The following is a 60,948-nucleotide window of genomic DNA, read 5'->3' as shown; positions in this document are numbered from 1 at the left end:
TACAATTTCTCTTGTCTTTTTTTGTGTATTGTAGTGTACCTGTACTGTATCTAATACTGAACAATGTACTTTATAAGATAAAGTCCTAAGTTTGGTCCTATTTCATCTGTTTGACCTTTCAGGAAATTTATAAGAGTAACATTAGTTAATCGAGCATTTACTGTAGTTACTGATGTCTGTGAAAGTCTAGATGCTGTGTGGCCCTAAATGTTTAAGGTGTAAGTTGTTGTTGCCATCCATCCCAGTGCATTTAATTTTTTTTTTTCTTGCTACAGTAATAGTGCATGCCTGTATGTAAGGGAGTTATGTTGTGGTCAAGTGGAAAGGCTACCTGTGCAGAGAAGCTAGATTGTTTTTCAGGCTGCTTTGTTTGGATGGCCCATGAGTATGTCTACTTAGGTTTGGTAAGAAGTGCTTTTACAGTATTTTTAACTGTTTTATAGAACCAAGAGGGGTCTGTGTAGTGGCTGAGTGATTTACAAAGGCTTTCAAATTTTCTGTTTTCTTTGTGCTTATCTGTGATAGTCTGTGGATATGTTGATTCATTTAGTGACTGCAGGACCATGTGGACTCCGTCACAGAAAATTACAACCTTTTACAAATTGTCTGTATTTTGAAATTTCTGGTCCAGACATTAATATCTATCTATCTATCTATAGCCCGACGCCCTAATCCCGCAAAGGGTGGCCGCAGACAAAACGCCTCCAAGTCACTCTGTCACCCACCATTTGACTCCCCTCCCCCCAACTCACCCCCCCCTCCCTCACATACCTCTCAACTCCATCCCTCCACCTCATCCTCGGTCTACCCCTCCCTCTCCCTCCCTCCACCTCACCTACATACACCCTCTTAGTCAGTCTTTCATTCTCCATCCTCTCCACATGTCCAAACCACCTCAGTGTATTTCTCCTAATCTTTTCAACCACATCCACATCTACCCCACAACGTTCCTTCACTTCTTCATTCGTCAACCTGTCCCTCCATGTCACTCCACATGCTTCTCTCAAGTAACTCATTTCCACTGCTCTCACTCTTGACTTGTTCCCCTCTTGCAAGGTCCACGCCTCGCTTCCATACGTCAGGGTAGGGATCACAATACCATCATGCAGTGACTTCTTAACTTCCATACTCACCTCCCTATTTCTCATCACTGCTTTCAGTGTGCCAACAGCCTTCCTTCCCTGCTGTACCCTTTCACGTACTTCATCCCCCAAAGTTCCATCCTTACTCATCACACTACCCAAGTACTTGAATGCACTCACATTCTCCATATCCTCACCATCCAACCTCACTGCACACTCTGTGACTTCATTCCTCTCAAACACCATAACTTTACTTTTGTTTACATTAACTTTCAGCTTCCTCCTCCTACACACTGTCCCAAATTCATTCACCAAACCTTGCAACTCCCATTCATCTTCACTCAACAATACTGTATCATCAGCAAACAGCAACACCGGAAGCTTCCAAATCTCACCCTCATTCATTAGGGCCACCCCCACATCCACTGCCCTACCTTGTACCTCCTTTACGACCCCATCCATATATATATTAAACAGCCATGGAGACATTACACACCCCTGTTTCAGTCCCACATTGAGATCAAAGAACTCACTCAGCTCACCATCCACTCGCACCGTAGCCCTAGCTCCCTCGTACATACTCTTCACAGCACTCAACAATTTCCCCTCCACTCCATATATTCTTAATACCTTCCACATACCTTTCCTATCTATTCTGTCATAAGCTTTCTCCAAGTCCATGAAGGCAGCGTACACTTTCCTTCCCTTCTCTAGATACTTTTCCACTAAACATCTTAGAACAAATATCTGATCTACACACCCTTTTCCCTTCCTAAATCCCCCTTGTTCTTCTCCAACTAGCTCCTCTGTCATATGCCTAACCCTATCAATGAGTATTCTACCATATATTTTACCAGTCACACTAAGAAGGCAAATACCCCTATGGTTACCACATACTTCTCTCTCCCCTTTTCCTTTGTACAGAGGAACAATTATACCTGATTTCCAGTCCTCTGGAACCCTTCCCTCTTCCCAAGCCAATCTACACAACTTCCATATCCACTCCACAACAATCTCACCCCCATACTTAAGCATTTCACCACACACTCCATCAATTCCTGGGGCCTTTCCCAGCTTAATCTTCTTCATCGCTTCCACTACTTCTGACCTACTGATCTCTTCCTCCCTCCTCTCATCTCTTCTTCTCCCAGCCATTCCCCAACCACTTATACTCACACTGCTCTCACTCTCTACATTCAACAAATCCTCAAAGTGCTCCTTCCATCTCCTCAATTTCTCTCTCTTCTCCTTGAAAGTCTGCTGCTACCTGTAGAATCACCATTCACTTCCCAGGGATTCTCCTAGCAACTGAATGATGCAGTTTGTTACACTTGTGTATGAAAGTGCAACAAGGTTTTGTTTGTTCAGATTAGTCTCTGTCAGCAAGATAAGGTAAACCTATCTGATGGAATTGCACCATTTGGCATGAGGATGTGAGGATCATCAGAGCAACGGGCGATAAATTGGGAGGGGGGGGGAGGCCAAGTACAAGGTCAACTCAATTTTGATTCAGGTTTTTCTACAGTGGGTGGAAAGTTTGAGGGACAGAGTGATGCATTCAGTTTTCAGAACAGTCGGTCAGAGGTGAATGTCACAAAGCAAGGTAAAAATTTGACCCGTTAGCCCAAACAGTGCTTATATAATTTGGATGCAACACGGTGGAAAGGCTTATGGTTTACCGAAGATTAATTTATTCAGTTTTGAAAACAATCAAAAGGCTAACATCATAAAGGTAAAGTCAATCACTTTTGATCCTGTTTCAACCAAACAATGAATGGGTTGAGGGTCAGGTAGTCAGGTAGGGATTAAAGTAGTTCGATTTTTAGAGCAAGTAAGCAAAGGTCAAGGACAGGGCAGGGTCAGATGTGTGACTGTGGCCTTAATGATCAACACGATCAGGGTGCATGCATGTATCATAGCACGCCGCTTATCTTTCCAAACATTATAAGCCAGGAATATGCTTAATTTCTTCGTGGCTGGACGATTATCTATTTCAGTGTTTTTCATTACCCTACCCGCAAAACCATACGTGCGTACTGATTACGGTGGACGGGCTTTTAGACCGATTGTTTGGCACGGGTGTTGCGATCTCTCTGTGCTGCTGGATGTTTTTGGTCAAGTTAGTCCGTATTGTATTTTTTCATGGTGTAACGCCAATCCCATCTACACGACTGACTCAATTATTTGCATGTGAAATGCGGGCTGGAGCTGCTTTTCGGTGGTCCATCCTTCTGCTGAGAGATTAGGATGGAGCTGGACTAGGCTGTGAATATGATGGGCAGCGGAACTGTCAGTGTAGATCTTGAAATAAAAGAAATTTTGTTTATCAGTTTTTTGGAGATTTAGGTATTTATTTATTTTCATGCAGGTGTAAAGTGATGCAGCGCTACCAAGTTGGGTTGGTCGCTAGATTTAGCGCATTTTATAAAAATTTAGCTCTGAAAAATCCTACGTTTAATAATAAAGAACATTTTAAATAAAGTCAAGTTCAGCACGGAAGTTTTAAATATGCGCGAAAAGTTTAACGCGTTTTTAAAATTAACACTCAAGATTTCTTTCTGGAAACACTGTCTGCCGAGGCTGCCGTGACAACTGACATCTGTGATAGCTGATAGCGTGATAGTAAGACCGTATTGCTGCCGGTGCTGGGGTAGCTATTAGGAAGTGACAGGTTAACGTCGTATACTATGCCTAGAAACGAGAAGATAGGTATTTTGGGCAGGTAAGAGGAAAGGCCAGCTAATAGTCACAGTTACATCATAGTTATTAGAGACTGTCAGTTCTGTCATGTATAAAATAATCAGTTGAATGGGTCCCACGTTCTGATGAATCATGATACGTCAAACCTTCACCCGTGATATTACATTTACAACCCCCCTTCCTTGTTCGATATTGGTGTAATGTATATTAATGGTCATTGCCCAGAAATGCCAATACTATATTATTATTATTATTATATGTTTCGTGGTACTATAAGATTCATTCATTCATTCATTGCCAGACGCCATGCTGAGGGAATAACATATTAGCCCTGAGACGTTACATAATGAACGTTACTTTTTGTAACATAGGAGACTTTTTAACCTTTTTAATCTCATGCATAGACCTGTACAATATTATTCCTCAGTTTCAGTAAAACATGTAGCTCTTCTATGATGGATGAAATATTGAAGATAATGTTCATGATTGACAGCTTTAGCTTTTAATTTTTTTTTTTTTTCCTGCTGATGAGACAGCAGTTACAGAATCGGTATTGGCCTATATCAAGCTTTTAATATGGTAATTATTTAGAAGCCAAAACTGCAGTAAAATAACAGCATTTGCTGAAACTTTTGCGACACTGCCATTGCCATATGACACCTCCCCACTTTTGGGAATCATTAGTCTAAAGCCCCTTAGAGGTCATGAATGAATACAGTATCTACCTTCAACAGTCCCTTGTGCAGGAGGTTGTAAGGATGTAAAGAGAAAATGCTTAAAAACATTTAAACTGCTGTTGTGTTGGTAATTTTCTCTTTTTTCATCCAATAGTTGAATTGGAGATTAGTCTGGTATTAACCCTTTTTAAATATATATGATTTCATAAATATTTACTACACATCTGGGGGCTTCCAATGTTAGGAGTAGTGGCAATCCTAGGTGGGTAAAATCAAAAGGGGATCTGGGGGGCAAAACCCTCCTGTTGGGTTGTCAAGTTAGGTTGGTGGGATCATCAGTAAACAAGCTGCTACAGGTATCCAGGCAGCTTCCTTAAATGCCTTAAAATAGGTAATACCCCCAAATGGGTACAATTGTTTATACGTTTTGTTGTCTGTAATCAACAAGCAGTTATTTGTGTTGTGTATTGTACTAAAATTTCATTCATTTATGTGAGCTTTTTAAGAAGACAGTTGGAATCGCCATGGCGATGTGGTAAAGCTTTACAATAAGTTCTATTTTTATCTTCATTTCCATCAGAAATGACCAATTTTTGAGATATAGCTCCTTCCCAAAAATTAGTGAATTCCAAACCATTTTAGGGTTAAGCCTACTGTCTGGCCAGTAAGCCAAACCTAGACTCAAAGCAGTTCAGTCCTAATCGAAACAAAACCCATCTTTCAGAAATCAACCTTACATTCAGGGACAAAATCGAGAGAAGGAATGGGAGAGCTCTTATTACTTTTCACAGGCTTTGGGAAATGAAGTTGTTAGGTGACATCTTAGCCAGAGATTAATTGTTACCCATGTTGGCCAACATCTGCCATGATTAAATTTGTATGATCTCTTATTATTTATTTCTGATGAAAGTGTTAGATAAGAAAAGGTGTTTGCACAGGTGAGATCTAACTACAGTGAGCTCGCCTACTGCGCGATCTCAGAGTGCCCGAATTGCATTGTGCATGAGTGACCAAAAATAATAACCTCACAAAACGCGAGGTAGAGGCAAGGAGTGGCTCAAAAATGCCATTTTCCATGAGTACGCGAGCTCCACCCCCACACAACGTGCCAATAGTGACCTAGAGGTTCATGGGGAAGATGCTCAAGAGGAGTCTACAGTAAGATCTCACCAATAACAACTTCGACAATAACATTTTCGACAATAAAGGTAAGTTATATACCCAGTTGCTATAATAATGACGGTTATTTCGCGAATACCAAGTTGCTATACTGCCAATACGTCGATAACAAGATGAATGAAATAGACAAGCAAGGAGAGATGAAGGAAATTGCTGAAAATGTGAGAAGCAGCAAGGAGGAGAGGGAGGATCTTCCCCTCACCACCTCCCCTGACTCACCCGCCACCGTCCCCACCACCACCACTGCCCCACCTGACTCACCAGCTGCCTCCCTGTCCACCTCCACAGCCCCATCTTACTCACCTGCTTCACCTGGCATACTTGCAACCCCCACCATAATGACTGTTGCTACATTCTGGAAGAAATATAATATTCGACAGGCCATAAATTTCTTCGTCAAAGCCTGGAGTAATACAACACTGGCAACCATTAAACAAGAGTGGTGCGGCCGGGGTTGCGGCAAGGGCACTCCAAGTGTGTTGCCATGCCTCGGAACCCCTGTTATTTAAGTCCATCAGGCCTGTTGTCTACTGTTGTTAAGGTGACTGCTCATATTTTTGTTATTGTAGCTATATCTGTAGTACAGTGTCTGAAAAATTTGACCTTCATTATGTCTCTAAAGGCCAAAAAATGTCCAGGTATGAGGGGGTACCACCCATATGTTATTTTTCCCATAAGATTATGTATTCTCAGTGAGCGATATCACACTGCACGAGGACCAGGACCGCCCAATCTCTTGGGCACTGTGCGAGCCCACTGTATGTGGGTTTATAGCTTAGACTAGTTTTGCTGAGTTTGTTGACTGTTGCATTTTCAACGATTAGATATTCTTGAATAATCTCGCTGAGTTGCCATGGAAATTTTTTGTGATTAACCTTTATAAAAATTGAAGCATACTCTAAATTTCATCCTGGGGGGACAGACAGGCTCAAAAGATTGTGCTCTAAATGGATTAAGTTCTCATGAATGCGGCAGCCAAGCTTTTTGGTCCCTGCAGTTAAGAAAGTAGTGTAAGTTTGAAATGCAGTTTAGGTTACTTTTGTATACTTTGCAGGTGCAGGACATATTGAGAACTAATGTCATAAAAAAAAAAAAAAATGAATGTTAGTTTGATAAACCAGTTGCCACGGAGTGAGGGAGATAACAACTGATAAAACTGGAGGACAAGGTTCTTGAGATCTGAAACTAGTAACCCCATTGACCTGTCTCTATGCTTTTATGTAACTATTCATTTTGTTTTTGTAATGTTTGATATACAGCTCTGGCTTGAAATTAGGGTAGATGAAAATATTACTTGCCTAAAAGGCTAAGAATCCCAGGATTTGTTCATGACTCAGTAACTTGACATTAATTGCTCTTAGGTTAATGGCTGCTAATCACAGTTTGACTGCCTGTGTCCTGAAATTCAGACCTGAATTCATTAGGTACAACTTTGAGTATTCAGCAATACAATATTTGGTAGTAATTCTGAGCAAAAGCCTTAGTTAATAAACAGCATTTTACATGAGCTGTACATAAAGCTCCTCTTGACGACAATGCTGTGCATGGGACCCATAGGTCATAGCCATAATAATATGGATACAGTAGACCCTCAGTTTACTTGGCCAATGTGGGGGTGGTGGTAAAGTAGCCATGCAAATGTAAATGTGCAAATACAGTACCTTAATATCATAGTCATTTGGCGAGTGGGGTGCACCTCTTTGCAGGATTTTCCTGAAGTCCTTATTTTCATCCACTTGAAAAACTCCCTCAGCAAGCGCATGCATAAAGCCACACGGATCATTATCAGATATGAGAAATAGTGCATGAACAAGAATATAATGGTAATATTGGCCAGTCAGTGAAACTTTTCAACTCACCTTAATACTTGACTATAGATGATGAAATGACATTTGTTTTCTGGAGGAGCTATCTGAGGCTGCAAGGATACAGCAGAAGTAATGACCTGTGCCTCTAACCCATTGAAGGCAGAGGCAAGACCAGATCCTAGACAAAGGCCTGGGGCAAACTTGGAGCTTCAGTCAGTCTTAAGTTCGAATTGAGATGTGCCCACCAAAAACCAATACCGGTATACAGTAACAAGGCTTAAGTCTCTCACACGCTGAGCCAAGGCTCTGAAGTCCAGATCACATCTGAGTAGTCTTGAATCAGACTCAGTTTCAGAGCTATATTACCATGTATTCTGCTAACCCTACTGCAGTGCTCTGATCCTGGATATACCTATAACTGTAATGACAGCCTAGGATGGTTCAGTCAAAGCCAGGATCTGATATGTCCCATGTATTTCCAATATACAGTACAGTAGTCCTATATACTGTATACATATGTGTAAATTTTTTGGAATAGTAGAATCTGTGTCCTAAGGATATTGCCATATGTGTGTAGGAATGACAGTGTTCAGTTATCCCCCTAAGCCAGTGATACCTCAGGTACCCCAGAGTTATGGGATGTTTTGGGATTATTGATTCTTCCCGCAACGTCCTCTCCAGTACATAACTGGGGGCAAAGGGAGGGGGCATTTTTATCTTGTTGAATATGAAAATCTTGTGTGAACATCATATTGGTGTCCTCTAACTTCAGTACATCAGGATGGGGATCATCCTTACATTTATTATTATTACTGTTGTTTGTTGGCTATTTAAAAAGATTCTAGAACACTTCATTGTTAGGTATTATCAGGCCCTACTCTGAGAGACTCCAAAAATAATTGTCTTTTCCATTTGTGAGACAGATTTTCTGTAATGACTGGTTTACTAGTAGTAACCATGATTTACAGTCTCAGAAATACATGATCCAGGCTTTGTTCATGATGTCTCTTATGGGGCCTTCATGCCTCTGTAGGTTTTACATCAGTAGTGCTGTCTACATCTGCCTGTCTTCCATCTGTGACACCAGCACTAGCCATGTGACTGTGCCTTCATTATTCCCACCCAACTTGCTCTTCAAGACTTGTTTCTGGTGTCCCTCCCAGAGGACTGTATCACAGGTTGTGAGGTTATCAAGAAGATTTTCTGTGAAAGGGCATCTAGATTGAGCTCATGGTCTGTGTGAACCTCCTCCTGCAGGTGGTATTTGTAGTTAATAGGGCATTACTGTACTGTCATTCCAACAGGCCTTGTAATTTGTTGGCTAAAATCAGACCCACTATTTGCAAGCACTAGGAAAGTATTGTCCCCAACTGGCACACCCAAATGAGACATCCTAACCCTCCAGGCATTACACTTGTCTGCTCACACAAACATATGCAGCTGAATATTGTGACTGAAAACAAACAGCTGACAGCCAGCATGCACCAGGATACTCTTCAGTGCCAGGAATTAATCACAACTAATGATTAGAAGGTTCACAGGATGTAGGTGCCCTTGCTGATGTCAGTTCATTAATGTTTTTTTCTCTTGATTGATGCCTAGGAATAGTATCTATTAGGGTAGTACATTCCTAGGGCTTGCAAGTACTGTAGAGGGTTTTATTTTAAGACCTGCCATAATATAGTAATATAATAAGTCTTGTCTTTTCTTACCATCTTAATTTTTTATTTATTTATTTATTTTTTTAATTTGGATACTACGTAATAATTCTACACCATAAGGAAAAGTGAAAATGTTCCTAAAATTGCCTCTTAGGAAGGGCTGTAGTGTTTTTTTCAACAGATTTTTTTTCTTTATACCAGCGAATTCTGATTCCCCCTCAGGATGGGCTGGTCACAGGTAAGATGGACAGGCATAAGCCCAATTAGTCAGACTCAAAAAGGTCTTTGTGCAATTTGTAATACCATAAAATATAAATGGCATCACTACAAGGGCTAGTAGCTATAGAGCTGTACATTTGAGGGGAGTTGGTTGGGTACTGTATTTCCTGATATCATATGTCTTGTATAAATGAGAAAACTTTTATTTATGGGTAATTTTTGTATTGAGGATTCATGTAAGTGAAAATCATGTCATGTAATGAGAACTGGTGTTAAAGTATTCAGTTCTTATAAGTGAATTTTCAGATATAAGGAGTTCGAATAAAGGAGGTTTCTGTACCTCAGACCAGGGACTGACTTGAAAGGTTATACAGTAGTTGCTACCAAGGCATTCTTTCCTAGTGTTTGCAGATGGATAGATTTATTGTAAAACCTTTCATTTTGCCATGGACATTAATCCATTCTCCTTAACACCTAAACCGCGGGTTTGTTTTGCTTTGACTTGCGTGTCCTGCGTGCATATTCGCGCTCCGACAGACTCTCTAAAAATATTTGCCAAAAATCAGTTCTTAGTCCTGGAATATTAAAATTACATATGCATATGGCACATACCTTCAGCTTTCTCCTGGGATGTTTGTTGAGCTTTCGTTGAGTACCGTAGGACTTGTGGAGATCTCTGAAGTTGGGTAACGAAGTCTCCACTTTACACTTCCCTATGATTCTCAGATAGTTTGGAATCCATACTCAAAAAAAAAAAAAAAAACACTGTGAAAGCAATGAAAATTACGAGTGCATATGACCTTCCCATTTCCGATCGCTTGCCGCTGGTGTTCTGTCATTTATTATTCATAAAAACACTCACAGTTTATATTTCTATTACTATATAACACTTATATATATCTACAGTCTTTATCCATAAGTTTCCTTCAGTATTAGTAGTTTATTGTCGCTGTAGGCATTCAATTTCTCTTTCAGTAAAATACGTAGCATTCACTTTCTCATCCTGTATACTTGCGTTGAGAGTGAATCTGTCACTTTCACCTTCACACTCATAACCCATAGTATTCATACATGCTAGAGTGAAACTTTCACTTTCATTACTCCTAGTATATACACTCGTATTCTTATATTATTACTCATCTACATTTCTATTTACATTCTCTATTTTATTTACATTATTTACATTTTTATTTTATTTACACTGTGTTATGCACTGTCACTTGCAGTAACTTATAAACCTATTTTCCACTTCACTTATATTTACATTCATTGCTTTCACTTGCTATTTACACATTACAGTATTTACACATTTACATTTACATTTGCACTGTGAGTAAATTTTACTCACCAGAAAGATCGTAGTCACTCTCTATCATTTTCATTGACAAATTAGCCTGTTCACGTTCAACACCACTCATCCCTTTACCTCTTTCCACACGAGGTTCAGTAGGGGGTAGAGGTCACAGGGCCCTTTGCATGGGGCTAAAAAAGGGTGGAATTTGACAGACGCGAATCCAACGTGCTTTCACCTTGAAAGACGACAGTAAACTGAATACAGTGTGTGGTGGCCTGCCTAGGGGAAGTGCAGTGCTGCCAGTCTCAGCCCGGTGACTGCTGCATATATATACGCTATGAAATGATTGGCGGGTAATCTAGACAATACATAATAAATTAGGTGCTTAGTTCCAGGTGAATGTAAATATCACTTTGGCTTCTCCCTTCCCTCCTTATGTATATTTTTATTACGAGAATGGATTATATGGCTTATTTCAAGGGGAAATAAACAGCAAAAATTAGCGAACTAGTGCACGTGAGGTGTTGTCAGGTGATAATTAGCCAATTCCAGGTTTATGGCACTATCATTTACCTTATTTCTTTTTTGTATATATTATTTGGTATAAGAATAGGGCATAGGGCTTATTTCAATGGATGAAATCAGTGGAAAATTCCAGGGAAGATTTACTTAGTGTAGCACAGCCGGGCAGGCGAGAGGAGAGGGTAATGGAGGGGAGGTAGGGAGGGGAGTCAAGAACGGGGAGAAATGGCTAAATTGTCAACAATGGATGGGAATACAGATGAGATTGGGAGTGCTGACTAGTGTTGTACATTGGCAATACTGATAGATGATACATGCCACCACTTGAAAGCCCGGGCTAATTCAAAATAACACAGAATCTCAAAAGTGACGCCCCGTATGATCCCTTGCTCCTAAGTGTCACGAAAGTGATGCCCCGCGGTTAAGGGGTTAAAAAAAGAGTGTAACTGCACCATAAGAACAGCAGCAGATAAAAGGTAAATAAAAAAAAAAAAAAGAAAGAAAAAGAAGAAGAAGAAGATTTCCAACCCTGCACTGTGATATGATGCAATATCTGCAATGTAATTACCTAGTAGAAAAGAGATGACAGCAGTTACTTCTTTTTCCACAATCGTTGACCGAGAAGCATTTTTGTAGGGCTGTACAGGTAGTCTTCATTATATGTCAGGGTTGTTTTGCTAGATATTGCAACATTTTTCATACTTGGCACTGAAAATTTGGTCAACTGACAAGACTGTTTATATGTAGCATCAGTAGCAAAAATTAAAAGCAAAATAAAACAAGGACTGCCTATAGGTAGCATCAATAGCGAAATTGAACAGAAAGGCAAAATAAAACAAGGACATACAGTTCTGTATACACATGAACCATTATCTCATATTCATGGTACTTCTTCTGCAGTGGGTTCATTGGGCGGAGCTGGGCCATGCTGTTTGCTAGCGTGGGCTATGATGTCTGCCTGTACGATGCCAAGCAAGAGCAGGTGGGTCCCAAAGTGACAGAGTTAGAGACAGTCTCATTTAATCACTTCATAACCTGATTTCTATTCTCAAGGTAAATAAAGTGATCTAATGGTAGCAGGGTTAAAATAGTGTATAGGTACACCATCTTACTGAAGTGGTTAAATTAGTACAATAAAAAGACCTGAGGTTTATGTTTTCAAAAGTGTTGTTCTTTGCAGGTATCAGCTGCACTGAAGGACATTAAGCAGCAGCTGAGCAACTTGGAATCTACTGGGCTACTCAGGGGCAAGCTCAGTGCTGATGACCAGTTTAAATGCATCAGAGGTGAGCGCTTGCCCTCACTGTCATTAAATCCTTTTGTTCTACATAAGTTCTTTAATGATGCATCTTCGAAGTTGATATCCATTTACATTATTTTGTTTTATTTTTTCTTTAATTTAATTTATTATTATTATCATTAGTGGTAGTAGTTGTAGTAGTAGTAATAGTATGGCAGTATTTACTCCTGGCACACTAAAACTGCCCATCACATCATTCACAGGACCTCCGTTTGTTTTCTTTTAGATCAGCAATCACATTCTGCCCCTCCCTCCCCACTGGTTGACATTAATTTCATCACTGCAGACTACTCCTAGAATATCATTTTCATTCTTGCCTTATTTCTCACAAGTTGCATCTGTGACTGCTACAAGTATTAGAACAACTTTGTGTCATGTCAAGTTAGTGCTTTACATACCTATTCCTTAAACTAGCATGCACAAAATTTCTTATTCTTTGTAATTCATCAGACATGGACAGTCCTACTCCCTCCATACCACTTGAGCTCACGCTAGCACACTCCACCTTACACATATGACACTTTTCACCCAGTTTGCTCACTATATGGTATACCAACATGTCAGGGAAGTGTAACAGTTTGAATGCCTTCAGAGACAAGGTTTGCTTATTTTTCTCTTAAGTAGGTAATGTTTGTCTTAATGCATTGTTCTTATAGACTCTGAACACAGGCACTGGTAAGTAACCTAAATGTGGTGACACTTTTTGCCCTGGACTGAGTAAAGCAGTTGCAGAATACACCCAGGATCCAAACCTCCTCATATTTCTCTGCACTATGCCATGGAGAAGGACTCTGGTCCGACCTTGGCGTGGCACTGTCTACCACAAGCGGGTGTACTTTTTTTTTTCTCTCTCTTTTTTCCCCCCCAACTCTTGGCATAATCTTCACAGCCTATTCCCTGAGGGCCAGCAGTCCTCCTATGTACTATACACCTCCACATGCCACCATTTCTGCAATAACACCCGCCATCTGTATTGAATACTGTGTATGCTAGAGCTGTTTCATACAGGACTGGTGTATTGGTATCAGCAGGGGTGCTTCTGCAATTTGTCACTGGTTCTGGTAGATCAGTAAAGTTTGCTTGAAAGAAAATCAAATCCTTAAACTATTCTCTACTCCAACAAGGATTTGAACGTGGGTCTATTGAGACTGTGGGCCGTAGAGACGCAGTTGCCTACATGTGATCAGTGGGCCTGCTTGACCAGACAGACGGGTTTAACAACAGCAAGTTGTGTCTCAGACTTTCTATTATTTCAAAAAGTAACAGCAAAATGTTAACTTTCATGTTTCCTCCAGGGGTGAAAAGCCTTAAGGAGTGTGTAGAGGGAGCCAAGTTTGTGCAGGAGAGTGTGTTTGAGGACCTTGAGCTGAAGAAGAAGGTATGGCTTTTTCAAGGTTGGCATTTTTAGTTATATACTGTTCATTATTTCATGGGCACCTGGGGAAGGCCTCAGGAGATATAGGGGTAAGGTTAGTCACTGACTTGATAAATATGATTATATATGAGTGTGTTGTCCCAGATGATTGGTTGAAGAGTGTAATTGTAAATGTGTACAGTGGGAAGGGTGATGCCCTGGATAGAGAAAATTATAGAGGTATAAAGCTTTTAGATCAGATAATGAAGGTAATGAGAGAGTTCTAGAAGGTATGATTAGAGAAAGAGAGAATACTGATGAGATGCAGTTTGGGTTTATTCCAGGCAGGGGGACCACTGATGCCATATAGAGGAGTAGACTGTAGCACCAGTCGAACAGGGCAGTACTCCCGAGGTTGATGGGAAGCTGGTGACAGGGAGAGCTGGAGCTCCCGTTTCACCAGCCCTCAGGACTTGATCCTGACCATCTCCCTTTTCTGAACATTTTCAGTGCATTCATTTACACAGAGAGTAGGCCAGCATGCTCTCATGATACCTCTACCTTCAACTGTCTACACCACACTACATGCGCATAACATATCACACCTTCTATTCACATCTTTAGTAATGGCCGCTGCAATCTCACAATCAAATGAGGTGGTATCTCGGATTGCCACCACCGGCAGGGTAGGGCTGGAGGCACAGGGTCCTCCCGGTCGCTATCAAGCGACTGTGCCAGCAGCGACTGTTGCTAGTTCCGGGAATGCTCATCGGCGAAGAGGTGACGGTGCGGCCTTATTCTTTACCAACATCCGCGGCCTTACAACAAATTTAAACTCAATTCATTTTTTCCTTCAGTCCATATCCCCTTTGGCCCTTTTCCTCACAGAACCACAAATCTCACCCTCTACCGATATATCTCCATTTTGTTTTCCCGGTTACCATCTCTTTACAAACTTTCGAAACAAGGGCGGCACCTGTTGTTATATCAAATCCCAATATGCAGTTGACACTATTTTAAACTTCACTTCATCCAGTTTTGATTACTCATTATATGAATTAAATTGCCAAAACATTACCAAATATATCTGTGTAGTTTATCGTTCCCCCAATGCTTCTTCGGAACCCAGTGTATTCGATTCCATATCCACTCAGTTGAGTAACCTTGACCTTGCCTTTGGCAATGAAATTACCATTTTGGGTGATTTTAACATACACAATGTTGAATGGTTATTGCATTCTGTCCGGACTGACGACGCTGGTCTAGAATGCGAGCTGTTTGCGGAATCGTTTAATCTCACCCAGTTGGTAAAGCAACCAACCAGAATACTTGATAATCCTGACCATAATGCCCATCTCTTGGATTTATTCTTGACAAATAATCCAGATCAATACAGGATAGAGGTACTGTCACCACTTGGATCCTCTGACCACAATCTCATCAAAGCCTCATTAGTTAACCCTCCTACATCTCCCCATTCCGAACCTGTCAGGGTGACCCGATGGCACTTTGACAGGGCAGACTGGGATGGATTTAGAAATTATCTTGCTGATGTTCCATGGCAGTCTTTCTTCTCTAGTGATCCCAATTCTACCCAGTCCCACATTTGTGACTTAATACTAGCTGGTATGGATTTATTCATACCAAGTCAACAATTCACTAAAAGATCAAACTCTCCAAAATGGTTTGATGGCAATTGTGCCAGAGCAACAGCCCAAAAGTCATTAGCATATAACTCTTTACTTAAAATCAAAAACACCTGAATCACTCTCCCAATTTAAAATTGCTAGAAATCATGCAAAAGCTGTATTAAATCTATCTAAATCAAACTTTCTTCAAAAGCAAGCATCAAAACTACTTAACAACCCTAATGACAATAGAATATTCTGGTCAACTCTTAATTCTTTCAATAATAACTTCAACAAGTCATCTTCCATTCCCCCACTAAAATCTTCAGATGGCAATATTACAAATGACCCATGTGGGAAAGCAGATATCTTTGCTAGTACCTTTGCAAGAAACTCTACCATAGATGATACCAGCCAGAATGTATCAGTACTGGAACTTGATTCTCCCGAAATTGCCCCACTTAAAATACAGACAAGATTTGTAAAGTCCATCCTAGACAATTTACCTACCAACAAAGCTCCAGGTCCAGATGGAATTCCGTCATTTGTTTTGAAAAAATGTTCCCCTGAACTTGCCTCTGTCCTAGCTAAATTATTCAGACTATGCATACGTACTTCTTTATTCCCAAATTCATGGAAAGAAGCCAATATCCACCCAGTTCCGAAGAAAGGAAGTTCGTCTGACCCCTCCAATTACAGACCAATAGCTATCACATCTTCTCTTGGTAAGGTATTTGAAACTTTAATTAATAAGCACATAGTTAAACATCTTGAATCCAACAACTTAATTAATGATAGACAATACGGTTTTCGCCAAGAAAGATCCACCATTGACATACTCAATCGCTTTTAACTCATACCATCCAACAATCAATTGATCTTTTTGGAGAAACTCATGCAGTAGCTCTTGATATCTCTAAAGCTTTCGACAGAGTATGGCACCATTCCCTGCTGTCCAAACTCCCTTGCTATGGACTAACGTCTTTTGTTCCTTTGATTTCTTCTTATCTTAGTGACAGGAAAATAAGAGTAAAAGTAGATGATGTATATTCGAATTTCCACTCAATTAACGCCGGCGTGCCACAGGGATCAGTTCTGGCGCCAACCCTATTTCTGGTTCATATTAATGATCTCTTATCTGTCACTCACAATCCCATTCACTCATATGCAGATGACTCAACACTACATAGTTCATTCACACTCAGACATCCATTTACAAAGTCTAATATCTCTACCTCTCAACTCAATACAGCCATCTCCATAAATCAAGATCTATCTACAATCAGTGAATGGGGACAAAACAACCTTGTCTCTTTTAATGCTAGTAAAACTAAATATATACAGTTTACTAATAGACAGATATTGCCAGATTCGTACATTACCTTCAGTGCTACTAATATTCCCATCTCCAAAAGTATTGAAATTCTTGGTGTCTCACTTAACAGTGCCCTCAGCTGGACCTCTCATGTCAGATCACTTGCTAAAACCGCCTCAAAGAAACTTGGATTATTGTACAGAGTCCGTAACTTCTTCGCCGATGAGCAGTTAGCTATAATTTATAAGAGTCATGTGCGCTCTCAGCTTGAATATTGCTCACCCTTGTGGAATGGTTGTGGAGAGGTTGCATTAAGACAACTAGGCAAAATTCAGAATAAAGCTGTTAGAATCATTAACAACCCTGCCATTACATATAAACTACCTCCCCTGCAAATAAGAAGGAATGTTGCCTCCCTTGCATTATTTTACAGATATTTTTTTGGCAAATGCTCAGACGAAGTTGCGTCCATGGTGCCACGTCTCCATGCCTTCCCTCGTGCTACATGGGCATCTGGTAGCGCTCATGACTGGAATGGCACTCAACCACATTGCAGAACTTCTGCCTATCAGAATTCTTTCATTCCCCGAACTGCATCTCTCTGGAACTCGCTTCCCCAGAGTTGTTTTCCTCCAAATTTCAACCTACAACTGTTCAAGTCTAACTGTTACAGATATTTTATGAACAGAGGGCACCAGTAATCTGGTGTATGGATTATTTTTTTTCTCCATTTGTTTTTCCTTCCTCCGTTCTGTTATTTAAAAAAAAAAAAAAAAAAAAAAATATTGTTCGACAGCTTCAGGAAAAATATATTGGGAAGAAGAGGGATCTGTATTCTGTTTTTGTTGATTTGGAAAAGGCCTTTGACAGAGTACCTAGAGAGGTTGTGAAGTGGGCAATGAGAAAGCTTGGAATTGAGGAGTGGCTGGTTAGGGTGGTTATGGCCACATATGTGGGTGCTCACACCCAGGTAAGAGTGCACGGAGAGTTGAGTGATGAGTTTTCCTTGAATGTTGGTGTGCATCAGGGGCCAGTTTTGAGTCCGATGTTGTTTATCATGGTACTTGAAGCCCTCTCACGTGACTTCAGAAATGGACTTCTGTGGGAGATATTGTATGCTGATGATTTGGTGTTGATTGCAGAGTATGAAAGGGAGGCGGAGAAAAAATTTAGGAAATGGAGAGATGGTATGGGGCATAATGGCTTAGGCTAAGGGTAAATGCAATTAAAACAAAAGTGATGATATCTAGCATTGGTGGCGGTACTGTCACAGATGAAGGCACGTGGCCTTGTGCAGTTTGCCACAAGGGCGTGGGAAGTAATTCCATCTTGTTTAGTGTTTGTAATGAATGGGTGCACAAGAGATGTAGTGGTATCTGAGGATGCAAGATAATGCTGATTTTATGTGTGTGGCGTGTCAGGGAGAGCAGGTGGAGATTGACAGGTGTGAATGGATTGAACTGGCTGGTGAGTCTCTTGAGTGTGTGGAAGAATTATGTTATCTGGGAGACATGTTATGTGCTGGAGGTGGGGCTGGAGCTAGCTGTGTGGTTAGGGTGAGAAGTGGTTGGAAGAAGTTCAGGGAGCTGTTGCCTCTCCTGACACTGAGAGGACTCTCCCTATGTGCTAAGGGGTCTTTGTATGCAGCATGTGTTAGGAGTGTAATGCTTTATGGTAGTGAGGCCTGGGCAGTAAAGGAAGAGGATATTCGCAGGCTCAAACGTATGGAAATGACAATGATTAGGTGGATGTGCAGTGCATCCCAGCGTGCAAGGCCTGGGGGGGCTGGGTTTATGTTGGAAGAGTTGAGAGGCAGGATGGGACTGAAGTGTATTGGTGTTGTGATGAGGAGAGGTGGATTGAGATGGTTTGGGCATGTGGAGAGAATGGGGGATGATAATTGGATTCAGAAAGTGAGAAGTGTTAATATTGGGGGTGGGGTAGCGAGGGGTAGACCGAGAAAGACATGGGACGAGGTCATTAAGTGTGACCTCAGGGTTAAGGGACTGAACAGGGAGGCTGCAATAGATGGTGCAGAATGGAGAGCTGCCATTAGGTGATCAAGGCTGATGCATGCAAGCTTATTGGAGCCTTCAAAAATGAACTAATGAACCTCTTAAAGCCATTCCTATAGTTTCCTTTCCACCCCTCATCCTTTCAGGTTAGACAAGAAGCAGAGAAGTTACCTCTTTGACCATTACCAGGGTTTCATGGATGCTGGGAAGACTCTTCTCAGGTCTAAAATGACTGAGACTTGGATATTTGTAACCACCACATGCCTTAAGGTTTCAAATAATATTTTTTCCCTTTGACATTCCAGGCACAGCTATAGAGGAGGAGCAATTTTTGGCATATCCATGATTACTGTAATAAAAGAACAAATGTTGTTTGCCAAAATCTGTGTGGTAAATATCTATTTGCACTTGTATTTGCCTATACAGTATTATTGTACTCCTATGATGAAAGTAGGGTACTGTAATTATAACTGCTTGTTCTTTTTTTTTTTGCTTAAGTGCATGATGATGGAATTGTGGTAGGAATCTCAGCTTTCCTTTTTCAAAGGGCTGGATGCAGCCCTGCCGTCCAAGCAAATAGGTGACTCCCACCATGTGATAATATCCTTGGATGAGGATTGCTCTTACGTACATATTTTCATGACAGTGCTGACATATACTGTCTTGCTTTGTTGTTTTCTTTATCTGCTTCCCTCGATGAACCTCCTTTAATCTTTCTCACCAGTGACTGCTGTATATTTTGTAGCATAACACTATGTGGTTTTTATCTGCATCCTAAACTCCAATTAAATAATAATAGCTCGTGCTAACCTTCATGTTTTTCTTCTTGGAGAAGCTTATCAATTAATTCAGTGTCACACAGCAAACCCTCAATCATCCTGTGTATGGTGACCAAAGGGGTGTTGGAAGGTGACATACTAACAGATAGTGACCTAGTACCTCACAAAGGGGATCTAACCCTCTATAAAATGCTATACCTGTATTGTATAACTGTTGAGATGTAGAAAAAACACCACCCTTAAATGGTGTAATAAGCCTGATAAAATGCCATTGTATTGTACTGTACCCTGTATACTTCCAAACACACTGGCCATCTGACCCCAAGAAGCAGAGTCAGGCAGGGTGAGGCAGGTTAGCAAAGCAGAAAGAAAAAGGACAGGCAGACCTATCAAGCATGAGGAGAGAGAGAGAGAGAGAGACGGGTGAAATGTGTTACACGAGTGACAGAATTAAAACCGAAAATGTTAGGGGGATTAAACTCACCAGAGAATAACTGAAGAATTTCTTGATAAATTCCGTGTAGGATTCACAGTATGGCTGCCATTGCAGACAGGAGAGCAGCAACTGTAGGGAGAGGACAGACCGACATGTTGTCAAACATTTTGTGACGAAATACACAAGGAAAAAAATGGTATGAAATGTGATTTAGGAGGAGGAATATACATATTTCATATAAAAAATGAGAGGAAAACAAAGGATAGGGACATACAGGTAGCAGATTAGAAATAAATAAATGCAACATTTTCTTAAGCAGGGGCATTGAAACAGAAGCAAACAAAACAAGTGTCTTCAGGAAACACACAAACCCTACATGCAGTGTTAACTTGTGTAGTTCTTTGGGGAAAATTTTGTAACTATCCTTGCACTCCTGCGTAACATCATATACAAAATACTGTACCATAGGTAAATGATAATTATCTGACTGTTCATGATGTAATCTTTGTGCACTGTGTGAAAAATATGAACTGCAGAAACAACCAAACTGAATATTAGTGAGTGGTGCATGTATAACAGAGCCAAAGTTGTGACCAAAGAATGACCATTCATATTCAGTTTATATTGTCCTATTACATTTCAAGCTGTTATTTTACATGAATCTGAAGCAAAATATTTAATATAAATTCATTGCTGATTGGCAGCAACTGGTGATGATGTCATCATGGTTTATTCCATTTTGTTCGGCTTGTTGTGGTGGTGGAGCGCCTTGGATCTGAGAGGCTATTCTACCTCCTTAGTTTTGTTCAGCTTTGTTTGATTACGTTCCCTTCTGTTCCTATGATGATCCGAGTCTTAAGAAAATGTGGCCAGTGCCATCTACAATAAGATAAATTCCAGGCTAAGTGAGCTTGCCAAATATCTCAATATCAAAAGCAGTGTTTTTGGTAGTGGGATTCATGGTGCTGAATTCGATCATCTACCTTGCAGTACTGTACTGTTATTATGCCTCTGGTTACCTATGGTGGAGGAGGCATTAAGTGGTTGGTCTGTCCATGCATGTGTGTGTGCGCAGGTCCGTGCAACTGTGACACTTTTCAGGGTGTGATATCTCCTGAACCCATGGACAGGTTTCCACCAGACTTTTGCTAGTCATTCTGTATGAAGAGATGATGAATTGATTAGGTCAGGGGGTCAAAGATCATGGTCAAATGGGATTGGCTTAGTGTATCTTGTGGGCGTGATATCTCTTGATGGATTTCGACCAAACTTGTGTCAGTGATACAGTATGAAGGGATGATGAACTGATTAGGTCAGTAAGGTCAAGGGGTCAAGGGTTAAGGTCATATGGATGTGGGTATGATATCCTGAAACCCTGAGCAGATTTCTACCAAACTTTTGTAAGTGATACAGTATGAAGGGATGATGCACTGATTAGGTCAGCAAGGTCAGAGTGTCAAAGTTCAAGGTCCTATGGATGTGGGTGTGAAATCTGAACCCCTTGGTGAATTTCAACCAACCATTTGTCAGTGGTACAGTATGAAGGGACGATGAACTGATTAGGTCAGCAAAGTCAAGGTCATATGGAGTCAACTTAATACATCTTTAGTCTCATTTCAACCCACAATGAACCCTGTCATGGAGGTTGTATGGCAAGTCCATCCGCAAGGCTTGGGTTAGGCATACTGAGGAATACTTTGTGTCGATAGCCTGGGGCCTAAGTTTTTGGTGTTTCATTGAATATGGAACGTGAAGTGATAGCAAAAAGAAGGTTCATGCAGTTAAGAAATCAGGATGAAATGAAGCAATCTATTGTGAGACAAATTTCCAAGTAATGAGTTAAACTGCCAGGAAATCGTGTTTGAGTGACAGAGCACTTGGTGCAGATGTTAATTTGGGGGCTTCCCAGGGAATTGTCTTAAATTCAGCCATTGGCTGTGATGGATAATGAAGTATGCCAGAAAATGCGGTGATAGGTAATTGAGAGTTTATATGTACTGGCAATACCTACAATGGCTTTATTGTACCAGGGAAAACTGTGTGCAGAATTAAATTTTGATTGGGTTCTTTTGAGGTATTGTTGCAGTCAGGGCCACATCCTCCATTGAGCAGTGTCACAGTTTATGGGTTAATGGAATATTATCTTAAGCAGCTGTACAGGTAGTGTCCAAACCCTGCCCTTTCTCACTGGGGACACTCCAGCATCGCCAGTCTTTCCTTTTACTGTATTTCTTTTTTCACATCATCTATACACAGTATACAGCATTTGTTGAACAACCTGGAGGCATGGTACATCGATATGTTTCAGTCATTTTGTTTTGTATTGTTTGTAAAGGCTCAAACATGCATGCAGGCATTTTCCATGGTCACTTAATGGTGGCTTTCCATGCTGCTCAGTCTCTGGCAGCTTCCCTGTGCAGTTCCTTATCCCTAAGGTCACACTGTGTGACTTATCCCAGTCATGTTTTGTCTGCATCTTGCAGCCATACTGTCAGTGTTCATACATCTTACCTTTTGCACCTAGTTGTCATCTTCCATCCTTTCAACATGGCTAAACCATCTCAATCTACCCCACCTCATCACAACACTAATACCAACATTTAACCCCTTCCCGCTGAGTATTGGGCAGGACCAAAGCAAATTTGATGGACAGACATCACCAGGTGATGGTAGGAATCGCAGTTGTTTTCACGCCATAGTTTGAAGTGGCTGCCACCTGATCTCATCACCAAAGGGTAGGGAGAAACTCTTGCCACCTCACACAAACGTACCTCAGTCTTCTCTGTGACTTAGCCAGGTGCTGAACTATGCTGTCTGAGACTTCTCGCCCAATTCCATTCCCCCCTCATGCAGACAGCTTGCCTCATCCACCCCTGCTAAACCTCTTGCCAAGGATACTATGAAAGGGCTCAGTGATAGTACCATAGGGCGTGCCTTGGATGCCAGTGTGTCTAATTTATCTAGTAGTGGAGAAGTTATCACATTGAGAGCGAAGTCAAAGTTTGGGCTGCGCACACACTCACGAAGGTATCCTGCTTTGAATGCCAAAAGTTGGTCATCTTCTTGTCCTTACTCATCAGATTGACTACCTACAGATCTGGGGATGCTTTTATTTGCAAGAAGACTTGGTGAGTACTGTAACATGGTTTTTAATTTGTTTCCCTAACTGGTAGACTTCCGAGATACCAAGGTTTGAAAACAAGCAGTATTGGGAAAGTATTCCGTACTTAGAGAATGACAGCGTCTAGGGGTTAACCCATTCCGTGCCGTGTCTGTATATAGACAGACAAACCAATAGTGTCAAAATTGCCAACTCCGTATAGACAGACTAACTCACAGTACCCTAAATTGCCAAGTTTGTACAGTATATATAAGGACATGGTTTTTCTCACATTTGCGCAAAACTGTTTGAGTCTGCCCTTCGTGTGCAACAGAAAATGGTATGATGGACACCCCTCCTGCCCTTCCATGCCTTATACCAGTATAATGCAGTATTTAGAAAAAAAAAAAATGAATGTGAAAATAGGCAAAATTAGCATGGACCCACAAGTTCCCATCATCATAGTTTCGGCTATGGCTGCGATACACACACCAGATTGCGTTCCCATACTACAAATGATCCATCCATCTGCCTACTCTACACCAAAATGGACTGTCTATCCACATCAGGCACTGACAGTTTCTGAAAGTAGCCACCTGACACAAATGTGGGTCATGCCACGCTGCCTAAGATGTTGTACTTACCGTACTTCCAGGCGAAGTTGGAGAACTTCCAAGTGATGAACTAACTGTTAATGATGTATCAATAGTGTAAATAATAAAAGTAATATAAATAAATGTAAGTAAATAGAAGTTAATTGTGAAATCAAGTAATGTAAGGAAAATAACATATGAAATGTGTGATTTACCATAACTAATATGACTGTGCAATGTGAATGTTTATAGTTCCATATACCAATGTAATGCTTTCTCCGTGTGTCTCTAACCCATGGTGTCCGGCATTTATTTCAGCCGACCCTTTCCCTGGCTGGGGATTTCTGGAAAATCACCATTTTTTAAACCATAATATCGCAGCAAATACTTAGCCAAAAATAAATAACTGTCATAATGCTCATGAATCTTTTGACTTCAAGCTGATGGCCTCAGATTGTCTGGGTGTTGCGTAGAGTCAGAGAGAGAGCCTATGGAAGTGGGGTAACTTTTAGTGTTTTTTGTGGCTGTGTCCGTATGCATGGCTGAGGTGTGGTGGCACAAGTAAGGCTTAAACTATCCCTTCACAATAAAAACTTTCAGAATATCACAATCAACTACAAACACCATTTCCGTGTTGGCACTTTCACTTAGGCCTTTTCCTTTCTGGCACATTGACTTCATTGGTGTTGAAGCCGACAGCTGCAGGCGCTCAGCCAAGGATTCAGACACAGGGAAAACTTTGCCTAAGTCTGTCCATGACGAAGGTAGGCAAGTAACTGGAGCATGACTGGGATGCATGTGGGAGAGTTACCATTGTTTACCTGTAGTGGTAATTACCCGCGCATTATTCAGACAATGCCATGAAACGCTAGATCACGTATACACGCTACCTGGATGTCTCTGGACGGTCATCTGTACGTGACACCCAGACGCTATGGGTTAATATCTCCACTGTTCACCACTACCCTTCCTTCGTCATTCCTCATGCACTGCTCATCTATGATATCCCTATTCTCCCACTTGATCTGATTTGCTACCTTAAATATCATGTTCTTCCTTTCCACACAATTTGGTTATGAAGAAAAAGTCTGTGACTCAGCCTTCGCCCTGTAAACCTCATTTCTAGCCCTAAACTTGGCAGCCAAGTATTCCTTTCTGTTACCACCCTTCTTCCATTCCTGGAAAAACCTTCTTTTCTCCTTAACTGCAGCTTCTACACCCTCATCCCACCACCAAGTTAGTTTATGTCTTGGTGGGCCTCTTGTCCATCCACGCACTGAATCAGTATCTCTCAAGAGGTTGCACTTGAGGGATCTGCACTGTTCATTAACACTTCTGTCAATGTCTCCCTGTTCAGCCACCACTCTTCTCATCTCCCTATAGAAGGTATCCCTTACTGCATGTTTTTTCAGCTTCCATATTTTTCTTCTAGGTGCACAGGTCCTCTTCTTCATTACTCATTCCATAAGCATCATGTCACTATCAAGAACTTGTGTTGCTACACACACCTCTCGCTCCCTATAACTTTAGCATCCCTCATTAACTTCCTATCAGCCCTCCTGACCAGAAAATAGTCTATCTGGCTGCTATTTCCCCCTGACTTATAGGTAATCAACCTACTCTCTCTTTTCTTAAAATGTGTGTTGCACATACTCATGTTCATTGCATCCCCAAACTCGAGTATCCTTTCCCCTTCCTCATGTCTTGTACCATATGCATATCCCCCATGTACTCCTTCATATCCTTGAGCTGCTTCACCTACATGACCATTTAAGTCCCCTTCCAAAACTTCAATTTCACCGTCCCCCATACCACTTACCACATGTATTAAGTCATCCCAAAATCTGTCCTTCTTTGCCTCATCCAAGCCTGCCTGTGGAGCATACGCCAATATAAATGCAACTATTTTCCCACTGAACAAAATTTTCTTTACTATTATCCTATAACATTCCTGACATATTCTATCCATTTCTCCCTAACCAACACACCCACACCACCTTATCCATCTATCTTACCTTACTAAAACAACTTGTAATAACACACCCTCCCAGCAGTCTTTCTGACTGATCCGCCCCTATACCAGACTTCTTGCACACATCTCACATCCAGCCACCTCCTGCTCAATGTCTAAACCACTTCCCTCGCACTTCCTCTCACTCTTCCCACATTTCACAACTCCACTCTGATCCCCCTGGGTGATTTAGTGTCTGTTGGCTTGCTTTTAATTACATTCTTTTAACTTGGTCATAATCAGTAAAAATAATAAAGGGGAGAGAGACGTCACAGGCCCCACCCAATGCACAGTCCCAGGTCCAGGCAATTACCTTTTTTTTTTATTATTATTATTATTATGCTTTTAGATTCTGATGTGGAAACCTCCCTTTTCCTCTCCAACTGCTTCCTTAGTTCTTCCTGTAACTCCCATAACACTCAGGAGGCTGATACCAGACACTTCCCTCTTTCCCATTGTCAAGGGAACTGTTACACCTGGGGCATTTAAGATGAGAGTGACCAGCCTCACTCATCCCTGAGTGGCATTACATAAGCAATCAACCCCACCCACCCCTTGGATATAAATCTTCACCGGTTCAATCCGATTGGAGCGCAATAATTACCGGTACTCACTAAACCACCTGGCACCAAAATTTGGTTATATGGTTACCACCCAGTGTAGTAAATGGTTTCCTGGTGTACAGGAAGCCATTTGGCTTGTCATTCAGTGCAGAGTCACCCACAGGCAGAAGGAAGAGGAAAGAATGAAGGAAAGAAAGACAGAAGAGGAAGTGTATAGTTACCCGTAGGCAGAAGGACAAGGAAAGAATGAAGTAAAGGAAGACAGAAGAGAATGGAAGGAAAGAAGGATGGAGGAGAGGAAAGGGCAGACACCCGACAGCAGCGCTACATCGAGTGAGTGGATGGTGAGCCCCCCCCACCCCCACATCCATTTAATCAGTACAGTATCCTCGCGTCCAACACGTGTTTGTCCAGCACGATTCGCGTCCAGCCCAGAGAGTAAAAAATTAGTACGATTTAATATGATTTAAGTACTGTAAAACTGGTGCGTAAGCATAACACTGACGGAGCTCAGAGAAGTGGGCGAAATCCGCAGAGTTCGCCTCTAGCACGATCACCCCTGGTCCAACACGGTCTTACTGGATGTTCCTGTGACACTGAGAGCCAATCAAAACTTCTGATCAAGTAGCCTCCCTTGCCCGCTATCATGACGAGATCGTGGTGTCGCCCAGTGAAAAACACTTCTGCTCTCACGTGATGTTTTGTTTAAATTTCTCCCGCCACAGCGCCACTCAGTTGCATAATTCGCATTGGATGGTGCTTTTTTCTCGCTGCATTTTCTGCCCTTGCTACTGCATTTTACCCTGCTCACGATGCCTAGGAAGCCTTCTGAGAACCCCAAGAAGTGGCGGCACCTCCCTCAGGCAACGAAGCTAGAATCCATCGAGAGGCAGAAGAAAGGGGAGAGGAATTTCAGAGGATTTATGAGGGAGGGTGAGGAGGAGCAGCAGCCATTACCCGCTAGTGACGCCAGCAGCCGTCCTCCAGGGACCCAGTAGGACTACCTACAGTCTCGGATATCACCTTCCATTCCCAGCAAGCCCACCAACATTATCCTAAAAGGTTAGTTATCCTTCATAGTACAGTATCATTTATTATAATTACAGTAGTACCAATATATGTATAGGTATATGGTAGGTATTTAGGGTGACTTTTCCTAGGGTTGCTGACATAATTCATTTTTCCCCATAAGCTCTGTTGTTTGTCCAACACGTTTTTGGTCCAACACGGGACCCATGCATGACAATATTACCGTGTTGGACGCGAGGGTACTGTATCTCACCCACATTTCAGAAATTTGCCACACACTCCATCAGTTCCCAGTGCATCCCTCATCATGACTTTCTTGACTGTCACATACTTCCATCCTATTGATCCCCACTTTCCATCTCTCTTTTCTTCATATCCCATCCATTCTGCAGCTACTAATACCAGCACTTCTTTTATTCTCTGCATTCAGATTCTGTGAAAGTGCTCTCTCCCTGTGATCACTCTCTTTTCCTCCCCAGCTGTCAGACATTTAACTGGATACAGGAAGGAGTATGACCTTTCCTCAGCTCCTGAGCCTGAACTGACTTCTCCCATCACCATTTAAAACACGTCGGAGTGTTGTTAAAATGGTATAAAATCACATCCTCAGGCTACCAGCAAATTCAGTTTCCATGGGCAAAAAATGGGTTTTAGACCTTACAGAATCTTATTTTCTCTACTTTTTTTTTCCTTTCCTCTCTCATCTGTGTACTGTGCATGTGATGATAAATTGTATTCCCGGTGCTTATATCAGGTTTGGAAGGAGGTGGACCAGATTGTGGGCTCAGATACGGTGCTTGGGTCGTCAACCTCATGCATTCTCCCATCCAAGATCTCGGCTGAACTTGTCCACAAGGCCAACTTTATAGTCTCACATCCCGTAAGGCTTCTCTTTGTTGTTTAACCTTATTTGCTGCTTTTCTCAGCTGTTTTTGCTTTAGTACTGCAATTCATCAACTGTTTACTATGAATATTTAGTATTAATCTTCAAATCTCTTACTGTGAAGTGTTATTTGGACTAGTTAATATCTTTGAATAATCTCCATCAATTTCCACATCCACAGGTAAACCCACCGTACTATGTGCCAGCTGTGGAGTTGGTGCCTGCTCCATGGACCAGCAAGGATGTGGTCATCAGCACCCATGCCCTTATGAAAGAAATTGGTCAGGCACCCATTACATTCAACAAGGAGATTGTCGGATTTGGTGTGAACAGAATTCAGTGAGTTAAGAGGATGTGATACATAAGTTTTATTACAGGTGTTTGTGTTTATTTGCTTCATTTATTAGGCTCCAGCATGCTTGCTTGGGTTGACCTTGGTCACCTAATGGCAGCTGTCCATACTACTCAGTTTCTGGCAGCCTCCCTGTTCAGTCAGTTATCCCTGAGGTCACACTCTATGATCTTGTCCCAGGTCTTCTTTGGTATGCCTCTCACAACGCTACCCATGACATTCACATCTCTCACCTTCCGCACACATTTGTCATCTTCCATCCTTTCATCATACCCAGGCCATCTCAATCCACCCCTCCTTATCACAACACTAATGCATTCAAATCCCCGTTATACAGTTGATTGACATTCTTAGGCCCCCTGTTTGTTCAGTGTCATGATTAAACCTATTTTGCATGTCTAACTATAATAAGTTTATTGGTAGAGGTATACCTCTTTTAAAAATGCGGTATATTTTGCCAGTTGGGTTTGATGGTTGTGGAATGAATGAAATCTGGGTCTGATGGTTATGGAAGTAAGCAAACTCCGACAAACAAGTGAATCTGTCATGTTGGTACCTCAAACTGTATCATATAATATTGTGCCATTTTATGTACACTAATCCCTCATTTAGCCTGACATGCAGTACCCAGTCATCTTTGTTATCCAAGTACTGGGCCTTGGCTATATTAAACCATTATCCAAACATAAATATTCCCCAGAACTTCGGCCGTCCAGCTGACGTGTTCAGACAATTGGCATTGTGGCTGTTATAACATCCCCATTTAACCCTTACACCGCGGGCTTGTTTTGCTTTGACTTGCGGCTCCTGCGGGCATATTTGCGCTCCGACAGACTCTCTAAAAATATTTGCCAAAAATCAGTTATTAGTCCTAGAATATTAAAATCACATATACTTATGGCACATACCTTCAGCTTTCTCCTTGGGTGTTTGTTGAGCCTTCGTCGAGTACCGTAGGACTTGTGGAGACCTCTGAAGTTGGGTAACGAAATCTCCACTTTACACTTCCCGACAACTCGTAATATGATTACCACAGCTTGATATTATCACTAGAAACACTAATCTATGATTCTCAAATAGTTTGGAATCCATACTCCCCCCAAAAAACACTGTGAAAGCAACGAAAATTATGAGGGTGTATGACCATCCCACTTCCGATCGTTCGCCACTAGTGTTGTCTATTATTCATAAAAACGCTCACAGTTTATATTTCTGTTACTATATAACACTTATATATATCTACAGTCTTTATCCATAAGTTTCCTTCAGTAATAGTAGTTTATTGTCACTGTAGGGATTCAATTTCTTTCAGTAAAATACGTAGCATTCACTTTCTCGTCCTGTATACTGGCATTGAGAGTGAATGTCACTTTCACCTTCACTCTCATAACTCATAGTATTCATACATGCTAGAGTGAAACTTTCACTTTCATTACTTCTAGTATATATATACTCGTATTCTTATAATACCACTCATTTACATTTCTATTTACGTTCTGTACTTTTTCATTCATTCATTGCCAGATGCCATGTATCCCAAATGGGGTGGCCAAAGGCTTAGAGTTAACTTTTACAGGGAGGGGCACTAATCCTCCACCAACCCCACTTGACACGTAGGGATGCCAACAGCATCTGGTGTTCCCAGGCGGTCACCCATCCAGGTACTAACCAGACCCAACGTTGCTTTATTTACATTATTTACATTTCTATTTTATTTACACTGTGTTATGCACTGTCACTTGAAATAACTTATAAAACTATTTTCCACTGTTCACTTATATTTACATTCATTGCTTTCTTGCTGTTTACACATTATTTACACTTTATTTACAATTCCACTTGCACTGTTTTACTCAATAAAAAGATCATAGTCACTCTCTATTAATTGTCAGCCCTTTACCTCTTTCCACACGAGGTTTAGTAGGGGGTAAAGGTCACAGGGCCCTTTGCATGGGGCTATAAAGCGGCGGAAGTTAGCAAGAGCAAATCAGACATACTCCCACTTTCAAAGACGACAGTGAACTGATAGTGGTGGCCTCCTGCCTCCTGGCTAGGGTAGGTCCAATACTACCAACTTCAGCCCTACGAGACCTGCTAATATATAGCAATGAAATGATTGGCAGGAAACCAAGACTATACATAATAAATTAGGTAGTTCCAGGTGAATGTAAATATCACTTAGGCTTCTCCCTTCCCTCCTTATATGTATAGTATTTATTACGAAAATAGATTATACGGCATATTTCAAGGGGAAATAAACAGCGAAAATTAGTGAACGAGTGCACGTGAGGTGTTGTCAGGTGATAATTAGCCAATTCCAGGTGTATGGCAGTATCACTTACCTTATTTCTTTTTTTTATATATTATGTGGTATAAGAATAGGGCATAGGGCTTATTTCAATAAAATCAGTGGAAAATTCCAGGGAAGATTTACTTAGCCTAGAATACAGTGTGGTGGCCTGCAATAATTAGGTAGTTCCAGGTGAATGTAAATATCACTTAGGCTTCTCCATTCCTTTCTTATGTATATTTTTATTACGAAAATAGATTATACGGCATATTTCAAGGGGAAATAAACAGCGAAAATTAGTGAACGAGTGCACGTGAGGTGTTGTCAGGTGATAATTAGCCAATTCTAGGTGTATGGCACTATCATTTACCTTATTTCTTTCTTGTATATATTATTTGGTATAAGAATAGGGCATAGAGCTTTTTTCAATGGATGAAATCAGTGAAAAATTCCAGGGAAGATTTACTTAGCGTAGCACGGCCGGGCAGGCGAGAGGATAGGGTAATGGAGGGGAGTCAAGAACGGGGAGAAATGGCTAAATTGTCAACAATGGATGGGAGTACAGATGAGATTAGGAGTGCTGACTAGTGTTGGACATTGGCAGTACTGATAGATGATACAAGCCACCACTTCAAAGCCCGGGCGAAATCAAAATAACACAGAATCACAAAAGTGTCTCCCTGCGGTATGATCCCTTGCTCCCAAGCGTCACGAAAGTGACACCCTGCGGTTAAGGGGTTAACGATACCCCAGCTCAACGATGGGTTTTCCCAAAAGCATCCCATCATTATAGCGGGGAGGGCCTGTACTACACACACACACACACACACACACGTAAAGTTTTCCCAAATTCATCTCATTGTTTTAGTGGGGAGGGCCTGTACTGTACACACACACACACACACACACACACACACACACACACACACACACACACACACACACACACACACACACACACACACACACACACACACACACACACACTATATGATCCCCCATTTTTGCTTATTTTCCATGAACATAACCTGATTTTATATTGGGGTTTTAGTGTCCAGGTAATACAGTACAGCTGTGAAAAATCATATTTGTGCTAATATGACAGGATGGCCCATAAACAATATCAACATTTCAGACTAATTACTTGAAGTGACAGGACTAATTTTATTGGGTGTACAGGACTACAATCTGTCTGGGAGGTACTGCCATGTATGTTGGAGTGAAGTATGGCTATAAGTTTGGTAACTAAGTCACATAGCCAATTACTCATGGACAGAGATCCCAGCCACATTTATTACGACCATACATTTTGAACATTCGTAGATTGTATGGGCATTCATCGCATGGCACATCAGTCTGTATGCAGCCCTCCTTGTATGTGACAATTTTGCCATCATTGTGTTTTAATGCTTAACCCCTCCATGCTGGGCTATTTATAGCACCATTGTTCACTCACTATGGGAATTTTCCTGAAAATAGCTGGTTTTCAAACCGTAATATCTGAAAAACTGTAGCAGTTAGGGAAGCAAATTAAAGACCATATTACTCATCACCTCTTCTTGCGAATGGAAGTATCCCCAGGTCTGTAGGTCATTGCGTTGATGAGTAATTGCGTGAGGGAAAGAAATAATTTTTGCCGCAAGAACGGGATGTGTTCGTATGTCTACCTGTGGCCCCAACTATGACTTAGCTCTCAGCGTGATAACTTTTCCATTACTACATAAACTAGACACAGTGGTGTCCAAGGCACACCCTATGGCACTGTCCCTGACTCCTTTCGTAGTAGTCTTGGAAAGAGGCTTGGCAGGGGTGGATGAGGCAAAAGTCTACGTGAGGCGGGAACAGAATTGGATGAGAAGGGTTAAGATCACCATATACCTGGCAAAGTCACAGAGATGGCTGAGTTATGATTGGCTCAGCTGGTAGGAGTCCCTCCTTTGCTTTTAGTGACAAGATAATTTGGCAGCCACTTCAAATTGTATACAAAAACAAGTGCGGTTCTGACCGACATCCAGCTCCACCTGGCCATCGATTCCTTGACAGTTCTGACCAACACCCAGCACCGCCCGGCCACTGATTTCTTGACAGTTCCGACCAACACCCGGCAGTTAGGAGTTAAAATCATACCAACCATCACACCCACATGGTGATGCTATGTAACTCACCCTGCTGAGGCTGATGCCTAATACCCCATCATATCCTTCTTCATCTCTCCTCCTGTTTTGATTGACCTTGAATGATTACATCCTCATATTGTGTCATATCCAGTGTACCAGTAACCAAAGACATCCACCATAAGCTTAGGGTAAGCAGGTGTTGCTTACCATAGATCAAAAGAAGAAAACAGTATTTGATTGTATCCTTGCCTGGCATTAATATTAAAGTGCACTACATTAATCTAAAGTGCATCTCCAAAATTCTTAACCCGCAGCTTCCCGTTAACGTACGGGTATGCTATAACGTTTTGTCACGCTGAGTCCCATGAACATACCCATACGTTTTGCAATTGCGAGGTCCATCCTTTGCACATTTTTCAAGTTTTGCTCGTGAATTTTGTTAGGCATACGCGGGAGATCTTCCTCTACCTACTGCCAGGTGTGACACTGCTTTTTGGAGGCTGTATTTTAGCGTCCCATTGATCTGTTACACTAAAAGACTATTCCGTGCAGTCTCTTCCACCTTGCATCTCATTGGTAAATACATCCTTAGCATCCTGTTTCCTCAGCTTGCACCCTGTTTTCAGGATGTACTCTTTTTTTCCTTTCTCTGTTTGTTTTCAGCATTGTATCACACAGTAACAACTTCTGCTGTGGGGTGTATTCCTCCGTACCAAACACTTTCATATCCTAATGTGCTTCCTGTTAGATTTTCTAACCAGGAACTGATGACTGACTTTTAGCAGCTGGGGAGTTATATTTAATTTCATAGTCTTCTTACTCTTGTCATGAATATGATGTTGCTTGCAACCATCACTGAGTTCAGAAATTCTCTTGCCCTCAACATTGCCAGCACTGTAACCTAGCCAGCCATGCATTCCTTCACACTCATGAGTTTGTTTGCCTACTTTTCCATTTAGTTGCCACCTGGGACTCAAATTACAGTAAGACCTCACTGTAACGGACTAATTGGGGCCCAAACCATTCTGAAAAATGTGAAATTCCGATAAAAGCGACATCCAGACTTCCCCCTGATAATCCGGACTTTTTCCAATATATCAGACATTAGTCTGGATCGCATGAACGTTTTTTAAACTGTTTTGACTACCATTGTGGTACTGCACTGTGTTATAACTTCACTACATTAATCTATCTATCTATCTATTGCCAGATGCCTCAATCCCGTTTGGGGTGGCCACAAACAAATCGCCTCCAAGTCGCCCTGTCCCCCGCCATTTCACTGCCCTGCTCCCAACTCACACCCCCCTCTCTCATATACCTCTCCACCCCATCCCTCCATCTCATCCTCGGCCTCCCCCTCCCTCTTCCCCCCTCCACCTCACTCATATACACTCTCTTCGTCAGTCTTTCACCCTCCATCCTCTCCACATGGCCAAACCACCTCAGTGTGTTCCTCATAACGCTTCCTATCACATCCACATCAACACCACAACACTCCTTTATATCCGCATTCGTCAGCCTGTCTCTCCATGTGACTCCACAGGCTCCTCTTAAATAACTCATTTCCACTGCTCTCACTCTTGACTTGTGTCCTTCCAGCAACGTCCAAGCTTCACTTCCGTACGTTAGAGTTGGTATCACAATACTGTCATGTAGTAACTTTTTCACTTCCATGTTCACTTCCCTGTTTCTTATCACTGCTTTCAAAGAACCAGCAACCTTTCTTCCCTGCTGTACCCTTTCAAGCACTTCACCCTCCAAACCTCCATCCTTACTCATCACACTACCCAAGTACTTAAACATACTCACATTTTCCAATTCCTCACCATCCAACCTCGCTATACATTCACTGACTTCACCTCTCTCATAGACCATCACTTTACTCTTCCCTACATTCACCTTTAGATTCCGTTTCTTACACACTCTCTCAAACTCATCCATCAAGCCTTGCAGCTCCCCTTCGTCTTCACTCAACAACACAGTATCATCTGCAAACAACAGTACAGGGAGTTTCCAAACATTATCCTCTCTCACCATGGCCACTCCAACATCCACAACCCTACCTTGTACCTCTTTTATTACCCCATCCATGTACAGATTGAACAACCATGGAGACATGACACATCCCTGTTTCAAACCAACTTTCAAAGAGAAAAATTCACTTAGTTCACCATCCACACGCACTGCAGCCTTCACACCATCGTACATACTCTTCACAGCATTCAACAACTTCCCATTTACTCCATATATTCTTAACACTTTCCACAATCCTTGTCTATCCACCCTGTCATATGCTTTCTCCAAATCCATGAAAGCCGCATACAACTTCTTTCCCTTCTCTAGAAACTTTTCCACTAAAGATCTAAGAATGAATATCTGATCTACACAACCTCTTCCCCTCCTAAAGCCTCCCTGTTCTTCTCCAACTTATTTCTCTGTTCTTTCTCTAACTCTGTCAATAAGTATCCTACCATACACTTTTCCTATTATACTAAGAAGACAAATGCCCCTATGATTACCACACACTTCTTTTTCCCCTTTTCCTTTGTATAAGGGAATAATTATACCTGACTTCCAATTCTCCGGGACTCTACCTTCCTCCCAGGCCAATCTGCACATCTTCCACATCCATTCTACTACTATCTCTCCCCCATGCTTCAGCATTTCACCACACACTCCATCAATTCCTGGGGCTTTCCCCGATTTACTTTCTTCATTGCTTCCACAACTTCTATCCTACTGATTTCTTCCTGTCTTCTCACCTCCCTCCTTCTCCCAGCCATTCCCCAGCCACTTATACTCGCATTACTCCCATCCTCTACTTTCAACAATTCCTTAAAGTGTTCTCTCCATCTGCTCACTTTTTCTCCCTTCTCCACTACTAATCTACCATTTTTATCTTTCACTCCCCTGCTAACTTCATTTCCACCCTGTCTTACTCTTTTCACCTCTTTCCAGAACATTTTCTTACAGTCCCTCCACTTTACACTCAAATTCCTTCCAAATTCCTCATCCATTCTCTTCTTACTCTCTCTTACTAATCTTTTCACCTCTTTCTTTCTTTTTACATATAACTCTCTCTTCCGCCTCTCAACTTTTTCCACGCCCCTATTTCTCATCCATTCATTGAATGCTTTCTTCTTTTGTGCCACAGCCTGTTTCACCTCTTCAGTCCACCACGCTGTTCCTTGCACCCCCTTCCGTCTTCTCTTCCTTCCACACACCACATCACATGCTGCACATATTTCTTCTGTAAATATCCTACACACACCTTCCACGTCTCCCATCTGCTCCAATTCATAATTGCCCAATCGTTCCTCCACTTCTCTCTTATACTCTGCCTTTTTCTCATCCTCTTGTAACCTTTCCACTCTCCTTGCAACTACTCCTTCCTCTCGTCTTTCCCTTCTTCTATTCCTCCATCTTACTTGAATTTTAATTCTGGCCACCACCAAGTAGTGGTCAGAAAGTCCACTCCCCCAGCCTCTATAAACTCTTGCATCCATTACACATCTTCGCATCCTTTCATCCACACACACATAATCAATCATTGCCTTCCTTTCATTCGGTTCACCACCCACCCTTCTCATCACTCGCCATGTATACCTGTGGATCGTTTTATGCCTGAAGAGGGTATTGGCTATCACCAACCCCCTCCCAGCACAAATGTCCACTAACGCACTCCCATTCTCATCTATCTCAGCAGGCACACCCCACTCACCAACTATTCCATCCACCTTCACATTCCCAACTTTACCATTCATATCACCGATCAAAAACACTCTCTCATTCCTTCCAAACTTTTCCATGCACACTTCCACATTTGTCCAGAACTCTTTTCTCACTCTTCTACCACGATCTTGTGTTGGCGCATACACACACACAATCGCCCACATTTGTATTCCAACTTTCAACTTTACCCATACAATCCTTGACCCAACTGATCCATACTGTCTTATGCTCCTCTTCCATCTTTTACTCACAGCTATACATACCCTTCCTTTGCCCTCTCATTCTCACCTACTCCTGCACATATACCCCATCCATACTCCCATTCTCTCACACTTTCTCCTCTCCATTTTGTTTCAGTTATTCCACATACATCCACTTTCGCGCCCTCAAGCACCTGGACAATCTCACTCTCTTTCACCTCATCATTTGCTCCTCTTACATTCCACGTAGCCATTACCAAGTCCTTTGTCCGGTCCTGGGTCGTCATCGTTTGGTCAGTCCTTGTCCGAGGCTTGTTGTTTGTTTTTTTAGTTAGTTGTTTTCCGGGGTGGGGCACTAACCCTCCACCAACCCTTTTAGTCGCCTTTTACGACAAGCAGGGATACTGGGGGAGTATTCTTGAAAAAAAACCCTACCCCCAGGAGTATAATATGTATAATAATACTGTACTGTACACTGATAAACATACATTTTATTTACTGTACTGTGGTGAACATAGCTGAAATGGTCAGGTAGTCCAGACTGCATCTGGCTATATCAGACTTTTTTCCAATATATAGGAATTTAGTCCGGTAGCTCCTGGAGTCCGAGAAAAGTGAATTCCGGTCTATTGAAGTCCATTATATTGAGGTTTTTCTGTACTTTCTTACTTAACCCTTATGAGATTCCGATGACACATTTTAGTGTCACTTCAAATCCAACCTCAGAGATTCCGATGATTCATTTATGAGTCATTTTTAAGATACTTTTGAAAAATATTCGCCATAAATTATGCGTCATAACAAAGAGACTCTGACATGGTGTCGTGGAATGCTTCCTCTGTGCCTGGCGCCCAGTAGTTTTGTAGTTTTGCATGGTTTAAACCAGATTTATATATCTTTTGTTTCTTGCTGAGTGTATTCTGTGGCAAGGTATAAAGTTTTTGGCTCTTGCCCAGTTTCAGCTTGTCATTTTGACTTTTTATTTTCCATTTTCCTTTCTTGAAAACACCATGATTTAGTACAACTCTTCAGCTTCAGAATTGCACCACAACATGTATCCTATCATAAAAAATGTATTTACACTGACTTATCAAAGATAAAGATCGTGAAGGAAATATTCGGCTGAGACTCGCAAATGATTGTGCATCTTTTTCCTTTCGCTTTACCGCACAATAAAATGCATGTATCATAATCCATATATCATTGTAAAGATAATTTACTGTAGTTTTGCATGGTTTAAACCAGATTTATGTCTTTATTATTATTTATTTATTTTTTTTTTTTCATACAACAAGGAATAAAATTTGTTGTTTTCACCTAATTTCAGCTCCTCATTTTGACTTTTTATTTTCCATGTTTTCCTCTTTTGAACATGGTACAATAAAGCACAACTATTCAGCTTCAAATAACACCACAACCAGCATCATGTCTTAAAAAATGTATTTACACTGACTGATCAAAGAAAATGATTGCGAAGCGAATATGCGGCCAGACTTATAAAAAATTTTGCATCTTTTTCCTTTTGCTTTACCGCACAATAGAATACTGAAATACCCATAATCTATGTATCATTATAAAAGTAATTTATTGTAGTTTTGCATGGTTTAAACCGGATTTATATACAGTATCATTATTAGAATTTTTTTGCCAAATATTTATGTATGGCAAGGTATAAAATTTTTGATTTTTGCCTAACTTCAGCTTGTCATTTTGACTTTTTATTATCTTTGTTTTCCATTTTTTTTACATACTACGATAAAGTACAACAAATCAGCTTTAAAATGACACCAAAACCAACATTCTGTTATAGTAAGTGTATTTGCACAGATCAATCAAAGAATAATATCGCGGCATGAAGATGTAGGCCAGCGTGAGAGTGCCAACTCTAGCACAGACATAAAATGCCCGGCCCAGAAACCTGATAGGGCTAATCCAGACACCAAATGTATTCGTTCATCTTGTTTCATCATCTCATAACCCACCCTGAAGGTTGTAAACAGTGCTCAGGATTTTATTTCCCACCATTGTGGACCTCGTAAATAGTGAAGTACAGACTCAAATCTGAACACCTGATTTCCAAAAAATCTCCACTTTCCAAAATATTCTTTCATGCATTAGATGTTGGTAATGCATGTTCTCATACAGTCAGTTCAAATTTTACTTTATATATATATATATATATATATATATTACAACAGGTGATAAACTGATAATGCAAGATGATAATTTTTAAGAACACATAAGAGCTGATGATCAATCGATAATATAAGATAGTACATTGTTTTTACTGTTTATAGTACTATTGTTTATTTATTACCGGTACATGAAAATCTCTTGGTAATCATTATGACTCTACAGTGCATAAGTTTTCAAGCATTTTGGATTTGAGAGCATGTACTTTACCTCCTCCATCATCAAGCATTTTGGATTTGAGTGCATGTACTTTACCTCCTCCATCATTTCTTACCCTCAATACCTGATCTACTCACATTTCTGCAACTATATCCTCACTCCACCTACTCCAGGTTTTTAGTTGGGAACCTAGGACTATAATACCCATTTTATGGGTGAAAACATAGTGTTGTTTCCATGGTTTTCATTTATGAAGCTGCTGTACATTAGCAAAAATGTATGCAGTATATTATATACTGGTATTTGTTATGCATGGAAGTAGGTTAAGAGTTAGAGATGTACTGATGTATCGGTATCAGTGGTATCTGCCCCTTTTTAGAGTATCAGAATCAGTATCAGCTGAACCTCTGCTGATACTACCGATACTTAAATGAAATTTAGTGCGTAGCATGTCACTCACCGGAAGTTATTTTGTTAAACAGAATTTGAATGTTTCATAGGGATGAAAAATAAATTATTGGTAATATCCAAGTATTTAGTATCATATTATTTTGAGTACATGATGTATAGTTATATTGTACATTCTTTTGTAATGAGCCACATCTGCCACCATGGACATGTACGAGACAGGTTGGTAGCCTCGCATCAGCGACTCAGGACCCTGCCACAGTCCTCAGACGGCAGGCACCACCCTCCCTCACTGGAATCAGTATCGGTAGTAGTATCGGTATCGGTCCAGTTTTGTGGTATCGGTGTCAGTCAAAATCTTGGTATTGGTACATCTCTTTTAAGAGTTTATATTTTTTCTAAAATAGTGGTACACCATCCTGTTTTCTTGTCTCCACATCTAGGGTGCTGTACATTTTCATGTAAGTAGTGGGGTAGGTGGTGACAACCATTATCCACTCACTTGATGTAGTGCTGCCTACTTCTTCCTTCACATTTATCATTCTACTGTATCTCTGTGTCTGCCCTCCTCTATTCCTGTTTTTCCATTGTTTTCCTGTCACATTTTATTACTCTTTTTTTTCATCATCAGGTTGCTGTACATTGAGCGGCAAGCTTAATAGTTTTCTATAACCCAGGAAACCTTTTAGAATGCTGAGTGGTACCCATATAACTGGATAATGGGGTGATGTGGAACCTACTGTAGTGCCCTTGTTGACTGTGGAGTCACGCAAATGTGGCATCCATCCAGGAACCAAACTCCTACAATTATCTCTATGCCTTGCTGTCGTGGGTTGCCATCAAGTCACGGGACGCTGTCAGCCACAAGGGAATGTTGGCTCCCTGCAGGGGTGGTTGTTTGCAAGCAGTTGATGGGTCTGCTCAACCAGACAGACTGGGGCAAATCAACAACAAAAAGAACAACAATGAAGTGTAAGCAGTGAAAGGTTTTTGCAGAATTTTGTAACCCACAGGTATGCCATCTTGAATGAGTGCAACAGTCTGGTGCGATCAGGAGTGTTAAGGGCTGAAGATGTGGACACCATCATGAGAGATGGGCTGGGCCACCGCTATGCTTTCATGGGGCCTTTGGAGACAGCTTTGCTTAATGCTGATGGTAAATTACATTTATTTTTATTGATCAAACTTTTTTACGGTTCCCATTCAAGACTATGGCTGAGCTGGTTTATTCTTTTTTTTTCTGATTGTACAAATTATTATCGTTGAAATTTTTTAGTGTTCGTGGAACTTACATAAATAACCCTGTATTATGTATCATGTATTAAATGGAGTGCAGTTTGAATGCATAAAGTACTGCATGAGTGCATGACAAATGATAGTAAACTTTAATATATTCATTTGTTTCCATCTGATACTAAATAGTATTTCTCATTTTTCTTTGCACAGAATACTGTAATTTCATTGTAGTTATTGTTATTTTATAAAGAGAAAGGGGAAAGTGCTTTGGTGCACCAGGATTCATTTGGCAGTAGTGTATGTCAGTGTGCTGTGACACACTGGTTAGGAAGCAGTCTAGCTGTGAGCTAGACTTTGCGTATAATATATTTAGCACAGTTTTCAGGGGGAGGGGGACTTGTTGTTGATAATCATGCCCTGGGCCTGGTGATGGCCGTCAGTGGCCCTGGGTATAAGGGGAAAGGGAGAAGTGTGTGGAAATTTGGGAAATGATGCAGTACTTGACACTCTGGGAAGGTAAGGTCAAATTAATGTAATGGAATGTAACTGGTGATCTCAGAGAAGGAAAAAGGAGAATGAATAACAGTCAAAGAGAAGAAGCAGGAAACATGAGATAGCAGACAGGAACACTTCAAGTGGTAGTACTGTACTGATATAACCAGACAGCTTCAGTGTATGGTTATACAAATATCCCTAAGCTTGCCTCCTATCCCCTGAAAGGAGGATGGTAGGCTGCAGAAAATCAGCTTAAATCTGGGTCCAGTGGGTTAGTGTGTCAGATAACCCTGGAACCACAAGAACTATAGCAGTGAAGTGAAGAAAATAGAATCCATGTTCCCCAGTGTCTCTAGGGTCACTTTAAGAGGAGAGAGAGACAGACAGACAGACAGACAGGAGAGATGGTCAGTAACATGCGAAAAGAATGGCTGCACTTTCTCGTACTCCTTTATTTTTTCCTTTTACTCTTGTAGCCTTTTCTGTCATTATGGTTTTAGCACTTAGGCATACAATGTTTTTTCTTTTAATTGTCTTCCTTACCCCTCTTTTTGTTTTAAGATTTTACCTCTTAAGACTTACGGCTTTATCACGTAGAAATTGTCAGCTTTCTTAATCGCTGTTTTCGGTATCAACTTTTCCATGACTCTTGTCTTATAAAAACAAGTAATAGCATCAGTATAGCAAGGTAATCACCTCCAGTTCAATTTGACTATGAGAGAGAAGATTCAAATGGAGCTCCAGTAATACTGTGCCCTACCTCGGAGTGACAGTGTTAAAAAAAATCTCATGAGGGAAATGTTAAAATCTTGTTGCATTAATATCCATCTGAGAACTATGAACACCTAACAGCTCAACTACTTTGTTGTTTTTGTGTTTGACGTTGTAAAAATATCTTACTGTATTATAGGTATGTACCTCCATAAAAATGTCTTATTGTATTACAGGTATGTACCTCCAAATACCTGTTAATAAACCACACTGACCAGACCAAGTGAGTGAAAATAAACTTCAAGATTAAGTGGAACTGGCAGAGTGGTGGGTCATTGAGTAGGTGGTGGTTATTGTGGTAATGATGGAACTGCTGTGCTTCTCAGTTAGTGTTCTCCAGTCCAGCCACCAACCCAAAAGCATTATATTATAAGCGCTCCACACTCCTTTATGAAGTGCCTCAGTTTATATCAGTGATGGAGATAAGCTTTTGATTCGATTTCGGTAATAAGTGAGAATAACTAAGTGTTGCTAAAATTTGGGAGGTAAATTTAGCAAAAATAATAGTAAATGGTTGCTTGAATTATGAGGAATTCTGTGTTCACAAGGATATGTTAATTATTTCTTAAGTGTAATTTGATGATGAGGAATGTGAGAGAAAAAAGTCAAATGGTTCTTGACTGAGAGTAGTGGGATCTATCCAGTCATAACATCCAGTCCCTCCAGTCTGGTCTGGAGGTTAATACCTGGGTATTAGACAAAACAGCATATACTGTACTTGTGGGCCACAAATCAGTTATACTGTATTAATTCCTGTGTGTTGTGATATTTGGTTATTTCAGTTTTTAGATACCGCAGTAGTTTGGTGAACAAATTAACCATGATCTAGGATTATTTTACTACATTGTTTTCTTTGCTTTATCCCTCTCAAGATTAGAGGGGTTCTGTTCTTCGACTTGTGGGGTCAGATTTGCTGTTACACTCAGATGGTGCTGTTATTTATTTATTCCAGAAAGTCCCATTAAATCCCAAATTGTCATATCCAATTCCATTATATCTGGGATCAGCCTGTACTTAACTGATATTGCCAGTTATTATAATGAGAGTATATTATTGCCCATATTCCCCCATATATGGGTGTAGCAGAGAGGAAAAGTTTGAATGTAATGGAGATGAGATGTCTGAGGAGTATGTGTGGAGTGACGCGTATGGATCGGGTGCGAAATGATGAAGTGCGAAGGAGAACTGGAGTTGTTCGGGAGATGGCTGGTAGAGTTGAGCAGAGGGTGTTGCAATGGTTTGGACATATGGAGAGAATGGATAATGAGCGATTGGTGAAAAAGATAACTAGATCTGATGTGAGAGGTGTAAGGCTGAGAGGAAGACCACGAATAGGATGGATGGACAGTGTGAAGAGAGCGCTGGATGCGAGAGGGATGTCTGTTGAGCAAGGAAGAGTGGCTGTGCGTGACAGAAATAAATGGAGAGAAATTGTGAATGAATAAGTGATGACGCAGCCCTGAGGGGATATTCTCCCGCATTTGGTCTGATCAGCTAGTCAAGTCAGGTGCGGGTAAGGGGATGGGTCTGTTATGATGTGGCAGGGGTAAACCAGTTCTGCTGTCGGGCCCTGCTGCGGATGTCACTGATTGCATTGCCCAGTTGACCCTTGTGCGGTGTGGTGCGGTGAGGATCTGTCCGTTCTCCCCTTTGGGGCTAAGATGCAAATGAATGTGTTTGAATGGATGAGTAAATGGAGAGTGAGTCGTCCTGTCTCGGCTACCTCCCTTTCCTTGGGGGAAGCAGCCTAGGTATATAGATAGATAGATAGATAGATATTATTGCCTGTCATCAGGGCATTGCCACCTGTTATGATAAAGAACACAGAGTTGCATGTTGTTATTTTTTTCATATTACAGTGCATGTCATTGTTTTTTCATACTGCAGGAATGAAGGACTACTTGCGACGGTATGCATCCAGTATGGAGACTGTAACTGAAACATTTGAAGCACGACCATCCTGGGACATTAAGGACTGCAGTGAACTTATTGCCCAGTTAGACCAAATGGTGCCACTGGACCAGTTGGAGGTTGGTTGGTCACTGAGTCATCAGATAAGTCATTGCGTAACTCTTAAACTGCAGTGTTTGGTTTCTCAGTTTTACAGTAGTGTGCCAAAGAACACAGGTTTATTATCTCTTTTTTATGTCAGTGTGGGATTTCACTTGCAGAAGAGACCTATGAGATATTACTGTACCTGAAGTCAAGTCAGTATCTTATAATTTAGCTCATCATCGGTAAGATCATCAACAACATTGTCATCATCAGCATTGTCAAATCAAATCAGACCAAGTGATACTATGATTCATCTTAAGCAATCCCAATATTGAGAATGGCCATGGTGCAGGTGATGTTTTCAGTGGTCTTAGAGCTAAACCTAGTGCCAAAACCAGCTAATTACTTGCCGTACTATTAGTTACTGGAAACTGTTGGGAAAATTAAACCTCGGATATTTTGTCGTTGATGATCAAGCCCAGTCCATTTGGCCATGCAGGCGCATCAACCTTAGGCAAGCAGCTGCCCCTACAGAGCCATCCTGTACAGTGAACAGATGTTCCCTTGTGACAGTGCAGTGAGGTGCAGGGAAAAGTGTCCACTATCTGCAAGTAGCACTGCATCATCAGCCTACAAATTTGAGACATTCTATCCATCGCCAATCATTACCAACGCCATCCCTCTCTCCATTACTCGTGTTTTACTTCTCTCATCACCCCATCCATGTATGTATTGAACACCCACTGGAATATCACACAACCTTGTCGCATGCCTACACCGTTTGTGAACCATTCACTTAGATGCCTATTTACCCTTACATATGCCTCACTAACATCATAAAATCTCTTCACGGCATCCAGCAGCTTACCATCTATGCTCTACATGTCCAAAACCTTCCACAGTCCTTCTCAGTCTACTTTGTCATTTGCTTTTCCCAGATCCATGAATGCCATAAACACCTTATAGTCCTTTTCACAAGCCTTCTCCATTATCTGTCTTACTGCAAATATTTGATCCACACATCCTCTACCACTCCTAAATCCACCCTGTTCATCACTCACTAGGACTTCTGATAACTCTCCTACTTTCTCCATAATAATACTTGCATCTCTTATGCACCCACTCACAAACACTGCACAAGATGAAATTACCTCCCACTCTCTTGTGACAAATCGCACATGGCCACTCTTCCTTTTCTTTGACAGTACCGTCCCCAGCCCTAGATACCATCACTTTTGTTTTATCTTCATTTACTCTTAAGCCATTGTGCCCATACCATCTCTCCACTTCCTGAACCTTTCCTCCATTTCCCTTTCATTCTCTGCAACCAACACCAAATCTCAACATCTTCCATGGAATTCCATTTCTGAAGTCATGTAAGAGGGCTTCAAGTACCAAATCATCAGCATACAACATCTCCCACGGGAATCCATTTCTGAAGTCACGTGAGAGGGCTTCAGGTACCAAGATAAACAACAAGGGGCTCAAGACTGACCCCTGATGCACACCAACATTCACGGAAAGCTGATCACTCAAATCTCCATTCACCCTTACCTGAGTGTGAGCACCCACATACAGTACATGGCCTTAACGACCCTAAGTAGTCACTTCTCGATCCCAAGCTTTCTCAATGCCCAGTTTGCCACCTCTCTAGGGACTCTGTCAATGGCCTTTTCCAAATCACAAAAACAATGTTCAGTTCCCTTTTCTTTCCTGTATATTTTTCCTGAAGCATCATTCTTCTTAATCACTGAACCCAGTGAATAAATTTTGGAATAAGTTTTGAAGGAGGACCTAAAGGTAAGATTATTTGGATTTGGTATGTCCAGTTTCTTTAAAGCTGCATTGTAAGTCATTAGATCAGTCCTTCCATTGCATACCTTGTCACCATGTTCAACGAATGATTTGTCACTCATTTTCTGAGGAGAAGGTTCAGGGTTGCAGTGGACCTCTTGTAGAATGATGCTGATGAAGATGCAAATGTTGTATGATGACTGACCAGACTTTACTTAGCAGTTGGTAAATTTTTTTATGTATGATTAATAAAGTGGAAGTTAACTGCCAATTAAATGACTTTATGGCGTTTACAGAGTCGACGAGTGTGGCGTGACGGGAGGCTGGCAGCTTTAGCCAAGCTCAAGAAAGAAACCTCTGAACAAGACCGGCTTTCCAAGAAGTAGATAATCAAAGCACCTGCTGTTATGAGTTGAGCAGAAAACCATGCTACACTTTATTCTTTACATAATAGTTCTGGGTAATAAGGTACATCATTCATTTATGGCAGTAGATTAACCCATTTGAGTTATAGAGGTCTTTTCTAAGCTTGATAAAATTGTCTGACACTAACCAGAATAAAATTAGAGACATCATTGTAATGGAGGGGTTTATTAAGACTCTATTCTCATCAGTGTGAAATCTCTCTTCTAGATTGAATATATTAATTTGGTGTTTTTCTGAAAGTGGTTCATACCTTTGGCAACTTGATGTCTTTTTTATATTCAGTTCCATCCACTGAGACAGTTTTATTTGGCTTGTGACAAACTTTTCATGGTGACGGTGTTAAGAGTTAGAGTTACAGGTACTGCATAAGTGTTAGGATAATTATGCATTAACAAGTAGTACTGGTAATGTATAGATCAGTGTCACATATACTGTACATGGACAGCAATAAAAGATGAACTGTACAAGCGTTGCTGGTATGTAAGTTACAAAATGATAATGGAGATTGGGTTTAATAAAAGGAAGTGTAGTGACTGTAGTACTAACTGATAGTGCTTTAGTCAGTTAAGTAATTGATGATTATAATGCTAATGCTAAGTTTTCACTGGTGAGTAGATTATTTGCATTTGCCATTATACAACAAGAGTTTGCATGTTGGGGAAGTAAATCTGGGCTGTTATTGAATTACAGTGTTTAGGAATAATTGCATGGCTGGTGTTACTTTTATAACTAGATTATGCACAGTGCCTTTAAAATCTCAGGGTATTGAGTTTTTATTTTTATATTGAGAATAAATAAACTTCAGAGTAGATAATTCCATCAAAAAGTGCAGTACATAAAATAGAATAAATACATACTTATAGTGAAAAGATAGAGTTTAAATATTATTCTCACTGTTGTTGTTGAACCATAGTATAATGATATAAACTGTTATTTTGTTTAAATGACTTTCTTAAATGTCCTTGTATTAACACAGACACACACTATAAACCAGGGTATGGTACTGCATTTGTCAGGAAAAATGAAATTGTTGTGTGATCAGTTGTTCAACACACCCAGGTATGGCAGGTTGCAAGAATGACACTAGGATTATGGCACATTGCAAGAATGCTCTCCTGCTCAGGTGTGGTGACGGCAGGATGCTTAACTGTGAGTGTTAAAAAATTAGTTATTGTATCTTTGGAATTAATACAGAATCGTATACTGTACATGCCAAATTTAGTGATGTCAGTAGTATACAAAATGAGTAAATGAAGGATTGAGAGAAAGATTGGGACCTGAATGTATTGGTGTTGTGATGAAGAGGGGTAGATTGAGATGCTTTGGGCATGTTGAGAGGATGGAGGATGACAGTTGAGTGTGGATGGTGAAACACGTGAATGTCAGGGATAGGGTTATGAGAGGCAGACCAATAAAGACCTGGAACTGGGTCCTAGAGTGTGACCTCAGGGCAAAGGGACTGATTTGGTAAGCTGCCAGAGATCGAGCAGTATGGAGAGCGGCCATTAGGTAACCAAGGCTAAGGCATACAAGCATGTTGACACCTTTATAAACAATACAAGTGAACGATATGAACAAATGAGCCCACCCAGCAGCAAGGTGTCTGCCATGGACTAATGTTATGAGTTGTAGTGGATGTGTGAGATGTTGGTTGCTAAGTCACGTGTGCCCCATGAGCAGATGTCACGAGCTTTTGTTAGATGTTGGATGAATCTGTTTGGTTTGATATCATTTAGGCTTGGTGTATGTTTTCTTCAAAATGACAATATGCATAAAGGTGATTGGATACATGGTGTGATGCCAGTGGTTTGTGGCTGACGTTATGTGAATATGGGATGGTGATAGGTAAAGTAAATGAGTCAGAGTCTTTGAGTCTGGTAGATTAGCTTGAAATCTGGGGTATCATTATCATTGATAAGTTGAGGTGAGGGTGTCACATGGTTGATTAACAACATTGGTAGTACTGTAGTATTTGAAATTGCTTGCCCTCAGCTGATAAAGTAGTATGGCTGCCACGTAAAGCAAATAGACACACAAAATAATCCTCATACAAACGGTTTCAGACTCTCTCCAACAACATAGTACCTCCGCTTTCATTAATACAGTACTGTCAAAGAAGAAACACCTAATTACCAGTTGCATGTATGGGGCTAGTACAACACCTCGACTAGTCAGAACTCTTTGCCACAAGCCCTCCCTCCTGACATCCACCCATCAGAGGTATCCACAGAGCTGGTCAGGTTGACATAGTTAGGGCTTTGATCAAGCTATCACCCAGCCATCCTCAACTACCATCTTAGGTTTGTATTGGACAGAATCACAATTGATGTATTCCTTTTGTAGAATAGGCCGAAACACCAAAACCCACATTTTGGAGCACCGCATTACACAGCCACACTAAGATGCAAAAACAAAAACATTGTTAAGAACCTATGAGATGACCTCTCAGGGTCGATTGCTTACTTGTGATTTATGGGTCTTCTGGGCCAGGCATGATGACAGCAACAACAACCTGCTGTACAGTGTTGTGACTGGTTGCCTCCTCAGCCTGACTAGTACCTGTTACAACCTCACCCAAAAAAAGGGAACAAGTTGTTCTTAACCTTCAGCAGAACATATGACAGGCTGGGAAGGACAAGAATGGGAATAAACTTGTGGCAGAGTTTGGCATGAAGTAATCAGTGCTTTGTGATATCAGAGCTGAAATGCACAGCTAAAGGAGCTCTCCATGAGGAGTGAAGACGTAAGTTGTGGAATGTCACCACAGCCTTAGAGGACTGAAGCCTTGGAATCTCATTGTATGAGTGGTTCATTCTTTAGTGGTCAGAAAGAGCACTGTTTTCTGAGACTCCCTTTTTGAGCTAGCTAAAGAAATTCACTGAAAAATAAGCACTGAAACTGAGTGTGTCTTCCCAGAAAGATGGCTAACTGGTTTCCAGCAGCATCATTGCATGGAACTTGATGTGTCAGGTGAACAAAAGTCTGTCAGTCCTATGTCTTCCGGTGTGCTTTGTGACAATTTAGTGTTTTAATGGCTGAGAACCAGTGAGTTTTGTGACAAGGTTATTGTTTCAATGGCTGAGGATGGGGTAAGTGCCAAGCTGATCGAGGTTACTAATGAAACTGTCTTCTGGCATTGTTTACCAAAATCAGCATTGCTGAGATCATCTGTTAATTGTGTTGAGTGAAAGTGAAGTACATAAAAAAAAAATAATAAAAAAACTCAGATCAAACAAAATTATAGCGATACAATTATTCATTTTAGTATAAGTGCTTATGATATAGTACTGTGCAGTGGAGTAGCATGAAGTGAGTGCCTCTAATAGTGTACAGCATCATCTATATGGTATCGGTTTGTATTTACTGTACATTGCATGGACAGTATCTTCAGTCTCCAGTATCATCATTCATCATCTACAGCATTGTTTGGTGAGTACCTTTATTCTTGAGAAATGGTTCAGACTGAGTAATTGGTATGTGTTACTAAGGGTTGCTGTCTTATTCTGAATGGCCTGAGAATATGCTAAGGGTACCTCACACCGCTTCAGAATCTCATGTTATGATTTGATTAATTTTTTGTCAGTTCCAGATGAAAGAGAGCATGTATTACTGTAATTTTGTTTTTTGGTATAAATCAGTTTATCTATAGAGAGACACCTTAATCCCCAAAGGGGTGGCCACAAACAAATCACCTCCATGTCACCCTATCCTCTGCCATTTGGGTGCCCTCCCCCCAACTTACTCCCATCTCTCATATACTGTATATTTCTATACCATCTCTCCATCTCGTCCTCAGTCTCCCCCTTCCACTCTCATCCCCCGCTACCCCACTCAAATACACTGTTCTCATAGATCTCCACTCTCCATCCTCTCCACATGGCCAAACCGTCTCGGTGTATTTTTCCAAATTCTTTCAGTCGCATCCACATCCACACCACAATGCTCCTTCACTTCCTCATTTTTCAGTCTGTTTTTCCATGCAACTCCACATGCTCCTCTCAAATGACTCATTTCCACTGCTCTTACTCTTGACTTGTTCCCTTCCCACTTGGTCCAAACTTAGCTTCAGTATGTTAGAGTGGGTATCACAATGCCATCATGCATTGATGTCCCTTTTATCTTAACGCTGCTTTCAAGGAACCAGCAACTTTTTTTCTTTTTTTTTTTTAATACCTCCTATACCCTTTCAAGCACTTCATCCTCCAGACTTCCATCTGTACTCATCGTTCTACCCAGGTAGCCTGCTTAAATGCACTCACATTTTCCATTTCCTTCCCATTCAGTCTCACTGTACATTCTGTGACTTCATTTCTCTCGAAGATCACATTACTCTTCCCTACATTCGCCTTTATATTCTGTTTCTTACGTACTCTCCCACTCTCATTCTCCAAGCCTTGTAGTTCCCCTTTGTCTTCACTTAACAGTACAGCATCATTTGCAAACAACAGAACTGGAAGTTTCCAAATGCTGCCCTCTTCATTAGGGAAAACTTAGTATCCACTGCCCTACCTTGTATCTCTTTTATAACTCCATCCATATACAAATTGAACAACATTGAGTCATGATACATCCCTGTTTCAGTCCAACATTCTGTTAGAAAAGTTCACTGCACTGGATCTCTAATACCCTCTTACATGCTGTTCATGGCATTCAACAACTTCCCATTTACTCCATATATTCTTAATATTTTCCACACTCCTTGTCTGTCCACTCTGTCACATGCTTTCTCCAGATCCACGAATGCCGCATACAACTTCTTTCCCTTCTCTAGAAACTTATCCATTAAACACTCTTAGGATGAATATCTGATGTACACAACCTCTTCCCTTCCTAAAACCTCCCTCGTCACCAACTAATTCCTTTGTTATTTCTCTCACTCTGCCAAAAAGTATCCAACCATGTACTTTTCCCATTACACACAGAAGACAAATGCCTATATGATTACCAAGCACTTCTTTTTCCCTTTTTCCTTAGTACAGTGTGAATAATGATTCCAGACTTCCAATCCTCTGGGACTGTACCTACCTCCCAGACCAATCTGCACATCTTCCATATCCATTCTACTACTATCTCTCCCCCATGTCTCAGCATGTCACCACATACTCCATCATTTCCTAGGGCTTTCCCCCTTTTGACATATTTTATTGCTTCCATTACTTCCGTCCTACGGATCTCTTCCTCCCTTCTCATCTCCTCCTCCCAGCCATTCCCCAGTCACTTATACACACGTTACTTTCATTCTCTATGTTTGACATTTCCTTAAAGTGTTCTCTCCATCTTCTCACATATTCTTCCTTCTCGTCCAGCAATCTGCCATTTTTATCTTTCACTTTCCTACTACCTTCTTTATCATCCTGTCTTACTCTCATAACTTTCTTCAGGAACATTTTCTTACTTTCCTTCCCCTTTATACTCAAATTCTTTCCAAACTCCTCATCCACCCTCTTCTTACCCTCTTAATACTCTTTTTCACCTCTCTCCTCTTTGCTGCATATAATTCTCTATTCTGTCTCTCAGCTGTCTCAATGCCCCTGCTTCCCATCCACTCACTGTATGCTTTTTTTCTTTTGTGCTACAGCTTGTGAATATTGGAGCTGTCCTGATGAGAGAGGGCAGCGTTTGGAAACTTCTGTATTGTTTGTAGATGATACTGTGTTGTTAAGTGAAGACGAAGGGGGAATTGCAAGGCTTGGTGAATGAGTTTGGGAGTGTGTAAGAAATGGAATCTAAAGGTGAATAAAGGGAAGAGTTATGTTCTTCGAGAGAAATGAAGCCACTGAATATACAGTGATGTTGAATGGTGAGGAAATGGAAAATGTGAGTTTATTTAAGTATTTGGGTAGTGTGATGAGTAAGGATGGAAGTTTGGAGGATGAAGTGTTTGAAAGGATATAACAAAGAAGAAAGGTGGCTGGTTCTTTGAAAGCAGTGATACAAAATAGGGAAGTGAGCCTGGATGTAAAAAAGTTGCTACATGATGGTACAGTATTGTGATACCAACTCCAACTTAAGGAAGTGAAGCTTGAACCTTGTTGGAAGGACCCAAGTCAAGAGTGAGAACAGTGGAAATTAGTTATTTGAGGGAGCATGTGGAATTACATGAAGAAACAGACTGGCAGATGAAGAAGAAGGAACGTTGTGGTGTGGATGTGGATGTGATAGAAAGCGTTAGGAGAAATACATTGAGGTGGTTTGGATACATGGAGAGGATGTAGAGCAAGAGACTAACGAGGAGAGTGTACGTGAGTGATGTGGAGGGGGGAAGAGGGAGGGGGAGACCAAGGATGACATGGAGGGATGGAGTGGAGAGGTATATGAGAGGGGGGGAGGGAGCGAGCTGAAGGGAAGGCAGTGAAATGGAGGACAGGGCAACATGGAGTTGATTTGTTTGTGGCCACCCCTCACTGGATTATGACATGTCAGTTAATACAGTAGATAGTGTACGGTATTATGAGAAAATCACACACACACACACACACACACACACAGGGAGACACAGTACTGCCACCACAGCCACACATTTTAACCACACAGTTACCACACCACAACCATGCACAACCACACAATAACCATACACTACAAACTCACACAGTAACCATATTGCTGCCACACGCTACAACCACACAATTCAGCCCCACATTACTGCCAGACACCACAATCATACTACAACCACACGACAACCACTCAATTCGACCCCACACAACTGCCACACTATACTAGCTACGACCACACAATACACCCACACACCGTTCGACTGTTCACTACTACCACACGCTGCCATAACACACTACAACCATTCACTATAACCACACTGTTACCACAATATAACGACACAGTACAACACTAAAACACACTACTACCACTTAAATTACAATGCAACCACACACCACATCCAGTCATTCTACGAGCAGTCCCCTACTGGGCTCCATAAATTACCCTCATAATCCTCATTGTGTTCGTCTCCTCCTCCCCCCCCCCCAAAAAAAAAAAAAGCAGCAGCAGCAGCAGCTGCAGCATGCTCTGCATCAAGGTAAATGTCTATCTATCTGTCTGTTGCCAGACGCCATAATCCCATAAGGGGTGGCCATTTGACTTTGAGTTATTTGTTTTACGGGGAGGGTCACTAACCCTCCACCAACCCACTTGTTGACACGTAGGGAACACGTATGGTTTGGTTATATGGTTACCACCCAGCGCTGTAAATGGCGTCTTGGCTTACAGGAAACCATTTGACTTGTCACTCAACGTAAAGCCACCTGTAAAGGAAAGAAAAGCAATAAGAAGTGACAGGAAAGATGGGAGAAATAGGAAGAGAGGAGGGCAGGCACAGAAAGAGAATGATAAAGGCTAAGGAAGAAGTAGGCAGTACTACATTTAGTGAGTGGATGATGGTCGCCACTACCTACCACTAAAGGTAAATGTACGGCCATTTTCATTATTATTTTGAGGGGGTAGTAAAAATTTGATTGTGAGTAGCATTTGCTTCTTTTCCTCTATATTTTGTACGGGTGGAGGGCGATAAGCTATGTAATTCATGCCTCTGGCAACACAGGCGACCACCAACGTCAGATTGCAGCTTGCATTACATCAGCCTGGGTTGCCGGCGTGCCTCTTTGCTGCTATCAGTGTTGAGTTTGCTGTGGTTGTGGGAGGTGGTGTATTAATAGCTGATCATGTTAAGGAACGAGAAAATTGGCCTTGTTGGCAGGTAAAGTTACGTTTCACATTTGGGAAACATCTTTGATGGACGCGGTGGTGAGTGAAAGTCCGAAACTTTGTGTTATATTGTGTCAGTAACAACTGGATCCTGTAGATCACGTTTTATTTAAACGTTTTGATTGGTGATAGCTCATAATATCATTCCTTGTGTAATATACGGTAGTTCACTTGTAACACATTTGTTCGTAGGTGAACTACCGTAAAGGACGAAAATCTAGGTGAGCCGATGTTTTTTTCCTTCATTAAATATAACCTGGTTATTTAAGACAGCTTAGTTAATTAGGTTTTATATGTTGCAGAGATGCTTTTCATATAAGTTAGGCCTACTACTTACAGAACCTCTTCAGTTTCGCAACCAAGTGTAGGAGGACGTAGCGTAAATGCAAAAGCAACATTAATCGGTCCCAATTATTTTGTATCACTAGTAATGTCCGCAGATTTGGAGGTAATAAATGAACCGATGTTACACCGTGATCAAACTTATGCCTTCTTATAAGTTTCATCTGTTTTGATTAAGAACTCCCTAATTAGCCCTGGGGAATGCTCTGCCATGTAGCCAACCGTTAAGGTAGTAGAGGACCGGTTTTTTCTTTACATTTTTTTTTCTTTACCCGGACATTGCCCTTTGCTTCGTGGCATCTTGCAAAAACAGCTGTGCCCAAACTTGCTTGAATTTGTATGTATTACGTTAGCTTAACATTACGTAACTGTTGCAGATTGTTGTGTATCAATAAGGTAACCTCAGATAAGGTGCCACGTTGCTGTAAATTGTCAGTAAGTACTGATATTGGAATTTCATACTTTTATTTCATCGTTACAGGCAGACAGGGTTGTTAGTTTATTTGCTTACCGGGAAGTCTCTCATACCCTCGCCCTGGAAACCACGTTCCGTTTGGCTCGGCGCGCGCGGGAGTTCGTGTGTGTATTTACCTATTTGTATTTACCTATTTGTAGTATACAGGAATTGAGCAATGCTCGTATTGTCCTGTCTCCATATCCACATTTATCAAGTCTACCTTGACACACATGAATGTTTTTCTCATACACCACCTCTTTGTCTAAGTCGTTCCAAATATTTAAGTATTTGCCTAATATACCTAATTGTGATATACACGGAATGTACTATGCTCGTGGGTTTCCGTTGCAGTTTCTCAATAAGTCGAATTTAACTTTAAACTCGTTTAAGTTTTTAGACTGGACGATCTCTTTGTCCAGGCTATTCCATAAGTCTATTCTTCTGTAAGGAAAGCTATATTTCTTGATATCCTTCAAGCAGCTTGACTTTTTCAATTTCATTCCATGTCCTCTTGTTGCTCTCTTATCCCATACAAACAGATCTTCTTTGTCAATTTTATCTACTCCCACCATGGTCCTGAACACCGCAATCATGTCTCCCCTCTTTCTCCTTTCCTCTAACGAAGGCAAATCCAGTTTTTCCAGCCTCTCTCTGTATGACAGGTCTGTCAGACTGGAGACCATCTTGGTTGCTGTTCTTTGTATTCTCTCAATCTTGTTTATATCTTTCTTTTTGTGTGGGGACCACACTACCGCTGCATATTCTAACCTGGGGCGGATCATGGCCACTATAAATTTTTTCATAATTTCCTCATCCATATAATGAAATGCTACTCTTATGTTAGTCAAGAGTTTATAAGTCTCTCCAACTATCTTGTTAATGTGCTTTTCTGGTGACAAACTATCTTGGACCAGCACTCCCAAATCTTTCTCTTCTCTCCTTTTTGTGATTAATTCATTACCCAAAATTTAATTCAGTGATGGTCTCCTGGTACTTTTACCCATTTCCAATATTTTACATTTCTTTACATTAAATTTCATTTCCCACGTCCGGCTCCAATTGTGTATCCTATCCAAATCCTCCTGCAGTATTTTACAATCCTCCTCAACCTCTATCTTCCTCAAGATCTTCACATCATCAGCAAACAGACTTGCATAACTGTTCACTCCATCTACCATATCATTTACGTAAATCAGGAACATTACTGGCGCCAACACTGAGCCTTGAGGGACTCCACTTGTTACTTCCCTCCATCCAGACATCTTTTCCTTTATTACTGTCCTCATTTGTCTGTCTCTCAAAAAGTCTCTCATCCATTCCAGAAGTTTCCCTTTTAGTCCTCCTATATATTCTAGTTTCCACATTAGTCTCTTATGAGGTACCTTGTCAAAGGCCTTCTCTAAGTCTAAGTACACACAATCCACCCAACCATCTCTCTCCTGTACCACATCAATCGCTCTTGAGTAAAAGCTCAACAAGTTTGAAACACATGACCTTCCACTTCTGAATCCAAACTGACATTCAGCCAAAATATTCATCTCTTCCAGATATTTTATCCATCTGTCTTTCAGGATTCTCTCACACAATTTTGCGACCATGCTGGTTAGAGACACTGGTCTATAATTCAGGGGTTCTTCCCTGTTTCCTCCCTTGTAAATTGGTACCACATTTGCCCTCTTCCATTCTTTTGGCACTTTCCCCTCTTCCAGTGAGCATACAATTAAGCTGTGAATTTTATCCGCCAGTTGTTCTCTGCATTCCTTCAGTACCCAGTTAGAAATTCCACCAGGTCCTGGGGCTTTCCTTACATCTTGAGTTTCCAGTAATTTATACACTTCCTGTACCTCCACTTTTATATCTTTCATCACCAGTACATTTCTAATCACTCCCTCCCCTTCCACAAGCTCCTTTTCTTTAGTGAAAACTGACTGGAAACGTTTGTTCATTATTTCTGCTTGCATTGCCGCATCCTTAAAGACCTCTCCTACTTTCAGCTTGGTGATTCCTTCCTTTTGTTTCAGTTTGCCATTAACAAATCTATAAAACAGTTTGGGTTCATCCTTGCATTTGTCAATTATACCTTTTTCAAAATTCCTTTCTTCTTCTCTACGTATTCTTGTGTATTCATTTCTTGTTCTTTTATATTCTTCCTTTGTTCTGTCGTTACCTCTCTTTCTCCAATTGTTCCACGCCTTATCTCTCTCTTTTTTTGCTATCATACACCTTCTATTAAACCACTCCTTTTTCCTGTTTTCTTTCCCTCTTACTCTTGGTACAAATTTTTCCACTCCCAAATTATAGAGGTCTAGAAAGATATCCCACTTCCTCTGTATCTCTCTTGTTTCTCTGAATTTTCTCCAATCCGCATTTTCAAAAAGTTTCTCAATCCTTTAAAATTTGCTTTCACAAAGTTGTATCTTCCCTGTCTATGAAGCTCGTCTCTTGGCTCAGCGTTTCCTATTAACCTCTGGAACTCAATGACCACATGATCACTTTTTCCCAAAGGACAGAGATATTCCAATGATTCTATTACATCGGGTTCTTTAGTGAACAGTAAATCTAACCTTGCTGGTGTGTCCTCACCTCGAAACCGTGTCTCTTCTTTGACCCATTGCGTCATCACATTATTCATTATTATATTTAATAACATAGTGCCCCACGAATCCTCGCCGCCTCCCGAGTACCATTCCTCCCAGTTCACCTCTTTACAATTAAAGTCACCCACCAAAATTATATTATTGCATTTCTCAATTATTTTTTGCAAGTAGCTAGCCATATCTGACAACATCTCATGGTATTCGTCATCCTTCCATGCTCTCGTCTTTGGGGGAACATACACTACCGCCATATCTCCCTTAACATTCTCTCCAGTTTCTAATTTCATATATATCACTTCAGCCCTGCCTTCTCCCATTTCCACAGTATCTACATTTATGTTGTTCTTCACTGCTATCATCACTCCTCCTCCCTTTTTTTCTTTTCTGTCTTTTCTCCACAGTTTGTATTTACCATCTCCCAAATGAACATCAATATCTTCTCTTAATTTGGTCTCTACAAAGCACATGACATCAGGTTCATGTTCTCTCAAGAAATCATTAATTTCGATCCTTGTCGATATGAAACCATCAACATTAGTATATATCACCTTCAAATTATTTTTGACATTATTAATACCCTCTTCTCTCCTACTCTCTGTCGGTACCACTTCCTCAACTTCTGATCTTTCACAACCATCCCCCCTAGTTTCCTTCACTTCTATTTCCTTAAATACCATTTCCTTACTTTCATATCCAATACTCTCCAAAAAAAAGTATTACATTCTTCCTCTGTCCTCTTATCATTTTTTCCCTTTACTTCTTCCTTTAATGATTTTAAAACTTCTCTTTCTTCTTCATTCAGATCTTTTCTTATTATAATATTTTCCATCCCCGCCTCTTTGCTTAATTTCCAGGTCACTTTAAGTATCTCATTTATTACACTTTCTGATGTAAACTTGACTCTCATTGGTCTTGTTTCCCCTTTCTTGTAAGGCCCTATCCTCCTTACTTCCTCAATTTCTTTTACCCACTTGTCTCCTTCAGGGTCAATCTTGCCTAATATTCCTCTCACCATGTTCATGTCTCTCTCGAGTCTTACGAACCTAACCTTTTCTTCCTCTTCCCTGTTTCCAAATACTACCACACATCTGTTCCTTTCTACAGTTTCTCTCACTGTTTTCTCTTTTTTCTTCAGTATTTTCACTACATTTTCTTCCATTTCTTTCTTGTTCACTTCCCTTTCTTCCTGGATGATCTCTCTTAAGCTGACCACTTCTTTCTGTTCTTCTTCTACGCGTGCCCACTTTGCCTTATGTTCTTCTAATACATTACTCACCTTCTCCGTTTTATTAGTACTCTCTTCTAGTTTCCTCCTCAGTTCAACATTTTCCCGCTTCAAATTCCTAATCTCTTCATTGGCTGTTTCATTGGACTGGATCAGACTCTGTATGGTGGTTTCCATATTTACTGACACATCCTTTATCACTAGATTCTCTACTTTCTTTTCGAGTTCACTAATCCTCATAATTAATGTTTTAACCAGGTCCATGACATTGGTATTAGCATCAAATCCTTGAAATTCCAGTCCCTCATTGTTTATATTTTCGGCCATGTTTAATGTAAAGTACCAAAACAGCTGTTACCGAAAAAACTACAAACATTCATGTATACAATAGCCAATAAATCTTTACATTTTTGGTAGTCTATTAACTTTCATTATTTTAAATTTAAGGCAAGACCTTAGGAGACAAGACAGACAAAATTCCTGAAACTACTTAAGGTTAGGAGCGATGGCTGGGACGTCTGCTCACTCCAGCTGTTCGTTCGTGTGTGTGTGTGTGTGTGTGATACTGGATAATTAAAGATGGCAAAAACTTGACGTTCTCAGAGGATCAGATAATAGATATGACAAATTACCTGGTAGAAAACTGCTTTTATACATGTGGAAATATGGTTTTCAAACAGTACATAGGAATACCCATGGGGACAGACCCAGCCCCATTCATAGCAAATATGTAGTTATGAATTCAAGTGGATGGAACGAGTGTCAAAAATTCAATATTCCGTAGCGACGAAATTCAACAAAACTAGACGATTCATTGACGATCTGATATCCTTAAACAATGATGGAGAAATGAATGAAACGATTGAAATATCCACACCTAGGGGAGACCACAGGGAGGCGTGGAAAGGGCCCTAGCAAGACGGGCATACGTCCCCTGCCATCATGCGCCCCTCTTCCCCTCAACGGAGCCCACAGGAGGTACGCCACCCCTCTGCACTACTCTCTACCCAGACCAGCACTCACCAGGATTGGGGTGGGACTCATGTAACCACAGTCCCAAGTAGGACCACGACGACGCTAACCATGCTCGGCGAGGAAAGGATGTTCACTGTACTCCTTTCACCAACTGCCCCCTGTAGGACCGCAACGACGCCCAACGTGCTCGTCGGGGAGGGAATGTTCACCGTACTTCCTTCACCTGCAGCCCCCGCTGGAAGCAGGACCGCAGCAATGCCCACCATGTTCAAGGGGGTGAGGACGGCAATGTACTCCTCTCACCTGTAGTCCCAGGGCAAAGAAGAACTGCGGCAGCGCCCACCGTGCCCATCAGGGAGGGAACGTCCACCCTACTTCCGTCATCTGCAGCCCCTACAGGGAGCAGGACCACGGCGATGCCCACCGTTCTCGCCAGGGAGAGGACAGTCACCGTACTTCTCTCACCTGCAGTCCCAGGGTCTAGTGGAACCACAGCGGTGCCCACCATGCCCACCAGGGAGGGAACATCCACCGTACTTCCCTCGTCTGCTACCCCTGCAACACCCACTGAGAGCAACGCCCCTTGCTTGCCTCACTCCTCCAGAGGCCAAGTGGGATGCCCCTCTCACTCTCCCCACACCCTAGGGGGTGGAGCTTGCTCCCTAGTGGAGTCGCAACTGGAGAGGGTGTGGAGCTTCCTCATAGTGAGCCTGGGGATACACTCACTGCAGCCAGTGACCCTACGACACCCGTCGCTGCTGGACTCCCAGAGGAAGAGACACCACAGGTAGCCCCTGACGGCCTCACAACAAAGGCGACGCCGCAGTCCCCTGTCACCAAGGGACTCCCCCAGGACTCCTAGCCGAGACCTTTCCAGACCAGCCGGCAAGCCGTCCTCCACCAAGGGTAGGCGCAAGGCAGCACGCCTAATCGCCCTGTTCAGCCTCAGTCCCGAGGGCCAACGCACTCACCGAGGCCCCTCCAGAGAAAGGCCTCCCTCGACGCCACCCTGCAGCCCACACCGGACGATCCGGCCTACGACAGTAGTTCCACGCCCCTTCAGAGAGCGCACACCTGACAGGACCCCTTCCACACCTGGGCAACACCTACAGCTACCCTGGCACCTGTAATCACAACGCTTGTCCTCGTCCATCATAGTGTATATAATCTGCCCCATTGTATTGTGACCAGTACTGTATGTTTGTATGGTAATATACGTGTAAGATTGGTTGGCCTGTGTTTTTGAACCCTGTTCCTCTGGTTGCATGCTCTAGACCCAGTCTTGAAAAGAACCCCAGATCAGTTCCTCATACTCAGGGA

General features: G+C 41.3%; 1 protein-coding gene across 1 annotated transcript; it reads left to right on the top strand.

The window, feature by feature from the left end:
* The first annotated feature begins 3,699 nt into the window (after positions 1 to 3,699).
* On the top strand, positions 3,700 to 47,183 carry LOC145399979 (lambda-crystallin homolog). The gene is made up of 9 exons (XM_080272477.1): positions 3,700 to 3,804; positions 12,043 to 12,124; positions 12,323 to 12,428; positions 13,738 to 13,820; positions 28,020 to 28,145; positions 28,330 to 28,487; positions 40,613 to 40,755; positions 43,989 to 44,131; positions 46,187 to 47,183. Exons 1-9 carry the CDS (start codon positions 3,770 to 3,772, stop codon positions 46,274 to 46,276), a joined length of 966 nt encoding a protein of 321 aa, XP_080128603.1. The 5' UTR covers positions 3,700 to 3,769; the 3' UTR covers positions 46,277 to 47,183.
* Positions 47,184 to 60,948: the final 13,765 nt, after the last annotated feature.

This window comes from Coenobita brevimanus, chromosome 51 (assembly GCF_032717465.1).
Source record: "Coenobita brevimanus isolate Jiangsu-jjx chromosome 51, ASM3271746v2, whole genome shotgun sequence".
NCBI classification, from domain to species: domain Eukaryota; kingdom Metazoa; phylum Arthropoda; class Malacostraca; order Decapoda; family Coenobitidae; genus Coenobita; species Coenobita brevimanus.
The sequence above is the reverse complement of the archived record's forward strand: the minus strand, read 5'-3'. Positions and strand labels throughout refer to the sequence as shown.

Bases quoted from the DNA above. Each gene is read 5' to 3' on its own strand.
- LOC145399979 (XM_080272477.1), top strand. From the start codon at position 3,770: ATGCCTAGAAACGAGAAGATAGGTATTTTGGGCAG. The intron at 12,429-13,737 runs GTGAGCGCTTGC...TGTTTCCTCCAG, and splicing joins CCAGTTTAAATGCATCAGAG to GGGTGAAAAGCCTTAAGGAG. The intron at 13,821-28,019 runs GTATGGCTTTTT...TGCTTATATCAG, and splicing joins ACCTTGAGCTGAAGAAGAAG to GTTTGGAAGGAGGTGGACCA.